General features: G+C 43.7%; 1 protein-coding gene across 1 annotated transcript; it reads left to right on the forward strand.

Moving 5' to 3' along the window:
* The first annotated feature begins 20694 nt into the window (after positions 1-20694).
* Positions 20695-49264, forward strand: MRPS11 (mitochondrial ribosomal protein S11). The gene is made up of 4 exons (XM_068273569.1): positions 20695-20741; positions 23728-23857; positions 43361-43426; positions 48861-49264. Exons 1-4 carry the CDS (start codon positions 20695-20697, stop codon positions 48966-48968), a joined length of 351 nt encoding a protein of 116 aa, XP_068129670.1. The 3' UTR covers positions 48969-49264.
* The last annotated feature ends 20544 nt before the right edge of the window (positions 49265-69808 follow it).

Here is a 69808-nt window from a genome sequence, read left to right on the forward strand (position 1 = left end):
CATCTCTGGAGGTTTATTGATCTGGAGTAGCTTTTTTTTGTTGTCAAAAAACTGTTTCTTGCTGCTATAGGCTCCTGCTGATGTTGGGTGCAATTACATTGATCAATTTATTCCCCCTAAACAAAATCATCATTACTTTATCTATGCTGCTATTTTTATCCAACAAAAGATGCTCTTATCTCAGTGGTCTTTTTACTGGTACAATTCAGGGTTAAAGCGTGTCCAATCTGACGTGACATGAGAGAACCTGGGGTACATGGTGTACTAGCCTTACTAATAACCTGCTTAAGGTCCCCCTTTTGTCTTTTATGCATTGCAAGGGGTTGTATTATTTATGCAAACAGTATTTATTTAAATACTTAAATTAAAAAAAAAAAATCTGCAGTGAATTCAGCCTGTGTCCTACATAAAAGCAAACAGAAGCCAAAACACTTCTGTTTGGCTGAGGACACAAACCACAAGACAGGGCTGAAAAATGTTAATTTCCCAGGGACGTCTTTCAGGACAGCACCCCCTCTTGTGACTTGTCTCTCCTCCCACAACTGGGACAGGAAGCTAAAAGATAAAAAAAAAATTGCATAGCAGATATGCGGCAGCATAAATACCCCCCAGCTCACCTAGAGCCCTCAGTTGTTTTTCTGTCCAGGACGGAACGCGTGGAGATCCTCCAAGTGCCATCATTGTCAGGCGGCAGGGGCAGCGTTGTTACTGGCTGCAGTTGGAGCTGGTCAGGGGAGCCGGCGTGCAGCTCGGGCAGCGTGGAGGAGGCTTCTCCCAACTTGGCAGCATCTATATATGCGCAATGGGCGCGCAAAAGAAGTTCCGGCCATATACCGGAAGTGCGTCACGCGTGACCGGAAGTAGGAAGCGCCATTTGCAGGTGCAATTCGGCGCACCTGAATCGATCCTAGACTATCAAGTAAATTACCCAACACTATTTAAATGTGTAACAGTACATGTTCCCACTTTCTGGCAACATGGAGGACGCTGCAGGCCCTGCTCCGCTGCAATCTGCCGAGTCTGGCGCTGAACCCTCTCTGGTAAGCGGCACAGGGGTGCTCTAATACCGGGGGAATATATTCAGGTGTGTTTGGGGTGGTGATGTCTGGGAACTTCACTAATTTAGGCCATATTATGCTTTATTGCAGCCTAAAAAGGATAAATCAAGTTTCCAGCACCATTCATCATCTGCATTTGCTTCTACATCTTCTTCTGAAGGGGAAAGGAAATGTCCATTATGTAATGCAAAGATGTCCTCTTCCTCAAACCGGAAATTATGTCACCATTGCACTGATAAAATAGTGAAAAATGAATCTCCTGTGATATGTAAGGATCTAATGGGATGGATGAGATCAGAAATGACCACAGCTATTAACCACTTTACCCCCGCGCGTACGGATTTCTCCGCCACTTTTTCCATCCTTTCACCCCCAGGGACGGAGAAATCCGTACTTTGCGCACTCCCGCCGCTGTCCGCGCTCCCGCTCGTAAACACGCCGCCCGCCGCTAGTAAACGCCGCCGCCCGCTCGCCCAGAGATCAACGAACGGGAAAATCCATTCCCGTTCGTTGATCTAAGCCCCGCAATGATCTGCTGCCGCTCGGCTGAGCAGCGCGATCATTGTGAAAAAATAACAAAGTCCCAGCCTCTTTCTACTTCCTGCAAGCGTCCGGAAGGACGCTTGCAGGTCGCATGAAACAAATTGGTAATATTGCCATCTTGTGGCCAAATAGTAAAACTACACCCTAACCATTTTTTACACACAAACTTGTTTTACACAAAAATTAACTCCTTACCTCCCACACTCCCCAATTTTTTTTTTTTGTAATTAAAAAAAAAAATAAAAAATTTACAATTTAAAAAAAATACATAAATAGTTACCTTAGGGACTGAACTTTTTAAATATTTATGTCAAGAGGGTATAACACTGTTACTTTATAAACTATGGGCTTGTAATTAGGGATGGACGCAAAACTGAAAAAAAATGCACCTTTATTTCCAACTAAAATATTGGTGGCAAACATTGTGATAGGGACATCATTTAAACGGTTTTATAACCGGGATAAATAGGCATATACATTTAATGGGTTTTAATTACAGTAGCATGCATTATTTAAAGAGGAGCTGTTACGCATAGTGTCTCAAAAAATACAAACACATATACAAGTAGATACATACTTGGTGTACTTACACAACATATGCATTGCACTGTCCATGTTTTGCTTTGTAGTGAATTATATATAGTAAATAAAGAGATTTCTATTCCTGAGAGGTTCCATTTTAGGATGACTGTGCGTGAAGCCAATTGTGATGTAATTTCCTCCCTTACTGTTTGCCCTCCTCCTTTTGACTTAATATGCATTAGCACTCCCTCTTCCAAGCCCTCAGACACTCCCACCTGCTGCTCAGTAGTTGAGTGAAGTAGCCAGTCTGTCTGCATGAAGTGCTAAACCACACTTGCTCAGTCTCCCATTATTAATGCTGCACTACCAATCCTAGTAGTTAGTGTAGTAAGCTAAGCTGATATATGTTCTGCTGCCAGCCAGCCTTCAGTTAGGAAACTAGCAGCAGATAAAGAAAGCTTATGCAGCTGGTATTCCTTCACCTCCAACTACTGAAAGCAAAGTACCCCTTCACTATCCGTGAGGAATGTGAGCCCAGAGTCCCCCCCCCCCCCCCTCCCCTCCTCCCGCACATCATCTCTGCTCCTGGAACTGTCAGAGCCTCTGCCCAGTGACACATCCTCCCGGACAGAATGCAGTGGAGCTGGACATGGTCTGCTGCCTTAGGAGGAGAAGAAGAGGAGAGCGCTGAAAGTTTCTGGCCGCCCTGTGTTTATTTATTTTTTTTCTTAATTACCGAGCAGTGTGTACTCATCTACAGGGACTCCCTCATTCCAGCATAGTGTATGTGAGGCTTCTGTCATGAGCAATCCAGGAATCACGTAGTTGCTGGCAGCTGCAGCTTCAGACACAGACACAATGCTGGAGGAGGGAGCCGCTGCAGATGAGCCACGCTGCCGCTATTTGAAGTCCACCTCTGTGCACTACACACAGCCTTGCCACCAGCAGCAGGGGTCTGAAGCGTGCCGCTTGCCATCTTTACCCCACTCTGCAGAGCCCCTCATTTAGGCAGGCAGCTACAATAAATGTATGCGGGACTTCTGTATTGCCGATCAGAGAGGAACAGAGGCGGGGGTGGGGAAAACTTCAGGGCCAGAGGAAGCAGCCAATGAGGCTGCACTACTGCGTAAGGGGAGGAATATTAAATGAAGGGGAGGAGCAGGGAACAGCAAAGGGGAAAAAAAGCCGCCCAGCATACATTGCTACTTCTCTTTTTGCGGCTCTGCGTACGAGTTAGAAGCTGGGAGCAAGAGGATTTATAAATCATATTAATTTAAAAGTGAGAATGATTTTTTACTGTGCCAATGCCTTTTTAACCTCTTTTTAGGCTTAGCTAAAGAGGGATATCCAGAACTATTTTTTTAATTCATGCCTAACAGTTACTCTTTAAAAACTATAAAGGCCGAAAACTGAAAAATAATAAAAAAAAAATTCCCACATTTTTTCCTATTTTCCCATTAAAACACATTTAGAATAAAATAATTCTTGGCATAATGTCCCACCTAAAGAAAGCCTAATTGGTGGCGAAAAAAACAAGATATAGTTCATTTCATTGCGATCAGTAATGATAAAATTATAGACGAATGAATGGAAGGAGCGCTGAAAGGTGAAAATTGCTCTGGTGGTCAGGGGGTAAAACCCCTCAGTTGGGAAGTGGTTAAGGAAATCAAGGATTCCGCCATAGCATCATCTACCCCGGCCCCTCTGGAAACTCAGCAAGTTGCACAGCCTGAGGATCCTTTTCCTCCTCCAGTTTCCTTAGTTCCCACAGCAGTTTCTAGGAAGAGAAGGGCTAAGGAATCAGTGAGATCTGAATTATCTGAGGGAGAGTTAGAAATTTCATCTTTTGAGGAAATTTCTGAGGATGAGGGAGGAGAAAGATCTGGCAAAAATCAAAAATTTGCTTTTTCACCTGATCTTATTAATGACCTATTATCTGCCATGCATAATACTATGGGCATCGAGACAGAGAAGAAATCTCTATCTCATTTGGATCAAATGTATGAGAGCTTATCTGATCCTCATTCCTCTGTTATCCTGGTTCATTCTTCCCTAAAAAATATGATAAGAAAGGAGTGGGATAACCCTGAGAAACGGGCCTTTTGGCCAAGGACCCTTAACAGGCGGTACCCTTTTTCTGCTGAGGATCAGAAATTCTGGGGTCCCTCTCCAAAACTTGATCCAGCTTTGTCTAGAGTTTCAAAAAATACAGATTTACTTTTTGAGGACTTTGGGCACCTCAAGGACCTGATAGACAAAAAAAAGACAAACTTCTAAGGAGAGCGTGGGAGTCCTCCTCACTTACGTTCAAACCGGCAGTGGCTTCTACGGCAGTAGGTAGATCCCTTAGAACCTGGTAAATGGAGACTCAACATAAAATCGTCACAGGAGTACCTAGAGAGGAAATCTTAAAGGATTTTCCTAACCTGTTTAATGCCACTAATTATATGACTGATGCAGCAGACGACACAGTGAAGCTTACTGCCAGGACTACTGCATTAGTCAATTTAGCTAGACGTGGAGTGTGGGTCAAAACATGGAAGGGAGACCATTCCTCCAAAGCCAAACTATGTGGACTTCCTTGTGAGGGAGAATTGTTGTTCGGGTCTAAGCTAGACGAGACATTAGACAGAACTGCTGACGTCAAGAAAAACTTTCCTGTTAGGAGAGTTTTTCCGTCTAAACGTTCCTTTCGTGTCAACACAAAGCCAGAGTCTGATAAGTCCACCACAAAGAAAAGATGGGCCCCCTATAAAGTACAAAAGGGTAAACCAAACTTTACCACCCATTCTTCTACCCAGGCTTATAAGCAATGACGCCAGCATCCCAGTGGGGGGAAGGATTACCCACTTTTACGAGAGATGGCAGGAAATATTTCAAAATCAGTGGCTATTAAAAATAATTCTAGAGGGGTACAGCATAGAGTTCTTGCAGACTCCTTCAAAAGTTTTTTGTTTGTCCAATCCCAAAAGACACTATTCAGCGTCTAGCATTGGAAAGGGAAATATTCTCTCTGCTTAAGAAAAGAGTAATCAGGGAGGTTCCAAAATGTCAACAGGGGTTGGGGTTTTACTCCCCAGTATTCCTTGTAAAAAAGCTTCAGGGAGAGTTTCGATTTTATCCCGAATCTAAAGGAATTAAACAAGTCAATAAAATACAGGAGTTCATTACTGTGGTCCCAAACCAGACGAATTCTGAATTGGGCAGAAAGGAATCTAATGTCCATAAAGGCCCGACATCTAAAGGGTACAGCCAACCAGTTGGCGGACCGCCTAAGCAGGTCTCCTCTGAAGCAGGACGAGTGGTCCCTAAATCCGGCAGTATTTCAGGAAATCAGGGATCGATGGGGATTCCCGGGAGTGGACCTATTTGCCAACAAGGACAATACCAAGTGTCGAAAGTTCTGCTCACTAGGTCCCCTAGACAAACCTTGGGAAGATTTCGGATGGACAATATTTACTCTGTGATAACTCTCTTACAGAAAGATTGTTTCCTAGCATCTCTGGACTTAAAGGATGCATACCTGCATGTTCCAATTCATCTGAACTCACAACAATTTCTCGGATTTTCAGTGCACCTAGAGGGAAAGGTAAGACACTTCCAGTTTAATGCTCTACCTTTCGGCATCTCTTCTGCTCCCTGGCTCTTCACAAAGATTCTGTCAGAAGTATTAGCAGTTATCAGGGGCAGGTCCATATCTGTTCTTGGTTATCTGGATGATTTATTGATTTGGGGACAGTCTAGAGACTCAGTGTTATTACAGCTAGAATCTACTATGGCTTTATTGCAGTCACTAGGATGGCTTATTAACTGGTCTAAATCATCCCTAATTCCTTCCCAGCTCATGGAATTTTTAGGATTCAATATTTCCACTACTAGTGAAGAGCTTTTATTACCAGACAGAAAGGTTTCTGCAATACTTAATGCTGTTTCTTCTTTCCAGCAGGTCCACTACACCTCCCTCAGAAAAGCAATGGCTGTTCTGGGACTCCTAACTTCTGCCTTTTCGGCCATTCAGTGGGGTCAATTCCATGCCAGGACTTTGCAAATTTGGATCCTGACAGAATGGAACAGGGATCTAAAATTTCTAGACAAGAAAGTATTCATTCCTTACAATGTAAAGGTCTCACTCATGTGGTGGCAAGATCTCACACATCTGTCAGAAGGTCGGCTGTGGCATTATCCATCTCAGTCAGTGATAACAACGGACGCCAGTCTGTGGGGTTGGGGAGCACACATGGTTGGTCGTCCAGCTCAAGGACAGTGGTCCAACAAAATGAGCCAGGTCATCAAACAGCAGGGAACTTCAGGCTGTATGGTTGGCTCTACAAAACTTCAGTTAAGACATAAAACAGTGTCACGTGCTGATAAGAACAGACCACAGCAGTGTGGTAGCTTACCTGAATCGTCAGGGGGAGTGGATGCTTTTTCAATAAATTGGGGAACACAGCTGATGTACAGCTTTCCCCCAATATCTCTCATTCCACAGTTTCTGAACAAAATTGTGCAGGATCAAGCTCACATGATCCTGATAGCCCCCTTTTGGCCGAAGAGGCCGTGATTCATGTTGTTACAGAAATTGACAGTATGTCAGCCAATTACTCTTCCGAATCGACAGGACCTACTACAGCAGGGCATAGCCTTTCACCCAAACCTTCAACTTCTTCACCTTACAGCATGGAAGCTGAGTGGAAAATCTTAAAGGCAAGAGGATTCTCGGATAAGTTATCCGAAACCCTAATACAATGTCGTAAAAAAGTAACTAGGAATATTTATAATAAGACATGTACAGTATATTTAAATTGGTGTAAAGAGAAATCTTTAGATCTATCTTTATCTACGTCAGTGCTTGAATTTCTTCAACAGGGATTACAAAAAGGATTGAGTGTCAGTACCTTGAAGGTTCAGACATCTGCAATCAGTGTCTTCCTTGAAAGGAAACTGGCAGCAGAGGAATACTTGATCAGATTTTTTTTCAGGTTCTGAAAAGAATTCGGCCAGTAGTTCGCTCTCTAATTCCCTCATGGGACTTAAATACTGTTCTCCAGGCTATGTGTGAACCACCATTCGAACCCTTAAAAGAGATATCCGATAAATTTCTTTCTTTGAAAACCGCCTTTTTGTTGGCCATTACATCAGCCAGGAGAATTGGAGAACTTCAGGCCTTATCGATTAAAGAACCATACTGTATTATTTCAGACGATTGAATTACACTGAAATTAGACAGCGCCTTTCTCCCTAAGGTGGTATCTAAATTCCACAGGTTTCAGGAGATATTTCTACCTTCTTTTTGTGCTAATCCGTCCAATGAGAAGGAAAAACGTCTACACTGTCTGGATGTGAGAAGATGTACCATTCATTACCTTGAAAGAACTAAGGAGTGGAGAAAATCTGATTCAATGTTGATATTGTTTGGGGGAATATCTAGAGGGAAACAGGCCTCCAAAGCTACAGATGGATTAAAGAAGCTATTACTACTTCTTACAGATCTCATGGTAAACATTTACTACTTCACTCAAGGCTCATTCAACAAGAGGTGTCTCAACATCCTGGGCAGAGAGGGCTGGTGCATCCATCGAACAGATTTGTAGGGCGGCCACTTGGTCCAGTCAAAATACTTTTGTCAGGCACTACAGGCTTAATGTCTTATCCAGTGCAGACTTGAGTTTTGGCAGAAGGGTTCTACAGGCAGTCGTCCCACCCTAAGATTTCATCTTGTCTATCTCTCGAGTGGGTGCTGTCCTGAAAGACGTCCTGGGAAAGACCACATTTACTTACGGCAAAGTCTTTTCCAGTAGTCTGAAGGACAGCACCCCTGCGACCCACCCAGTGTGGGAAGTATTAAGGTAAATATACAGATTGGGTTGTTTTTTTATGGAAGCATACGTCCTTATATTTTTTTATTAACTGAGGGCTCTAGGTGAGCTGGGGGGTATTTATGCTGCCGCATATCTGCTATGCAAATTTTTTATCTTTTAGCTTCCTGTCCAGTTGTGGGGAGGAGAGACAAGTCTCAAGAGGGGGTGCTGTCCTTCAGACTACTGGAAAATACTTTACCGTAAGTAAATGTGGTCTTTTTATTTGCAGCTAAATCAAGCTGGTTTTAAGTCACACTGTCATGGCAGCTGTTTAGAAATTCAGCTACTAAATTGAAAATGAGATGCTCTTGTTAGTTATGTTCTATTTACCATTACTAATGCACATACCGTTATTATACATTGATTTTAAGTTCATTTATTTTCATGTTTGTATATCTAATGCTGTCCTTCCTGCAACTTTATAGAAATGTGACTTCCTGTGTCAGGATTTTCTAAATGTGATCATAAAATTTACTGTATTTTTTTTTGTTAAATTGGCTAAGGCCCCTTTTACACTTAAAGGGAACCAGAGGCCCCAGAAAGAAGATTTTATACATACCTGGGGCTTCCTCCAGCCCCATACGCACGGATTGCTCCCACGCCGCCCTCCTCCGCTTCTTGTATCCGGCGGTACCGGGTCCCGTAGTTTCGGCCAGTCGGCAGCACGCGGACAATTGTCCACATCACAGGGGCTCCCAGCATACCTGTACACGTGCAGCTGCATACTGCGCAGCCGCACGCGTAAGGGTATGGAGGGAGCCCCTGCTCATGCGGACATTTGGCCGCGTCCGCCGGAAGTGACGGGACCAGGTACCGCCGATCCAGAAAGCGGAGGATGGCGGCGTGGGAGCGATGCAGGCTTATGAAGCTGAAAGAAGCCCCAGGTATGCATAAAATCTTTTTTTCTTTTTAGGATTCCGGCGTCTCTGGTTCCCTTTAATCAGTTGGTACGTGTTTTATTTTTCTTCTCCATAGCAGTGCATTGTGAAAAAAATTCAGTTAAAACGCATTAAGTGTGAACTGTGCCATAGGAAAACATGGGCATTACTTTGAAAATCAGTTGTCCTTTCAGTTATAACTAGAGATGGGCCGAACCTCTGATTTTAGGTTCGCGAACCCTGTTCGCGAACTTCCGCGAAAGGTTCGGTTCGCGAAAAAGTTCGCGAACCGCAATAGACTTCAATGGGGAGGCGAACTTTTTCAAAATTTTAAAAAATTCTATCAACTGGAAAAATGATAGAAAACATGTTTCAAAAGCTCTAATACCTGGAGCCCCACCTAATTGAGTGAAATACACATCACTGCTGGAAGACCCACCCTCCCTCCTCCAAGCAAGGTCCTTTATACCATTTGCCTACCTACACTAATTAGTTATGGGACAGCTGCTACACACTCTGCTAAGGAAATTTTAATTGGCCACCTCCCTCCTCCCACCTCCCTTCTACCCTTCTACCTATTCCCTCCTCCCTCCTACCGGAGGGAGGAGGGTCTCTTCTGCCAGGGAATTATACTATTTTAAAAACCAGTATACATCATACCATAACTGGTACATCATACCATAGCTGGGAATACATACATGAGTATACATCATACCATAGCTGGGGATACATACATGAGTATACATCATACCATAGCTGGGAATCGAACCCAGATCTCACTGTGTGGTGGGCACGTCACCCTAAGCACTGTACCACTACAGAAGTAAGTGAAGCTAGCCTAAAATTTAACATTTATGCTCAATGCAATAGAACCATTAGGTTGCTTAAAGGAGAACTGTAGTGAGAGGTATATGGAGGCTGCCATATTGATTTCCTTTTAAGCTATACCAGTTGCCTGGCAGCCCTGCTGATCTATTTGGCTGCAGTAATAATAATAATCCAAACATTTGTATAGTGCTTTTCTCCTGTCAGACTCAAAGCACTGAAGAGCTGCAAGCCACAGGGACACGCTCAAGAGGCCACCCTGCAGTGTTAGGGAGTCTTGCCTTGAACTCCTTACTGAATAGGTACTTGACCTAGCCAGGATTCAAACCCTGGTCTCCCATGTCAAAGGCAGAGCCCTTAACCAGTACACTATCCAGCCACTGTAGTGTGAATCACACCAGAAACAAGCATGCAGCTAATCTTGTCAGATCTTACAAAAATGTCAAACACCAGATCTGCTGCATGCTTGTTCAGGGTCTAGGGCTAAAAGTATTGGAGGCAGAGGATCTGCAGGATAGCCAGGTAACTGGTATTGCTTAAAAGGAAATCAATATGGTAGCCTCCATATACCTTTCACTACAGTTCTCCTTTAAAGGGAACCTTAACTGAGAATGATATGGATGTTTCCTGTAAACAATACCAGTTGCCTGGCAGTCCAGCTGATCTTTGTGTCTGCAATAGTGGCTGAATCACACCCTGAAACAAGCATGCAGCTAATCCAGTCTGACTTCAGTCAGAGCACCTGATCTGCATGCTTGTTCAGGGGATGTGGCTAAAAGTATTAGAGACACAGGATCAGCAGGCGATTCAGGCAACTGGTATTATTTTAAAAGGAAAAATCCATATCCTTCTCCGTTTAGGTTCCCTTTAAGGATTTGTAGCATAAAAGCCAACTCACATTGGCTGGGATTTGAACCTGGGTCTCACTGTATGGTGGACAAGCACACTAACCACTATACCAACTGAAGCTGGCCTGAAATTGCTGGCCTAAAATTTACTATTTATGCTCAATTAGTGTTGGGCGAACACCTAGATGTTCGGGTTCGCGAACGTTCGCCGAACATCGCCGCGATGTTCGGGTGTTCGACCCGAACTCCGAACATAATGGAAGTCAATGGGGACCCGAACTTTCGTGCTTTGTAAAGCTTCCTTACATGCTACATACCCCAAATTTGCAGGGTATGTGCACCTTGGGAGTGGGTACAAGAGGAAAAAATTTTTTAGCAAAAAGAGCTTATAGTTTTTGAGAAAATCGATTTTAAAGTTTCAAAGGGAAAACTGTCTTTTAAATGCGGGAAATGTCTGTTTTCTTTGCACAGGTAACATGCTTTTTGTCGGCATGCAGTCATAAATGTAATACATATAAGAGGTTCCAGGAAAAGGGACCGGTAACGGTAACCCAGCAGCAGCACACGTGATGGAACAGGAGGAGGGTGGCGCAGGAGGAGAAGGCCACGCTTTGAGACACAACAACCCAGGCCTTGCATGAGGACAAGAAGCGTGCGGATAGCAATTTGCGTTTTGTCGCCATGCAGTCATAAATTTAATACAGATGAGAGGTTCAATAAACAGGGACCGGAAATGCTAACCCATCACAGATGTTCATTGTTCATGTTACTTGGTTGGGGTCCGGGAGTGTTGCGTAGTCGTTTCCAATCCAGGATTGATTCATTTTAATTTGAGTCAGACGGTCTGCATTTTCTGTGGAGAGGCGGATACGCCGATCTGTGACAATGCCTCCGGAAGCACTAAAACAGCGTTCCGACATAACGCTGGCTGCCGGGCAAGCCAGCACCTCTATTGCGTACATTGCCAGTTTGTGCCAGGTGTCTAGCTTCGATACCCAATAGTTGAAGGGTGCAGATGGATTGTTCAACACAGCTATGCCATCTGACATGTAGTCCTTGACCATCTTCTCCAGGCGATCGGTGTTGGAGGTGGATCTGCACGCTTGCTGTTCTGTGTGCTGCTGCATGGGTGTCAGAAAATTTTCCCACTCCAAGGACACTGCCGATACCATTCCCTTTTGGGCCCTAGCTGCGGCTTGTGTTTGCTGCCCTCCTGGTCGTCCTGGGTTTGCGGAAGTCAGTCTGTCGGCGTACAACTGGCTAGAGGAGGGGGAGGATGTCAATCTCCTCTTTAAAGTCTCCACAAGGGCCTGCTGGTATTCTTCCATTTTGACCTGTCGGACTCTTTCTTCAAGCAGTTTTGGAACATTGTGTTTGTACCGTGGATCCAGAAGGGTATAAACCCAGTAATTGGTGTTGTCCAGAATGCGCACAATGCGTGGGTCGCGTTCAATGCAGTCCTAGGCCGAAGAGGTCATAGCCTAGGGTCACAAAAACCTGTTTATTTGGGCTATTTCAATGGTAGTGATGGTGACGTACATAAATCTCAGCCATGGCCGTTAACAACGTCTGAATTTCACGAAATGTCTCATGCAGGTAGAAGACATATTGTTAGACTTGGATTCCAAAGATGGGGTCCCTACATCTCTGCAAACCAGAGTTACAGGGGTCCAAAATTGGTAAAATCCCCCCATAGGCTTTCATTGGGCCTACTATTTACCGTTCCAAAATCTCACACCATTTCAAAGGGCAATGGCTCAGCAGTGGCAAAACTCACCAGTCATGATCCCCCTAAGGGTCCCTACAATGCTAGAAAATTTGGTACTGCTGAGCCATTGCCCTTTGAAAAGATGTGAGATTTTGGAAAGTGAAATAGGGAGGCAATGAAAGTCTATGGGGGATTTTACCAATTTTGGACCCCTGTAACTCTGGTTTGCAGAGATGTAGGGACCCCATCTTTGGAATCCAAGTCTAACAATATGTCTTCTACCTGCATGAGACATTTCGTGAAATTCAGACGTTGTTAACGGCCATGGCTGAGATTTATGTACGTCACCATCACTACCATTGAAATAGCCCAAATAAACAGGTTTTTGTGACCCTAGGCTATGACCTCTTCGGCCTAGGACTGCATTGAACGCGACCCACACATTGTGCGCATTCTGGACAACACCAATTACTGGGTTTATACCCTTCTGGATCCACGGTACAAACACAATGTTCCAAAACTGCTTGAAGAAAGAGCCAGACAGGTCAAAATGGAAGAATACCAGCAGGCCCTTGTGGAGACTTTAAAGAGGAGATTGACATCCTCCCCCTCCTCTAGCCAGTTGTTCGCCGACAGACTGACTTCCGCAAACCCAGGACGACCAGGAGGGCAGCAAACACAAGCCGCAGCTAGTGCCCAAAAGGGAATGGTATCGGCAGTGTCCTTGGAGTGGGAAAATTTTCTGACACCCATGCAGCAGCACACAGAACAGCAAGCGTGCAGATCCACCTCCAACACCGATCGCCTGGAGAAGATGGTCAAGGACTACATGTCAGATGGCATAGCTGTGTTGAACAATCCATCTGCACCCTTCAACTATTGGGTATCGAAGCTAGACACCTGGCACAAACTGGCAATGTACGCAATAGAGGTGCTGGCTTGCCCGGCAGCCAGCGTTATGTCGGAACGCTGTTTCAGTGCTGCCGGAGGCATTGTCACAGATTGGCGTATCCGCCTCTCCACAGAAAATGCAGACCGTCTGACTCAAATTAAAATGAATCAATCCTGGATTGGAAACGACTACGCAACACTCCCGGACCCCAACCAAGTAACATGAACAATGAACATCTGTGATGGGTTAGCGTTTCCGGTCCCTGTTTATTGAACCTCTCATCTGTATTAAATTTATGACTGCATGGCGACAAAACGCAAATTGCTATCCGCACGCTTCTTGTCCTCATGCAAGGCCTGGGTTGTTGTGTCTCAAAGCGTGGCCTTCTCCTCCTGCGCCACCCTCCTCCTGTTCCATCACGTGTGCTGCTGCTGGGTTAGCGTTACCGGTCCCTTTTCCTGGAACCTCTTATATGTATTACATTTATGACTGCATGCCGACAAAAAGCATGTTACCTGTGCAAAGAAAACAGACATTTCCCGCATTTAAAGGGAAGGTTCAGGGACTATCTAAAAAAAATAAAAATCCATTTCCACTTACCTGGGGCTTCCTCCAGCCCGTGGCAGGCAGGAGGTGCCCTCGGCGCCGCTCCGCAGGCTCCCGGTGGTCTCCGGTGGCCGACCCGACCTGGCCAGGCCGGCGGCCAGGTCGGGCCTCTTCTGCGCTCCATGGTGCGTTCCACGCCGGCGCGCTGACGTCATCGGACGTCCTCCGGGTTGTACTGCGCAGGCTCAGAACTACTGAGCCTGCGCAGTACAGCCCGGAGGACGTCCGATGACGTCAGCGCGCCGGCGTGGAACGCACCATGGAGCGCAGAAGAGGCCCGACCTGGCCGCCGGCCTGGCCAGGTCGGGTCGGCCACCGGAGACCACCGGGAGCCTGCGGAGCGGCGCCGAGGGCACCTCCTGCCTGCCACGGGCTGGAGGAAGCCCCAGGTAAGTGGAAATGGATTTTTATTTTTTTTAGTCCCTGAACCTTCCCTTTAAAAGACCGTTTTCCCTTTGAAACTTTAAAATCGATTTTCTCAAAAACTATAAGCTCTTTTTGCTAAAAAAAAATGTTCCTCTTGTACCCACTCCCAAGGTGCATCTACCCTGTAAATTTGGGGTATGTAGCATATAAGGAGGCTTTACAAAGCACGAAAGTTCGCGTCCCCATTGACTTCCATTATGTTCGGAGTTCGGCTCGAACACCCGAACATCGCGGCCATGTTCGACCCGAACATCTAGATGTTCGCCCAACACTACACGTGACCCGTTCGGCCAATCGGAGCGCTAGCCGAACGTTCGGGTAACGTTCGGCCATGCGCTCTTAGTTCGGCCATATGGCCGAACAGTTTGGCAGAACACCATCAGGTGTTCGGCCGAACTCGAACATCACCCGAACAGGGTGATGTTCTGCAGAACCCGAACAGTGGCGAACACTGTTCGCCCAACACTATGCTCAATACAAGAGAAAAAGTAGACAAGACAAATAACATTTATATCACACTTTTCTCCTGGCGGACTCAAAGGACCAGAGCTGCAGCCACTAGGGCATGCTCTATAGGCAGTAGCAGTGTTAGGAAGACTTGCCTAAGGTCTCCTACTGAATAGGTGCTGGCTTACTGAACAGACAGAGCTGAGATTTGAACTCTGGTCTCCTTTGTCAGAGGCAGCGCCCTTATCCATTACACCATGCAGCCACTGCTTACAGATATTTAGCCAGACATGGCCTTCTCTTTTGTGTTATTTGTCTTGTCTACTTTTTCTCTTGTATTGAGCATAAATAGTAAATTTTAGGCCAGCAATTTCAGGCCAGCTTCAGTTGGTATAGTGGTTAGTGTGCTTGTCCACCATACAGTGAGACCCAGGTTCAAATCCCAGCCAATGTGAGTTGGCTTTTATGCTACAAATCCTTAAAGGGAACCTAAACGGAGAATGATATGGATTTTTCCTTTTAAAATAATACCAGTTGCCTGAATCGCCTGCTGATCCTGTGTCTCTAATACTTTTAGCCACATCCCCTGAACAAGCATGCAGATCAGGTGCTCTGACTGAAGTCAGACTGGATTAGCTGCATGCTTGTTTCAGGGTGTGATTCAGCCACTATTGCAGTCACAAAGATCAGCTGGACTGCCAGGCAACTGGTATTGTTTACAGGAAACATCCATATCATTCTCAGTTAAGGTTCCCTTTAAAGGAGAACTGTAGTGAAAGGTATATGGAGGCTACCATATTGATTTCATTTTAAGCAATACCAGTTACCTGGCTATCCTGCAGATCCTCTGCCTCCAATACTTTTAGCCCTAGACCCTGAACAAGCATGCAGCAGATCTGGTGTTTCACATTTTTGTAAGATCTGACAAGATTAGCTGCATGCTTGTTTCTGGTGTGATTCACACTACAGTGGCTGGATAGTGTACTGGTTAAGGGCTCTGCCTTTGACATGGGAGACCAGGGTTTGAATCCTGGCTAGGTCAAGTACCTATTCAGTAAGGAGTTCAAGGCAAGACTCCCTAACACTGCAGGGTGGCCTCTTGAGCGCGTCCCTGTGGCTTGCAGCTCTTGAGCGCTTTGAGTCCGACAGGAGAAAAGCACTATACAAATGTTTGGATTATTATTATTACTGCAGCCAAATAGATCAGCAGGGCTGCCAGGCAACTGGTATAGCTTAAAAGGAAATCAATATGTCAGCCTCCATATACCTCTCACTACAGTTCTCCTTTAAGCAACCTAATGGTTCTATTGCATTGAGCATAAATGTTAAATTTTAGGCTAGCTTCACTTACTTCTGTAGTGGTACAGTGCTTAGGGTGACGTGCCCACCACACAGTGAGATCTGGGTTCGATTCCTAGCTATGGTATGATGTATACTCATGTATGTATCCCCAGCTATGGTATGATGTATACTCATGTATGTATTCCCAGCTATGGCATGATGTACCAGCTATGGTATGATGTATACTGGTTTTTAAAATAGTATAATTCCCTGGCAGAAGAGACCCTCTACCCTTCTACCTATTCCCTCCGGTAGGAGGGAGGAGGGAATAGGTAAAAGGGTAGGAGGGAGGTGGGAGGTGGGAGGAGGCCAATTAAAATCTCCCTAGCAGAGTGTGTAGCAGCTGTCCCATAACTAATTAGTGTAGGCAGACAACTGAGTCAAATGGTATAAAGGACCTAGCTTGAAGGGAGGGTGGGCGGGTTCTCTAGCACTGAAAGCAGTGTGTTTGACAATAACATGTCTGCTGACAGTGAAATGGAGGGTAAAAATTTTGCTCAATACAGCATTATGGGGCAAATCGAACTTCCGCAAAAATTCGCCTGCGCGAACCCCCAAAGTTCGCCTGGAACCGTTCGCAGGCGAACCGTTCGGCCCATCTCTAGTTATAACTGAGAGCAACTTATTAAAGCGGATCTGAGATGAAAAACTATAACAAGTAACTTGTCTATATATCTTATCTAAAGTTTAGATATTTTACACAGCAAATCTAGCTGCAAACAGCTTCAATATAATATGATTATTTCTACCTGTGATACAATGACAGCAGCCATGTTTGTAAACATTACACACAGCAAGCTTACCTTCAGCACTCAGCCTGTGAAAAAAACCTAATTCCCCCCTCCTCCACTCTTTCTGAAATCTCTGGCTAGTAATACCTCCCTCTCCTCCTTCCCAGACTGAGCTCGCATGAGCCCTTGCTACTATCTGAAAATGCCAAGGCTCTCTGAAATGCTGTGGGCAAGGCTTGTTTAGTTTATAGGGAATTAGAGTATTAAAACAAAAACGAAAGTATATGGCTTGAGGAATGCCCTATAAACAATAGGAAAGGAACACAATTATGCAATGAGTAAACGTTCACCTCGGATCCACTTTAAGGGTAAATGGGGCCTTAGGATTATTTCTGTGTATTCCAAATCTGTACTTGTGCAATGTACGATTTTTAAATTTGTGTTTTTAAGAACGCAGACAACTTTTTCAACAGGTGAGTAGTAGGTTTTAAATTCCTCTGCAGCACCTGATGGCAAGAAGTGACGAATTACTTTGGGGCGTGTTTTTGTTTGTTTCTGATTTGAGGCACTTATGGTCTTTTTGCATTGTAAAACCCTGTTCACACAAATACTGTCACCCGTAGGGACTGGGACTCCATAACTCGGTAGACTGTTATGGGCTTAGTGATGTACAGACATGAGGCTAGCGATGCATCTGTTACTATGGAGAGGGGAGGTGGAACCACACGCGGTGCAAGGAGAGGGGAGGAGGGTCCACACATAACAAATGAGGGAGCAGTTTGCGGGGTAAGGAGTAGAATAACGTGCTTAGAAGTCATTTGGGCTTCGGATCTTTGCTGAAAGGCGCCTATACATGTGCTAACTGTCCTTAATGGCTGCCTCTGCTGACTTAGTCTAGTATGTGCATAGCTCAAAATTGTGTACACATGTTAGATGGAACTGAACATGGTGCCCAATAATTACTGTATAGTGGTACCTGATGCCCCTCAATGCCTCAGCCAGCTCCATTGTACAAGGCTTAAAGGACAACTGAAGTGAGAGGGATATGGAGGCTGTCATATTTATTTCCTTTTAAAAAATACCAGCTGCCTTGCCTTCTGCTGACCTTTCATAAATCAGTACTGTCTGAATAACCCACCTGAAACAAGCATGCAGCATAGTCAGTCAAACTTCTGAAATGCATGCTTGTTCAGGATCTATGGCTAGAAATATTAGAAGCAGAGGATTAGCAGGACAGCCAGGCAATTTGCATTCTTTAGAAGGAAATAAATATGGCAGCCTCTATATCCTCCTCACTTCTGTTGTCCTTTAAGTCACTCAGAGAAGCAAAACTTGTTTGGATTGGCCACACACTCAGGTTTCAGCTGTACAGTTTAAAGCTATGTACACATGCTGGTTTGAACCTGGCTGTGTAGAGTCAATCCAGTGTGTGTACAGTGGCCTCCCAATGTCTGCTAAAGATCTGGCATGCAAGATAGCAATCACCAATCCCCGAGCATCCCCCAATCCTATCTGCTCTCGTCCTCCCTCCGCCCCACTCCATAGCAACAGATGTGTTGCTAGCCTGGAGGCTGATGATTCATCTGTACCCTGATTTGTAAGGGGCTATTGAGAAATGAAAAGCAAATTTGAGGATGTATTGTAATTAAACTGGCTAAAAAGAAAACTGGAGACACCGGGCTTCAGTTGTCTATAAAGTTATAGCGCACAGCCTTCTTCCTGCTGACATGAAAAGGGTACCATCCCCAGTATTCTGGCTGTAGTGGCAGCTGGGTGATGTGCAGGTATGGCAAAATAGGAGGGAGAGAAACGCACTTTGTCAGGGTGGATTGTTTGGAGGTGGCCCTCCATCTCTGCATTATGGGCAAGATGGCATATATTACACCACTGCATGGATTGAGGTTGATGCACGGAGTTGCTGTAATGTTGCTGTGCGTAGACAGCGCACAATATTACTGTTACTACCACCAGTTAAGCTATTAGTGCAACCCACGGTTCTTGAGTCTATGCGAGACTAAAGGCTCATACACACATCAGACTATAGTGTTTGGAAAATGAAAGATCACAGACCAATCTTACCACCCTTCATGTAGTATGAGAGCCATACCTTCACAGTCTTTTCTATGGAGCTGAACTCCCCATCAGAAAAAAATGTTTGCAAGATGCTGCACACACAGATGCTGTACAGACACAAAAGATCAGTATCTGCAAAAGATCTGTTCCTGCCAAAGATCCGTTCCTGCAAATTGCATTCATATTCTATGAGATCTGCAGATCAGCATACACACCTTGTATAACTGACATTCATCTGCAGATCAGACAATCATCTGCAGATCTGAAAATCCATCCTGGTGGATCTGATCTGCAGATGAATGTCTGTTAAACAAGGTGTGTATGATGATCTGCAGATAACATAGACTATGAATGCATTTTGCAGGAACGGATCTTTTGCAGGAACGGATCTTTTGCAGATACTGATCTTTTGAATGTCTACAGCATCTGTGTGTGCAGCATCTTGCAAAGATTTCTGTCTGATGGGGAGTTCAGCTCCATAGAATAGACTGTGTAGAGTATGGCTCTCATACTACATGGAAGGGGGTAAAATTGGTCTGTGATCTTTTATTCTCCAAAGACTATGGTCTGATGTGTGTATGAGCCTTTAGTACAACACTTAAATCACTGCCCGCTGCACCATGTAGTTTAACTATTACGTGGGCTAATTTGGGCTGCCTGCGCTGCTGCCAGATCTAGTCAGGCATGGCTTCGGGCTACTCTGGTCAGTGTTGGATAAAGTCCACCACCTTGCCTCAGGCACAGGCCTCACACTACGTAATTACGCTAAGGGCCCTTTCACACCAGAGGGATTTTTCGGCGTTTTAACGCCACGGCCGAAGTTGGCGTTTTGCTAGGTAAAAGAAAGTCCATAGACTTTCATTTTACCTTTCACATCTAACTCAGCGTTTTGGAGCGTTGCGTTTCAACGCTCCCAGGAGCTTTTTCAGGGCTGTTTACAGCCGAAGTTGGCTGTTGGCGTTTCAATGATAGTCAATGGAAAACGCCAACTTCAGCGTTTTCAAAGCGTTTTCAACGCGTTTTACAGCTAACTTGTTCACTTATTTTTATAGAAGAAAAAAAAAAGGACGTTTTCGTATGAGCTGTAAAACTCTTTCAAAAGGCTTTGAAAACGCTATGTATTGGCGTTAAGCAAAAGGCTGACTTTCAGCCTTTTCTACCGCAGCCTCTAGTGTGAAAGAGCCCTAATGTGTGTGCAATGTGGGGTGGAGGTACAGTGCGTGAGCTATCACCAGCTCTGCTCCCCTGATGATTGACAAGACATCTCCTCACACAATTCCAAGGAGGTCAATACTACTGGCTCTCCCACACAGCGAAAAAAAAAGTAAGTAGTGGGGGGGGGGGGGGGGTGATCTAAAAATGTGGATTGGAAAAGGTTTATTAAACTACTTTTTTCCTTTTCTGTGTGAAAAAGGGCAAAGAGTGTGGCTATCTGGGTTTGCTGTAGCAAGCACATCTGTCTTTGTCTCCACCTTAGCTTTGCACAGTCCGGATCTTGGCCCCTTACTGTGATAGAACATAGAATTATAGGTAGCATTAGACTGTAACTGCACCCTTAATATATTAGCATGTTAAAATAGGACTTTTTGTTAGTTTTTATTTCTGAACTTGGCTAGAGGAAGATTATTTTTTCCCCCCTTAATTCTAGTATGCAATTGAGCATTAGAAGCCCCCACAGTATGTCAGTGCATGTGATGTAGTGGTTATGAATCTCACATTGTCATGATGATGGGAGATGGCAGTGTTCAATAAACACATGGCTGCTATCTCAGTCATCAACCTCAAGCTGAGCACTGGGGTTCGTCCTTCTGGGCCCGCACACCATGCGCTAGTTAAGTGAAAGGTACCTAATGAATAGCAATCAATATTGTTTGAATTGCAAGTGGCTGTAATACATTCGTCTTGCCTATGTCCTGCTATGTAATGCTGCCTGCCACGATGGAGAAGAATGGAAAACGCGCTTACCTCCCAGTGTGCGGCACAGTGTGAGCTGTTGATGGAATAACTAAGTGTTTAATTGAAATGCATAACAAAAAAATGAAATTCTACGAAAGAAAACAATAAGGCCCAGTACTACTTCCTTCGGAAGGGCTTAGAAATGCTCTTTGTTTTTGTGGTTAGGATGTGGAAGACTATAAATCTCTAGGAATGTCTCCATCCATAACTGCTATGTTTTGATTGGAGGCAGAAGTTCATAGCCTCTTGCGCATGGCAGGAACATACATCTTCTCACCTGATGCGACTTTAATATTTAGTAGGCCAACTTAAAAGCCACAAACTCCCGTTTTCTACCTATATTTCTAATGAGTAGACATTGAAAGTGCACCATCTAGTGAATGCATCAAATGAATATACAAAAAGTTTATATAGAATGTAAAAGGATCTAATTTTTTTTTTTTTTCAGGAAAGTTGCTTTTATTTAATTTACAATAGTGAGAACGTTGGTAGAATGAACCTGTGAACTTTGGTCACATATAGCTATTCTAAGTTGAAGTCAGCCAGACCAGGAGTATCAAGCCAAGGGGGTGTGGTACCAATGGAGTCTGAAGACCTTCCAAAGGAGACTAAAAATCGAGACCGGGACACCAGAAGCCCCTGATAGTGTAGCATGTCGAGGGTATGAAACACTCGACAACGGTATGTGCAGAATATTCACAAGAATAGGTTGCAAGACCAACAACCACAGTATAATGGCTGGTGAGGAAAGCCCGTCCTCACTCGGGTTCTCTAGTCTTCGCTCTCCAGGAAAAGAAAAGGGTTCCAAGGAACCAACATACACGGCCAAACCCCCCCCTTGAGGTGGTTGGTGTGGGATATTACTGTGAAGTAGGAGGTGCCCCAAGATGTGATGGCTCTATAGATAGAGGCACTCCCTGCTTGCAAAACGCTAGTATTAAGACCCTTTTTTTTTCCTGTTATTTGATCTGAGGAATGGACTGCGATCTACAAAATGCGTTATCATTCAAGTGTCTGGTTTCTATTAAAAATGTTAATTTGGGCTAACCCTTTCTTTTAGAGATGAGCCTATTTATTGATGTTATATCCAGCTGACATTATCTCTTTCACACGTCACATCCTGGAGCGCCTCCTCCCTCCCAGTAATATCAAGCCAAGGGTCTTCATAACCGCACACATTTATGTGGGGACTTTCTATTTGCACATAGTGCGGTTTTTCACTTCCTGACGTCAGTCAGGAAGTGAACTCTTTGAACCGGAAAATAATAAATACAATGTATTTATTTTTAAAAAACGTGAATGCATTTGCTGCACAAAGCGATTTGTGAGCGTTTTGCGTTTCTCCTATACCTTCCATTGAGGCGGAATCGCCTCAAAAATGGTCTATGCACCGCTTTACTGAACAAACCGCGCACGACCCACGCTGATATGAACCCTCTCATAGACATTCATAGCTCAAGCGTTTGGGAGGCGATTTTTTTTTTTTTTTTTTTTTTTTTAAATCCCCTGTGCGTGAAAAGACAAACGCCTCCAGTGTGAACGAGCCCTCATAGTGAAGTTTATAGAGAGTTGTAAGGAAGTTAAGGGTTGCAGCTCATCTTTTCGAAGGATCTACTTTAAAGCTAACCTTAAAAAGAGGACTGCAGTTACACTACAGGTAGTCCCCAGTTAATGAACGAGATGGGGACTGTAGGTTTGTTCTTAACCCAAATCTGTTCTTAAGTCAGAACTTTGTGCCATCTCTGTCCCCTGTACCACCTCAGTGTCCCCTTGTGCCTCCAGTGTCCCCCTCTGTGTCACCTCTTCCCTTTTGTACCTGCTTGTACAAGTTTAAAAGCCATTTTTTCTTTGAATTTTTTAAATCTATTTTCTCAAAAACTACAAGTCCAATTTGGGAAAAAAAATGTTTGACTTGTTCCCATGGAAACACAGAATCCATGTCGTTCGTATCGGCAGGTTGTTCATAAGTCGGGCGTTCGTAAGTCGGGGACTACCTGTATTAGATTAGGTTGATGTGGAAAGTGTAGGCAAAAACGTTCCACCCTACACAAGCACTACAATGAGGAAAATAGAAGTAAATGAGTCACGGCAATAAATACTTGTCAGGGATTCTATAGCCTTGTTCACATGTACTTGGCATGCTGCCCGGCAAAGATCTGGGCTTGATCTCTAAGGCCTAGTGCACACCGGAGCGTTTCCGCTGCGGTTTGCGATCTGCTTGCGGGTGCGGATCCGCTAGGGTAATGTAGTTCAATGGGCTGGTGCACACCAGAGCGGGAGGCATTTTGCAGAAACGCAGACTCCCGGGCTGCTGCAGATTTTGGATTGCGGATGCGTTTCTGCCTCAATGTTAAGTATAGGAAAACCGCAAACCGCTCTGAAAAACGGCACTTCAGAGCGGTTTGCCAGGCGTTTTTTGTTACAGTAGCTGTTCAGTAACAGCTTTACTGTAACAATACATGAAATCTACTATACCAAAACCGCTACACAAAACCGCAAAACGCTAGCTGAAACGCTGCAGAAAAATAAGAAAAAGCGTTTCAAAATCTGCTAGCATTTTGCGGATCTGCTAGCGGTTTTTGGTGTGCACTAGGCCTAAGACAACGTTGCAGAGATGAGGCTGTACAGATGCGTCGCTAGCGCCACACTGTGTTGCTATGCGGAGGGGAGTAAGTGCAGAGACCAATGCTGGTCAAGGTGTGTGTGTGTGTGGGGGGGGGGGGGGAGATTATCGGGGGCCACTGTACACACTCGGCTAAGTTTTTTTTTATCTAGTGTTTGTACAAAGAAGTTTTACTGTTCCCTACTCTACAAAATGTTTTTTGTATTTGACTCTTCTGTGCTTCATGCTTATCAGTCTGTCTATCTTATCGGACAGCATGAACATTTTATGGCTATGTATACCATGTTTAGGGGGATTATACACCCTAAGGACACACACGTTTAGGTTTTGTTTATGTGATAATTTATGTTTTCATGGTATGTACTTACATGTCCTGTACATATATTTTCCAGCACCCACATTCAAATCACAAACGCTGACTTCAAGTCTTTAGTGTGCTCATCTTGTGGTAGAGAAGGCTTCAGAAATGCCAAGAAAACTTCTTCAGTGGCAGCTCAAACAGTTGGTTTTGCAGCAGCAACCGTAAGTTCCAACAAATTCCTAATGTCCTCACAAGTGCCTCAAACCTGTAACTGTTGCCCATTACTGTCTGAGGGCTTCTCCCTAAATTCTTTGTACTAAAGATTGATATTGTGAAAACCAATGATGACCTCAAGTTTTGCACTTGCGCAATTTGTAATCGTAATTTGTAATTATGACACGTAATTCATAGTTTTTGGAAAATGTGCAATATTGTTGTAATTCGTAATGTTTTGTCATAATTCTGTTCGAAAACGTAATTTAGTGTTTAATTTCAGGTTACTCATAATTTATTTTAATTACGAAAAATTAAGCGAAAATGTTGTTCTTATTTTTTTTTTGGGGGGGTGTGTAAATGCAAACTTGTGCCTAATTACGAAATCATAAAAATATTTAAAGAGAACCCGAGGTGGGGATCTTAGAGTTAAATCTATACACAGAGGCTGGGTCTGGCTATAGTGCCCAGCCTCTGTTGCTAGTTGAATATTCCCTAAATCCCCCCTGCGCTCTGCACTAGCCCATAAATTACAGCCGCACAAATCTGTGTGCTCTCTGTGCCGTCACTGATGTGTATGGAGTGCTCTCTGTGCCGTCACTGATGTGTATGGGGTGCTCTCTGTGCCGTCACTGATGTGTATGGAGTGCTCTCTGTGCCGTCACTGATGTGTATGGAGTGCTCTCTGTGCCGTCACTGATGTGTATGGGGTGCTCTCTGTGCCGTCACTGATGTGTATGGAGTGCTCTCTGTGCCGTCACTGATGTGTATGGGGTGCTCTCTGTGCCGTCACTGATGTGTATGGGGTGCTCTGTTCCGTCACTGATGTGTATGGAGTGCTCTCTGTGCCGTCACTGATGTGTATGGGGTGCTCTCTGTGCCGTCACTGATGTGTATGGGGTGCTCTCTGGGCCGTCACTGATGTGTATGGGGTGCTCTCTGGGCCGTCACTGATGTGTATGGGGTGCTCTCTGGGCCGTCACTGATGTGTATGGGGTGCTCTGTGCCATAATTTATATGTACGAGGCACATAACATCATATTATTGATGTGTATGGGGTGCGAAGTGAAAATGTATGTACACACACACACACACTCACTCACTCACTCACTCACTCACTCACTCACTCACTGCAAACAGCCTATATATTGTAATCGGTTCAGAAACTAACCTATTACTGTGAGAAAACAAACAACCCTGTAATTGCTAAAGATACAATTTCAAGCTCTTATTCACTGTTTTTGTCCTTGCCACATACATCTTCCCAGAGTTAAACACTTCTGTTACCATCTTCAACCTTAAAGAGAACCCGAGGCAGTTCCATGGGGGGCAGATGGTACACAAAGGCATGTTCTCTGCCTCATGACATGCCTCTGTGTCCCCACACCAACTCTCTCTGCCACCCTATCGCCGCGCTATAGCCCCCCCCCCCCCCCCCCCCGAGATTCGCGGCCGGCAATATTTGTCCCTATCTCGGAGAAAAACATAGGGGAAAGAGGTTCCCTGTTTTAAACGCCCGCCAGGGGCGTTCCTGCAGTGTTTCCAGAGCTGCCATTGGGCAGCTGTCTCTCCCTGGCCGCGCCCCCTGCTGCTTCCCTGCCTCCCTGCACGCTGTGAATGAGAGAATAAATCTCTCATTCAAGCATCGTGACCCAGAGGTCCCAAAAGTGTGGCCCACAGGAGCAGCGGGGAGTGGCGGTTTTGATGTCTACCTGAACCGCTCAGCACCCCCTCTCCTTAATTTTATGAGCCCACCTCGGGCTTGCTTTCAATTATTGACCTTAGGTTAACAAATCTCTTCATTTACCTAAATAAAGAACACTATATTTCAGTGAAGAAATCTTTCCCATCCAACGTGTCATTTTGACAAATCGTTTTTCTTCCTGAATGTAAACGTACGATTTCTTAGGTCCAGTGACTTTCATGCAACCCACCACACCCCATTCTATTTCTGGCAAAATTCATCTGATTTTTTTCTGACCTTTATGATCAGTTGTTATCTAAAAAAAACCTACAATTCTGATAGAACTTATTGATCAAAATAATGTATCTCCCTTTTTTCACATAATTGATCATTGTGGTCATATTCTAGTAAAATGGAATGTGTGTGGCCACCATAAGCGTAAGTCTGCTACACACATGCATTCAGGTGCTATAAGAAGTTACATCCCTCATACTTTTATTGTTACACCTTTCCTCTTTGTATCATCTTTCACGTGGCTTTGGCAATTCCCTCTCTGCCTCTCAGTACATTTCGCAGAATGATGACTGTTTAGCTAATGGATGTGGTTAGAGACTAAGTAGATATATTATACCACTTAAAACATTAATTTTATTGAAAACAGGAAAAATGGAATATATGGCAAATTGGTTGTGATGGTAACATTTTCTAACCACGCGATTAGCTCATTCTGTTAGACGAAGAAGTGACACAGAAAAAAATGACAGTACAGGTAGTCCCCGGTTAACGAACGAAATAAGGACTGTAGGTTCATTATTAACCTCCAGAGATGCTAAAGGCCACTGCTCAGGCCCCGCTGGGCCGATTTTTGATAATTTTTTTTTCTAAACACGCAGCTAGCACTTTGCTAGCTGCGTCTTTGCCCCGATCATCTCCGCCGCTACCCGACGCGAAAGAGGGCCCCCCCCCCCGCAGACCCCGTGCGCAGCCTGGACAATTGCCGCCAGGCTTCACTTTGGGGTGGATTGGGAGTCCCTGTGACGTCACGCCGTTCGTCGCCATGGCGACAGGGGAAGCCCTAAAGGTAATCCCGTTCAGAACCGGATTTCCTTATGGGCGTGATCGCCGGCGGCGATCGGAAGGGTGGGAGGGAGGCAGCAGAAAGGGGACAATCATGTAGCTAGCGCTAGGCTAGCTACATGATCAAAAGAAAAAACTCATGCGGCCGCAGAAATTGAAACGCCCAGCAGGTTAACCTGAATCTGTTCTTAAAGGGAACCTAAACTGAGAGGGATATGGAGGTTTTCTTTTAAACCATACCAGTTGCCTGGCTCTTCTGCTGTTTTTTTTGGCTGCCGTAGTGGCTGAATCACAAACCTGAAACAAGCATGCAGCTAATCCAGTCTGACTTCAATCAGAGCACCTGATCTGCATGTTTGTTCAGGGGCTGTGGCTGAAAGTATTAGAGGCAGAGGATCAGCAGGACTGCCAGGCAACTGGTATTATTTTAAAAGAAAAATCCATATGCTTTTCAGTTTAGGTTCCCTTTGTTTGAACATTGTGCCATCTCTGTCCCCGTACCTCTTCTGTGTCACCTCTGCCCTCTGTACCTACTTATACAAGTTTAATAGCCGTTTTTTTTTTAAATCGATTTTCTCAAAAACAAGTCCAATTTGAAATATTTTTTTTTTTTTTTTACTTGTTCCCATGGAAACACAGAATCCATGCCGTTCGTATCGGCAAGTCATTCGTAATTCTGGGACTACCCGTAATAAATTGGGGAAAGCCTGGCTTTTCCCCCCCTACATATCCTTTAGCGCTACTGTGTAGTATTCTATGCTCTAACACTCACGCCAATCAAAGAGAACATACTGTACATAGATGATTGATTCACACTTTCATTATGGCTTTGTATAAGGGGACACAGTGCATAGTGCTCCCAGCAAATTGTGCCGGTACACGATAGAATCGTAACAATAGCTTGGTTTTATACTTTGCTTAGCTCTATACATCTGGCTAGATTTTAACAACCTCCTCTTCCCCCCTCATCCTTTGCCATCCAGTGCCTTTCTCTTTATGAATGTGTTAGGGGATTTGTTGAACGGCCTTCCTGTATGCATCCACCATAGCCAGGATTACTTTATTGAAGTATAGCTGATCGATCTTGCCTGTCTCTTCCACTAGGTGGCAGCACCACCCCAAAGTTTTCAGATGCAGCTTTTGTGTTGTCTGCTGCCTTTTTCCTATGTAGAATTCCCAGCATGATTAGCATGGCAGACGGGTCACAATGTTTCACTTCACAAAATAAAACTAATTAGGACAAGCTGGAGAAATGATATAGTTTCCTTTCCATTGTTGCCTAAAGGGCCTTGATGACCCTTTGCTCACTGTTGACGGACTGATTAGCTTGCACTGCAGTTGGTATGGCATTCCACCAGCATTAATCAGTTTTCATGGATTAAAAAACACGCGCGCACACGTACAAACACACACACACACGTACGTACGTGTACACACACACACACTTTTTTGTTTTAAAGGTAACCTGAAGCGAAAAGTATATAATTGTATGGAGGTTGCCATATTTACTTATATTTACTTTTAAGCTGTCCTGCTGATCTTTTTGGCTGCAGTGTCTAAATCATACCAGAAACAAGTCTGCAGCTAATTTTGTCAGATTTTACAAAAATGTCAAACACTTGATCTGCATATGCTTGTTCAGGGTCTATGGCTAAAAGTATTCGGCTCAGCAGGATAGCCAAGCAAATAGTATTGCTTAGAGTCTCATAAAATTCAGGTTTTTATATTAAAAATATCTTTAACATCATTGCCCTAACTAAAATTCTGCATCCCCGCGGCTGAACACTAACTAAATCCCCCTCAAACTCCCCAGCAAAAATCCACAACTTTCTTGGTCACGGATTTTGCTGCTGGAGGAGGCAGAGCTTTCAGCTACAGCTCTGCCTCCATGTGCGTCAATCAGTGCGTGTCTCCGCCTCTCCCCCGCCCCTCTCAGTGAAAGAAGATTGAGGGGGCGGGGAGAGGTGGCGATCCACCGCTGATAGCCGCGTGTAGAGGCAGAGCTGCAGCCAAAAGCTCTGCCTCTTCACGGAAGCGCACCCCGCAATGTGCCCCGGGGAGTTTGGGGGGATTTAGTTAGTGTTCAGCCACGGTGATGCTGCGTTTTTAGTTAGAGTATTGATGTTAAAGAGCTTTTTAAAATAAAAACCTGAATTTGAGGAATCTTCAGAATTTCTTTAAAAGGAAAGAAATATGGCAGCCTCCTTATCCTTCTCACTTTAGATGTCCTTTAAGGAATAACCATTAACAGAAATATTTAGTAAGACAAGAATGCTTAAGTTTGTACTTCTCGCATCTCTTGAGATTCACCTTTACAAGTATAACTTTAGAAATATTGGATTGCTAGGAGTTTACAGCTTACACAGCATCACTGTTTGCGCTGCTTTTTTTGACTAAGCAAATAAGGAGCGTGGGAGTTATTTATGCTAACGGTGGTTTTATTTTGATACCATACTCCTGACAGTTCATAAATGTTTAACAGTTCTTTTCATGTAACCACAACTAGAGAATCAGATAGACAAAATAGATACAGAAATTTTTTGTTGCGCTTTTCTCCTGGCAGACTCAAAGCACCAGAGCTGCAGCCACTAGGACGTGCTCTATAGGCAGTAGCTGTGTTAGGGAGTCTTGCCCAAGGTCTCCTACTGAATAGATGCTGGCTTACCGAACAGGAAGAGCTGAGATTCAAACCCTGGTCTCTTGTGTCGGACGCAGAGCCCTTAACCAGTACACTATCCTGCCACTGCGATGATTAAGTTGGTTATAAAATAAATTAAGGGGTGCTGGCAGTGATAGAGCAAATAAAGATTGTGCACTTGCCAATAAAAGGTAATTTACAGTGCATTTGTCTCCTACATATGTACTTACATGTGTTTTTAAATTTTACACATTTTTCATGATAGTTGACTTTCTCTAATTGTCATCAGGGACAACCTGAGATCCGGTCCCACCCAGGATCTGTGGAAACACACTATCAAGAAGTTTAAAGGCCCCTGCCCTCCCTTAATCCTCAGTTCATCTGTTTCCGTGACGGAAACACCTTCAGAAGCAAGCTCCCGTTTTGTTTTTTTTCTTTCCCTCACCAGAGGGTGAGTCTTTTCCCTCAGAGGCAGCAGCAAGTGCGGTGGAGTGACGGTTTACAGAGGTAACGCCGAGCCGCAGACCTCCTCTGAATCTTTTTTTGGTATATGGCCTCTAAGTTGGGTGTGTGGGCATCATACCTTTTCCCCTCCGTCGGACGCCGGCGCTGCAAGGCGCATCCGGTCTGTTCTCGGCCAATCGCGGGCTCCGTAAGTGACTCAGACGCTGGAGGAGGCAGAGGGAGCAGGCTGACGTCACGTGGCCATGGAGGGGGCGGATACGGAGAGCCAGGAAATTTTGAAGCGCGAGACTGAGGTTACGAGCGCTGCAGCTACATCCTCTTCACAGGTGCAGCCATCCGGTTCTGGGGTGGTAAGTCCTCTTGCTGGAGGGTGACCTGTATGTTTTATTTATCACCTATGGATGGCAACTCAGTCCTATGTCTTTTGTTATGTGTTTTATTTTAGGCAAGGACTGAGCCTAGGACTACTGTTCCTCCCAAGTATAAAAGATGTGGATTGTGTAGCTCTATGATTGCTCTAGAGGCCCCCAGAAACCGATGCCAAGCCTGTACTGATTCTATAGTGGTTTCTGAAACTTCTAATATTCTGAAAGGGGTAATGGAGACTGTCAATAAGAATATGCAGGAGACTGGATACATTTAAAGAATCCTTTGTTCCACCTCCTGCTGAGTCCCTTCCAGGTCCCTCTCTTAAGCTGGCCATACACTAGGCCGATTCCCGCCAGATCGACAGCAGATTCGATCACTGGGATCGAATCTGCTGTCACATCGTTCACGCTACATGCCGAATTTCGATCTATCTCGTCCGATCGCTCCGTGCGGAAAATTACCGTCGATCGCCCGTGGGTAGGGAGCGCGTCGCTAGCGGCGTTCGAGTGCCCGACGACCGACGCAATGGAGCGGCAATACATTACCTGCTCCGCCGGCGTGACTTACCCCGGTCACCGCTGCTCTGTCTCCGCGCTGGTCTCCGGGTCTTCACGTCTTTCTGCCCGGCAGGAAGTTTAAACAGTAGAGGGCGCTCTACTGTTTAAACTTCCTACCGGGCAGGAAGAAGTGAAGAATGCCGGGGCCGGAGACCAGAGCGGAGACGGAGCAGCGGTGACCGGGGGCAGTCGTGCCGGCGGAGCAGGTAATGTATGCGGGGGCGAGCGGCGGCAGCACCACCACAGATTGTGAACGGTTTCATGCTGAAATCGGTTCACAATCTGTTTGCTGTAAAGGTAGCCATACGATCCCTCTCTGATCAGATTCGATCAGAGAGGAATCTATCTGTTGGTCGAATCTGATGGCAAATCGACCAGTGTATGGCTACCTTTAGTGTTTTCTCTCAGCCTTCAACTATTCCTGATGTTTTGGGTGATGAGGAGGAGGGGGAAGATAGTCTCAGGAAGAGGGTGAGCAGCCCCAGTCAGAGGGTTCAGAGAAGGAGGAAACCGTAAAGACTCCCAGGTTTTTATTCACTCCTGATGAATCTTCTGAGTTACTCAAGTCCGTGTATTCTATGGAACAAATTTAAGAATCCGTTCCAGAAATTACCCCTCAGGATCAGGTGTATTCAGGTCTGGGTCAATCCACCGGTAGTGTTTCCTATTCATAAAACCTTGCAGGAAATGTATTACCTCTCAGTGGCAAAACCCTGAAAGGCCTTTGTTTATACCTAAATCAGCAAAGAGGAAATATCCTTTTGCTCAAACAGAAATTGACAAATGGACTAAATGTCCTAAACTGGATGCATCCTTGTCTAAATATTCCAAAGATTCTGACATATCGTTTGAGGATGCTGCTGTTCTCAAAGATGTAATGGATAAAAAAGTTGATGCCCTTAAAAAAACTTGAGAATCAGCTGCTATTAGTTCCATTCCAGGTATTTCATTCTCCTGCATTTTGCGTAACCTTAGAATTTGGATGGATAATTTAGTCGATCAAATTTCTAGGGGCATTCCTCTCAAAGATTATGCGGCAGTTTTTTTTTTTTTTTGTTTTTTTGTTTTTTTTTGAAGAACTCTCCACAAAGTGAATGTTTATGTTTTCATAACCGCGCATTAAGAAAACAAGCATCTTTTTTTGGATTGACGCAAGAGATTATTTTTTTGTTTTCTTCAGCAACCTTTTTAAAATCTGAAAATGTACTACACAATGTAACACTTTTTATTTATTTATTTATTTTTTGGGGGGGGGGGTTTAATAAACCTAGGAGATCTAAGTGAATTCCTCCCTGTGGAAATGTAAGAGTGAAAAGAAGCGCCAGCAGGATAAAAGGTTCTAAAAGGCTTAAAATCCCTCAGGAGGTGGTGGTGGACTCGCCTCCCCGAAGCAGACAAGATACTGTCAGTTTTATGACAACAGGTTTATTAATCTACTCCAAAACAAACAGTGCAACGCGTTGCACGGGTATGTTCCCGTTTCCTCAGGCAATAAACAGATAGGAGTACACAGTATAGTCTCAAGGTCACGAATAGCGCCTCTGCTCAGACCTTAAGACTATACTGTGTTACTCCTATCTGTTTACTGCCTGAGGAAGTGGGAACATACCCGTGAAACGCGTTGCACTGTTTGTTTTGGAGTATATTAATAAACCTGTTGTCATAAAACTGACGATATCTTGTCTGCTTCGGGGAGGTGAGTCCACCACCACCTCCTGAGGGATTTTAAGCCTTTTAGAACCTTTTATCCTGCTGGCGCCTCTGTTCACTCTTACATTATCAATATCCACCCAGGGGAGAGGGGTTGATCCCCATTTTTCCTGATCTACAGAGAGCGACTTTTAAAGGGGCTCCGAGCAGTGCAGAAACTATGAAAAGATGCACATCATTTTGAAGCTCTCTTTCTCCTTTTTCCAACGATATATAAACCGCCACCCTACGCCTTTTAGTTTTCGCTATTTTCGCGATCAAAATTGCCGCGGCCGAGATTTCAATTGCGAAAATAGAGAAAACTAAAAGGCGTAGGGTGGCGGTTTATGTGTCGTCAGAAAGAGGAGAAAGAGAGCTTTAAAATGATATCCATCTTTCCATAGTTACTTGTATTACACAGGACGACTTTTTCTCAAAGTCAGCAGCTCCATTCAGCAGAAAAAAGTCGCCCTGTGTAATACAATGTAACTATGGAAAGATGGATATCATTTTAAAGCTCTCTTTCTCCTCTTTCTGGTGACACCTAAATCGTCTCCCTACGCCTTTGTTTTCTCTATTTGCGCGATCGAAAACGCTGCTGCGGCAATTTTGATCGCGAAAATAGCGAAAACTAAAAGGCGTAGGGCGGCAGTTTATATATCATTGGAAAGAAATAAAGCTTTAAAATGACATGCATATTTCCACAGTTTCTGCACTGCTCCGAGTCCCTTTAATCCTGAGTAAGGAAAGGTCTAATCTCCTCACCTGCCTATACAGTGGTTGCCTAGGCGGTAACCCACGTTTGTGAGTATATACATTATATACTGTTCATTTCCAACCCCTTGTTTTGCATACTACACTATATTGGGCTCTCGGTATTTCTTTTGTCTTTATCCTTGTGGAAATGTACATGAGGGTCATCCTAAAAGTAACAGCTGTTTGTTTTTATCTTCCGTGCTAGTTATTCTTTCTGTGTAATGTAAATTTCATCCTCCTCTCATTCCTGCTTTGCTTGTCACGTGACTGCAGAATGCCGGTAACTGTTTAGCAGCAGTAACAGGACCAACTTGCAGGGTGAGGAGTGTGATGCTATTACAATGAAAAGTGAGAACCTTGTTAAGATATGATGCATGTTTAAAGGAGATCATTCTATGAAGAAATAATCAGAAGAAACCATAGCCTTTCTTCAAATATCTGCTGTCTAAAATAATTTTTTAGCTCTCTGCAATTGAAAAAGTAGATGAAAAATATTGCCAAAACTATCTTGCTTGCTGATGGCTTAAAAAGGCACGGTATTGATCAGGTGTAAAAACGTCACCTAGGTGCAAACTTAGGAGAAAAAGTGAATTGAATAAGAAGGGCCAGTGTGTCTACAGTAAAAGAAAACCTTTAAATGATCAAATGAAAACTGCTTTTTACTTTCTGGATAGCCCTCGTAGGTGGGGGGGGGGGGGGGGGGGGGGGAGACTGAACATCTTTATTTTATACAGCACCTTTTGCACTGTATGACTTCCCCGTTGCTTGTGTGTACCCAAGCAATTCATGGTAAGAAATAGATTAACTCTATTAGGCTCCTCCCATATTACCAGAAATTCAGTGTTCTGTTGTAATTAGCACATTAGTAGAGGTTCTGAATACCAAGCATTTTGGTACATTACTTGGAAATCCTATTCCCTAACTTGGAAACCATATGTAATTGTTAAGGGCTCTGCCTCTGACACAGGAGACCAGGGTTTGATTCTCTTTTAACTCACACCACAGATTTTTAATTATATTCAGGTCTGGGGACTGAGATGGCCATTCCAGAACATTGTGCTTGTTCCTCTGCATGATGGTGGATTTTGAGCAGTGTTTAGGGTCGTTGTCTGATTGAAATATCCAGCCCCGGCGCAGCTTCAGCTTTGTCACTGATTCCTGGACATGGGTCTCTAGAGTCTGCTGATACTGAGTGGAATCTATGCGCCACTCTGATAAGATTCCCAGTCCCTGCACTGGCCACACAGCCCCACAGCAAGATGGAACCACCACCATATTTTACTGTAGGTAGCTGGTGTTTTTTCTTAAAAATGCTTTTGTTTTTCCTCCATGCATAATGCCCATTGTTATGCCCAAATAACTCCATTTTAGTTTCAGCAGACCATAGCACCACGTACGAGAGGAATCGGCACAGGATACAGCTAGTATGGCTTATCCTTCTCCTGCACAAATTCCCATCGATATTAACCACTTGAGGACCGCAGTGTTAAACCTCCCTAAAGACCAGGCCATTTTCAATAAATTGGCCACTGCAGCTTTAAGGCCAAGCTGCAGGGCCACACGACACAGCACACAAGTGATTTCCCCCCCCCCCCCCTTTTCTCCCCACCAACAGAGCTTTCTGTTGGTGGGGTCTGATCTCCCCCCAAATGGTTTTGTTTGTGTATTTTTTTAATAAAAAATGTTTTTTGTTTTTTTTTAAACTATTGTACGCCCACCTCTCCCTCCCTCCATCCGCCAACCAATCCCCGTGATCAGCTGTCATAGGCTTCAGCCTATGACAGCCGATCACCTCTGTGCCTCTGGAGGGGACAGCCGATCGCCACTGGGAGACTGATGCGCGCGATCTCCTGCAAACTGAAGCCCCAGGACTTTACGTAGATCGGCGTTAGGTAGTTAAATACTATTCCCCCTCCAGGCCGCCATGGATGTAGGGAATGAAATAATTCGGCTTCCAGCAATTGCTGGAGGCCGAATTATAGTGTTTTTTAAGTAACTTCAGCTCCGTCTTTTGACGGCGCTGAAGTTACTCACTGCTGTGCCCAAGTCTCCTGCGCTGGAATGAAAGTGTTCGCACAGCACTTTATTCCAAAATGAAGCTGGCTTGTCCAAATGTGCTTTAGCATACCTCAAGCGGCTCTGTTTGTGCTGTGGGTGGAGAAAAGGCTTCCTCTGCATACAGCAGGTCTGTGGGTTGACTCTGACTGTTCTCACCATTTGTCGCTTCTGTTTATCCGAGATTTTTCTTGGTCTGCCACTTCGAGCCTTAACTTGAACTGAGCCTGTGGTCTTCCATTTCCTCAATATAATCCTAACTGTGAAAACACACAGCTTTCTGTATCCTTCCCCTAAGCCTTGATAGTGAACACTCTTTGTCTTCAGGTCATTTGAGAGTTGTTTTGAGACCCCCATGTTGCTACTCTTCAGAGAAATTTAAAAGAGGAGGGAAACTTACTATTGACCCCCTTAAATACTCTTTCTCATAATTGGATTCACCTGTGTGTGTAGGTCAGGGGTAACTGAGCTTGCCAAGCCAATTTGAGTTCCAATAATTTGTTCTAAAGGTTTTGGAATCAATAAAATAACAGTGCCCAAATGTATGCACCTGCCTAATTGTATTTAAACAATTATTGCGCACTTTCTGTAAATGCAGTAAACTTCATTTCACTTCTCAAATATCACTGTGTGAGTCTCCTATATGATATATTTAACTGACATTTTTTATCGTAACAACCAACGATTTACACGGGAAAATCATGACAATTAACAACGTTGCCCAAACTCTCTTATCCCACTGTAAGTGCTTCAGAACTTAGCACTGTAGCCGACCTAAGTTGGGTCAGTGAGCTCAGAGAAGCTCTTTTGTATAGATAAGACTCATATCTTTGCTACTAATGTTCTATTTCTTAGCTGTACTACACATACAAATCATTATATCATAAGTTTATTTTTACTCAGATTCCCTTTAAATCATATCCGTGGAGCAACTGATAGCATATTCAATCTCCTTGTGCCTGGTCTATATCAAGAACCGGTGTGTGTGTGTTATATATATATATATATGTATGTATGTGTATGTATATGTGTATATATGTATATGTATATGTGTAGATAGATAGATATATATTCTTTAAAAGCAATGAGCTTGATTTACGAAAAGTGTGTGTATATATATCTCTATATCTATATCTTAACGTTTTTCCTGTTTAGACAGTTGTCTAATGGAACTGTAGCCAACTGCCAACTGTGTGGCCTTTGTGAACATCCATGACTTCAGCTGCTGTTTTCTCAACTATTCTATGAGAGAATGCTGATTGCTATGGGATACACACATTTCTCTATATCATTAATTGAGATGTTATGAGCCTTCCAATGTTGCAGAAAAAGAAAGGGAGGGGAATAACAAAATGAGGCATATTTTCATGACTAAATATTCTTCCTTTTTGAGGTATAACTGTGCGCAGCTTACTTATAAAAGGTTTCCATTTGCCCAGCTTTATTAGTGTGTTCATTTTTATTGTGGAAAACTGTGGGGCTCAGGGTCCTTTTTACACTTAATGCGTTGGTATGCGTTAGTCGGCATTGGTACACGTTTTTCCATAGCAGTACATTGTGAAAAAGCTTTCAGTTAAAACGTGTATAGTGGGAACTGTGCAATAGGAAAACATGAGCATTACTTTGAAAACCAGTTGTCTTTCAGTTCTGAGAGAAACTGACTAAAGAGACACTAAAGCGGAAAAAAATGATATTATGATTTGTATGTGTAGCACAGCTAAGAAATAAAACATTAAGATCAGATACATCAGTGTAATTGTTTCCAGTACAGGAAGAGTTAAGAAACTCCAGTTGTTATCTAAATGCAAAAAAAGCCATTAATATCTACGACTTTCAAAGTCGTGGAGAGGGCTGTCTTCCGACTTTTATTATCTCAACTGTTCCTGAACTATTTACTTTTCCTCTGCCAGGGGAGAGTTCATTATTTCACAGACTGCTCTGAAAGAATCATTTTGAATCCAGGGTGTTGTGTAATCTGCACATATTAGAGAATGATGCAATGTTAGAAAACACACTATATACCTGAAAAAACAAATGTGAGAATATTTTCTTTGCTGCTAGTCTTCTAGTAATTATTCATAGTACACAACCATTTCATTATATCATATATTTTTTTTTTCGCTTCAGTGTCTCTTTAAGTGTAAAGGGCCCTTAGCTAGCTAGGACAACTACTCCACTATAAACTGCCTAACCACTAGCGGAACACCAGACACAGTTTTTCTGCTTGGCTTTGAATGGAGAGTTCCACCTTCACTTTCTCCAAAATGACAAGAATTGATGCTGAATCTTTTAAGTCAATGTGTGTCAGTTTCTCTTCATTCGTGCAGAGACATGTAATCTATTTCTATTGGGGGGGGGCGCACATAATTCAAGCATCGACTATCGCTGGTGGCAGTATGATCTTGTTTTCTTTGTAATTTGAGTTCCGGCTACTGCCGGTGCCCAAATCACTCACTGTGCGCCACTATAGTTGTAATACTCATTACGGTCAATGGTGGCACCCTAATCGTCAGCGCAGCGCTGTGCACACTCAAAAGCGAAAAGATGGCATATATTTTAGGCATGTGATCAGTCACTTTAAAGGTGCTCATTTACAGTGTGATATTATCATTTTCAATATTTAAATCAGTTGTATTTTTATTTTAAAAATCCATTGTCGATCGGCAATTTCACAATTTAAAGGGAACCTGAGGTGAAAATATACTGAGATAATCGTATCGTCGTCGTTTTTTTTTTTGTTTTTTGTTTGTTTTTAAAGAATCTCAGTTTAATTGTGTATCAGCTAAAAAAAAGAAAAGAAAAAAAGTTTTTGATGTTTTCCTGTCTCAACTGAACAGAGATGTGCCTTCTTAAAACAGTAGATATTTGCCATCATTCAGGTTGGAGTGAATATATGAGGTCTCCCACAGTGAATCACTGCTGAATATACAGTTTGTCACTTTGTTGTCCCTAAAATCCAGACACACCTCCACAACTGCTGGAATGTAATGATGTGTCAGCTTGTTAATTAAAAGAACTGTCACTTGCATAACTGCTGTTTTTAAAGAAACCCTGAACTGAAAATTAAGTCAAAGTAAACATACACATACTTTCCTCCTGTGTAGTCTACTCACCAATCTTTCTCCTCTCCTGCATCCTGTTTGCCCCCTGTGATCAATGGAATTCTTCATCCTCCATTTTGAAAATGGCCATCACCCTATAACAGTTTCTTGGTCAGCATACTGTTAAACTGTAATATCACCCACTTGAGCCATAAGGCTCGTACACACGTCAGATTTTCGCAAACGACCCGACGTTTGAACGTCTGGTCATTTGGACAGTCTGTTGTTCACCTGATAAGACTGGATTTGAACGATCCGCCAAGCGGATACACCCGCCCGATTTGATGTCCAAACGACCAGACGTTCGAACGTCCAAACGACGGGTCGTTTGCGAAAATCCGACGTGTGTATGTACCTATAGGGAAACGTGGACATTAACTTGCTTATCAGTTGCCCTTTCAGTTATAACTGACAGCAACTGATATATTTCAGTTCTGACAATTTTGTCGGAACTGTTAGGAATTGTAAGAAAAAAATGGTGAGCTTCTGAGAGGAACTGACGGATAGGTAAGTATGTAATATCCATTTGCAGGTGCATCATGTGTTTATTTTAAATAATTTTACTTAGTTCAGGTTCACGTTAACTAAGCAAACAAGGTACACAGCCTAGTTATTTGAATGATTGGCACTGTAGATATACATCTGACTCATCATGTAACATGTCACCTTGGGTGCACTTTAAGGAAATGATCAATTAATGCAGTCATTGAAGAATGGTCGGGCTCAACAGCTTTTGAAACAATACGGTCAGAATAATCAGAGAAATTAATCTATCACTAAAAATTGTACCATAAACAGGAAAGCTATTGTCCAGTGTGGCAGATTTATTTAAAAAAAGTAGAAAAAAACTCAGAAATCACATGTACAGAAGTATTCACAGCCTTTTAGGATTTGTTGATGCAGCAATTACAGCCATAAATCTTTTTTAAATATTTATTTATTGTATTTATAAAGCCCCAACATATTACGCAGCACTAGCATGATGCCAGAAGCTTGGCACACCTATCCCTGGCCAGGTTCTTCTTTGCAACAGCTCTCAAGTTCCATCTGGTTGCATGGGAAGCGTCAGTGCACAGCCATTTTAAGATCTCTCCAGAGATGTTCAATCAGATTCAAGAGTTAGTGGGCTCTGGCTGGGCAACTCAAGGACATTCACAGTTACCCTGAAGCCACTCCTTTGATATCTTTGCTGTGTGCTTAAGGTCGCTGTCCTGTTGAAAGATGAACTGTGGCCCAGGCTGAGTTCAAGAGCACTCTGGATCAGATTTTCATTCAGGATGTTTGTCAATTGCTACAGTCATCTTTCCCTTTATCCTCACTAGTCTTGCAGTTCTTGCTGCCGAAAAACATCCCTACGTGATTGCAGCATGATGATGCCGCCACCACCATGCTTCACTGTAGGGATGGTAGGCCTTGGGATGAGCAGTGCCTGGTCTCCTCCAAACGTGCTGCCTGGCATTCACACCAGAGAGTTAATCTGTCTCATCAGACCAAAGAATTTTGATTTCAAAAGGGTTTATTGGCATCATAAGCATATCAAGAACATACACAGTCATGAAAAATAATGGTGTATATATAGGATTACAGCTGGTTACATGAGAAATGCATCATGCTGATAGCAGCAGAAATAAAACTGTTCTCCACTTGCTGCGTAACTTATCATAAACTGAAAACCTATATTAATGATCCATACACCTGCCATTCCCAAATTGATAATAATTTTGTTTCTCATGGTTTGAGAGTCCTTCAGGTGCCTTTTGGCAAACTTCAGGCAGGCTGCCATATGCCTCTTACTAAGGAGTGGCTTCCGTCTGGCCACTCTACCTTACAGGCCTGATTGGAGGATTGCTGCAGAGATGGTTGTCCTTCTGGAAGATTCTCCTCTCTGCACAGAGGACCTCTAGAGCTCTGGTTCTTGGTTACAACCCTGACTAAAGGCTCATACACCCATCAGACTAGTCTTTGGAAAATGAAAGATCACAGACCAATCTTACCACCCTTCATGTAGTATGAGAGCTATACCTTCACAGTCTTTTCTATGGAGCTGAACTCCCCATCAGAAAAAAATCTTTGCAAGATGCTGCACACACAGATGCTGTACAGACACAAAAGATCAGTATCTGCAAAAGATTTGTTCCTGCCAAAGATCCGTTCCTGCAAAATGCATTCATAGTCTATGAGATCTGCAGATCATCATACACACCTTGTTTAACTGACATTCATCTGCAGATCTGAAAATCCATCCTGGTGGATCTGATCTGCAGATGAATGTCAGTTATACAAGGTGTGTATGATGATCTGCAGATCTCATAGACTATGAATGCATTTTGCAGGAACAGATCTTTTGCAGATACTGATCTTTTGAATGTCTACAGCATCTTTGTGTGCAGCATCTTGCAAAGATTTCTGTCTGATGGGGAGTTCAGCTGCATAGAATAGACTGTGTAGGTATGGCTCTCATACTACATGAAGGGTGGTAAGATTGGTCTGTGATCTTTCATTTTCCAAAGACTATGGTCTGATGTGTGTATGAGCCTTAAGGCCTTTCTACCCCAATTACTCAGTTTAAATGGCTTACCAGCTCTAGGAAGAGTCCTGGGGCTTTAGAACTTCTGCCACTTACGGATGATGGAAGCCACTGTGCTTTGGGACCTTCAAACCAGCAGAAATTTTTCTGTAAGCTACCCCAGGTTTGTGCCTTGAGTCAATCCTGACTCTGAGGTCTATAGTAAATTCCTTTGACTTCATCCTTGGCTTGTGCTCTGACATGAACTTTCAACTGTGGGATGTTATATAGTGTGTGCCTTTCCATAGCAGGTCCAATCAACTGAATTTACCACAGGTGGACTCCAATTAAGCTGCAGAAACATCTCAAGGATGATCGAGGAAACAGGATGCACCTGAGCTCAATTTTGAGGTTCATGGCAAAGGCCATGTATGTTTGTTGTTGTTGGTGTTTTTTTTGTTTTGTTTGTTTGTTGTTTTTGTGTTTGAATAGATTTGCCAAAACCTCAATTAAACTTTTTACATGTTGTCATAATAGGGTGTTAACATTATTGCCCCTCTTAAACGCTGCATCCCCGCAGATGAAAACACCCTAAATCACCCCAAACGCTCTGGGGTACATCGCGGGCTCTTTCCGCATAGAGGCAGAGCATTTGGCTGCAGCTCTGCCTCTATGCGCGTCAATCAGCGTGGATCGTGGGGCAGAGATCAGCGCTGATTGATGTGCATAGAGGCGGCAGCAAAATCCACGACCAAGAAAGCTGTGGATTTTGCCGGGCAAATTCGGGGAGATTCAGGGTGTTTTCAGCCGTAAGGATGCAGCGATTTAAGAGGGGCAATAATGTTAATGAGGTTTTTAAAGTAAAAACCTAATTTTTTGGAGACTTCAGAGTCTCTTTAATTCATTTTGGAATAAGGCTGTAACATAACAAATTGTGGAAAAGTGACATCCCGGATGCACTGTATATACATTCTTCATAAGTATATCTGTACAATGGGTAATAACTATTTATTTTTGACTGCGGAAGTCAAACTATAACCGCTTCTCTTTAAAGAGGAACTGTCGCAAAAATCTTAAAATTTAAAACGCGTAAAAATAAGAAGTAAATTTCTTCCAGAGTAAAATTAGCCATACATTTTTTTTCTCCTATGTTGCAGTTACTTACAGTAGGTAGTACAAATCTGACATTACCGACAAGTTTTTTGGGTTGGTCCATCTCTTCACGGGGGATTCTCAGCATGGCCTTTATTCTTTATAAAGACATTCACTGAAAAAGATTTATACAAAGATGCTGACCCGCCTCCCTGCTTGCTTGCACACTTTTTTGCCAGTTGGATATAGCAACTGCCATTCACTAAGTGCATTTAAAAATAAAGAAAACCCTGAGAACCCCACCCCACCCCCATAAGAAGATGAGCTAGTCGAACTTCAGTAATGTTAGATTTCTACTACTTACTGAAAGTGTCAGCAACATAGTAGAGAAGTAATTTATGGCTCATTTTACTTCGGAAGAAACATACTACTTATATGTATATGTTTACATGTATTTTACATTTTAAGATTTTTCACAACAGAGGTCCTTTTAAGTAATTGCTCTAACTGCAGTTTCAAGATAATTTGACCAATGGAATGGAGCCCTTCCACAACTGTTTATTGGGATTGGGTGGAATGTTAGTTTCAGTAGGTGAATGGGCTACTTGATGCTGCCTGACACATCGCTGTGAATCCACCCCTGAAATCATGATGAGACCTAGAGCTGCGGTTAAGAAAGCTGTTCAGTGCCTTGTCACAATGGTAATGACTGGGCTATTTCCGAGCTCCTGCAAGTCTTGAAATGACTTGTCCATTTCTGTAGTGTTTCTGCTTTTAGCAAGTGTTGAAATGTGAACTGGCTGACAGTTCTGCTTTCTAATACCTCCCGTAGTCTTTTATCTCCACGGGAGCTGACATCTAGTCTGTCTACTAAGCCGTCTGGGCTACAGCAGGTGTTCGTGTTTCTACACACCGTCCAAGTCTGACCGCCATTCACTGCCTCAGAGAAATCTGCATTACATTACAGAACAATCCCAGACTGTTTATTTTAATGGAAGAGGGTTCACACGTGATGCAGTCTCTAACCTGCATGGAATACTAAATGTACGCATCCAAGTACAGACAAAAAAAAGCATGTCTATATTTAAAGCATAAGGACCTCTTCAAGGCCTTGAAGCCCTCGAAAAAACAATGCATCTTTCAACTTGACGGTCAGTGGGTGTTCCGTTAAAAGGCATTTTATGGTTATAGATTAGTAGCTGGCTGTTCCATTTATTCAAGCTGCTTAATTTGTAAGCCACAATTTTCTTTTTCCAATTTTCACCCTATTTGCCACTCAGTATTTGTTGTATAACTGTTTATTGCTTAGATCAGTATGGATGGCTCCTTGCTACCTCCTACATGGTGTGTTTTTTTTTTTTTTTTTTTTAATGGCTGTGTGTTGTGATGTATATCCTGTAGATAGAATGTCTGGCTGGTTGTAGTGAAAAAGCATGTAAAGATTCTATTTAATTTTAGTCATTGTTTTATTTTATTCGCTCCTAACACTGTTGTATTTTGTCTTTCTGTTCTTGTCCTACAGAAAGCTGTTGATAAAGGTATTTCTTACGTAAGAGTGATAGTAAAAGGCATGGGACCTGGAAGACAGGTGAGTAGTAGTGAGAGGTATATGGAGGCTGTCATATTTATTCCCTTTTAAACAATACCAGTTACCTGTCTAGCCGGCTGATCTTCTGCCTCTAATACTTTTAGTCATAGACTAAAACTAGTCCTTGGTAAGAGTACTTGTAGAAGGTACAGACAGGAACAAAGAACATCTATCAGGCCCCAGGCAATATAACTGTGGGTACATGTAAGAGTGATGTGCAGGTACTCTGCAGGAGAATGAGGCTATTCTTCCTCTATTACACATTCTTCGTGCACAATTTGAACCAGGTTTATGGGTGATAGACAACACCTCTGTGTTCAATGTGCACAACATTCTCAGTGGATTCCCTGCAGCTCTGTGGGGAGTGCATATGTAGAGTATAGTACTACTGTGTAACAAAGTAAACCTGAGACAGATGACATTAAAGTTTTATACATACCTGGGGCTTCCTCCAGCCCCCTTCAGGCTAATCTGTCCCTCGCTGTCCTCCTCCACCACCTGGATCTTCTGCTATGGGTCCCGGTACTTGAGCCAGTCGGGCGTAGTCCGAATGCACACACTCCGCCACTGGGAACGTACTACACCTGCGCAGCACTATTGCGCAGGTGCAGAATGCTCTTGGCTGTGGAAGCGGCACACGGCCGGACTGCGCTGACTGGATGAATTACCGGGACTCATAGCAGAAGATCCAGGTGGCGTAGGACAGCGAGGGACTGATCAGCCTGAAGGGGGCTGGAGGAAGCCCCAGGTATGTATAAAACTTTTATTTTCATCAGTCTCAGGTACCCTTTCATTCGTCACCAAACCAAGTTTTAACAACATATCAAATGATTTGATTTCATGAGCAAAGGGAGTGCATAAATTTGCATAAACCAGCATCCGTGCAGAATTATTTCCATCTCATTGATCATCTCTATTAGTGACACCGCTACACATAAGGCTTACAGCTTAATTCCTACAGCATAGATGTTATTTAGTGTATATATAAGAGATTCCTGTGTACACATATATATATACAGTCACAATCAGATATGTGTATCTGACTTTAAAAATACGGGGACTGCTTTACTGAAGGTTTTATTTCATTTTTGTGGACTAAGCAGAGCTAATACTGTATATATAAATTTATGATGACTATTATCTGAGAAATAGAACATTTTATCATATTTTCTATTTTAAAGAGACACTGAAGCGAAAAAAATATGATATAGTGAATTGGTTGTGTACCATGAATAATTAGTAGAAGATTAGCAGCAAAGAAAATATTCTCATATTTTTATTTTCAGGTATATAGTGTTTTTTCTAACATTGCATCATTCTATAATATGTGCAAATTACACAACACTCAGCATTCAAAATGATTCTTTCGGAGCAGTCTGTGAACTAATGACCTCTCCTCTGGCAGAGAAAAAGTAAATAGTTCAATAACAGTTGAGATAATAAAAGTCAGAAAACAGCCCTCTCCATGACTTTGAAAGTCGTAGAGCTTAATGGCTTTTTTGCATAGAGATATCAACTGGAGTTTCTGTTTCTTAACTCTTCCTGTACTGGAAACAATTAGACTGATGTATCTGATCTTAATGTTTTATTTCTTAGCTGTACTACACATACAAATCATAATATCATCATTTTTTTTTTCGCTTCAGTGTATCTTTAATTACAGTTTAAATTCATTAGGAGTCTGAGTTGGTGCATTTTTTCCTGACTCCGACTCTAGGTACCCAAAAATTGCTCCGACTCCACAGCCCTGGATCCTCAGGCATAGATTTAAAGCAAATTATAAAGCCTTATTGTAAAAAAAAAAAAAAAATACAAAAATAAGCTCGGTAGGTTGACTGCATGCATAGAAATCTGCACTCCAAATGAAATGGAGCCTTTAAACTTGATGCGCTCCATGTTGTGTTTCATTGTGTTCCACATCTCCCTAATACTTCCTCCTTCTGGGTTTGAAGGAGGAAGTATTGGGCGGGACAAGGGGAGTGCTTGTTAGTTACACTCACCAACTTGCTGCTTGTATATTAGCAATAAACAGTATCTTTCTCCACAGCATGAATCAATCCAACTTGCCTAGTAAGGTTGTTTACTGTAGCTTGGACATAAATGACAATGTGTTTCACTGCCTTTACCCACTTCTTCAGGTAAAAATTATTTTTTTCAGAAAAACATGCTGGAATTGAAGGGTCTGTACATACAATACAGGCGCTCCTAGTTCAGCTTGTTTCTCTGAAAGACGATGTTCTATGACTTGAAGAAGTGGGTAAGGCCGGTGAAACGCATCCTCATTTGTGTCCCAATAAATATTTTTTTTTAACATTCCATTCCTCACCTCAGTAAGACCACTTTTTTGTATAGCTTACAAGAGCCATATATACCCTGGGGCTAACTCAACTGCTAACAGATCTTTTAGTTTGTGTGTGTGTGTGTGTGTGTGTGTGTGTGTGTGTGTGTGTGTGTGTGTGTGTGTGTGTGTGTGTGTGTGTGTGTGTGTGTGTGTGTGTGTGTCTCTCTTATTAGGCAGCAAATATTTGAGACCTCATCTTGAGTCTTATCAGAACACGTTGGGATTGCTCAAATGTTCAGTGCAGTTGTGTGACTGTGATCATATGCATGCGTGTGACACGGCTGTCCCCCTGGGGGACTAGAGAGCGATTGGCTCTGATAGGCAGAAGCCTATGACAGCCGATCGCGTGATTGGTCGGCCGGGGGGAGGGAGGGGATTGGTTTAAAAAAAAAAAAAAACTTAGTAAAAAATATTGAAAACATATAATCATAAATATTTATTAAAAAAATTAAATAAATAAACACAGGGGGGCAAACAGACCCCACCAACAGAGAGCTCGGTTGGTGGGGAGAAAAAGGGGGAATCATTTGTGTGCTGTGTTGTGCGGCCCTGCAGCTTGGCCTTAAAACCGCAGTGGCCAATTATGAAAAAAAGAGCCTGGTCTTTAGGGGGGTTTACCACTGTGGTCCTCAAGTGGTTAAACACAATTCAGTCCAGGTTTGTAGAACCATTTATTTCCTCTACATCTCAACTATTCTGCAAACACATCTGTTTCAGTGTGACCAGGGCTGTGGAGTCGGAGTCGGGGCAATTTTGGGCACCCGGAGTCGGAGTCGTGGTTTCAGAAACTGAGGAGTCGGGAGTCGGATAATTTTTGTACAAAATCCACAGCCCTGTTAAGTATTAGACTAAGGAGTCGGAGTCGAGGAGTCGGAGTCTGAGCAATTTTGGGTACCCGGAGTTGGAGTCGGAGTCGTGGTTTCAGAAACTGAGGAGTTGGAGTCGGAAAATTTTTGTACCGACTCCACAGCCCTGAGTGTGACCCAGGTGAGTGCTGAAATCCATTGTCTTATTAGGGGATGGCGGTTTAGGTTTTCTAGATCACCTGTGGTATCCCCACTTAAAGAGTATCTGTATTGTTAAAATCGCACAAAAGTAAACATACCAGTGCGTTAGGGGACATCTTCTATTACCCTCTGTCACAATTTCGCCGCTCCTCACCGCATTAAAAGTAGTCAAAAACCGTTTTAAAAAGTTTGTTTATAAACAAACAAAATGGCCACCAAAACAGGAAGTAGATTGATGTACAATATGTCCACACATAGAAAATACATCCATACACAAGCAGGCTGTATACAGCTTTCCTTTTGAATCTCAAAAGATCATTTGTGTGTTTACCTTCTGTCCCCTTCTTCTCTCATGCACTGAACATTACAGGCTTCCTGCAGACAGCTCTGCCTGTGCCTGTGTTTGTAATTCCTCAGTATGTGTCAGCCAGCTACTTTCACAGCCTAACAGAGGAGGGTTTTTATCCAGCTCTCTTCTATCACTGATAAGATAGCAGAGAAGCTGCTGGCTTATGTAAATAAAACGCAGACTGGAGTGTGCATAGAGGAACAGACCAGCACAGAAGTGTTGGCAGCCTTCCAGACACAGGCCGACAAGTCTGACAGGGGAAAGATGCATTGATTTATTACAGAGACCGTGATAGTACAAAGTGCTGCAGTGAGCCAGAACAGATTAGAATAGGTTTAGGAACTTGTAGGATGGTAGAAAAAACGTTGTAATTTTTGTTACAGAGTCACTTTAAGATGTCTAGCTGCAACTACAAGGAACCAAAAAAAAAACGAAAAAAAAAAGCAACACAGCGTACACCTTATATAATTGCATTGATAAAACCAAATCTGTAAATCACTCTGAGGCCCCATTTACACTTAATCAGTTGGTATGTGTTAGTGCGCGTTGGAACGCATTTTTTCCATAGCAGTGCATCGGGAAGAAAATTTCAGTTAAATGCGTGAAGTGTGAACTGTGACACAGGAAAACGTGGGCATTACTTTAAAAATCAGTTATCTTTCAGTTATAACTGTGAGCAGCTGATTAACGCGGAATAAAATCCAGCATTTCTTCTTTGCTCTAAATAATAATTATTTACAGCATATTATATACAACCAGCATTTTTTTTTTCCTAGAGCAGCATTGAAAGGGTTACACACAGGGCTGGAAAGTTCAGTGCAGAGAAATGTGGATGCATCCAAAGTGTAGATTATCTTGTGTTTACTTAATTGTATCAAGTGAGAAATGTGACACATTCTCTGACTGTGCAGCCTCTGCTGAACACAGACCAAACCCAGTTATTAATAAAATGCAAAGTCAGCTCACAAAGCAAAAAACTGTACTGTTGGGAACGTATAATTTCTAAATAAATAATACTACTTATGCATAAATGCAAATATGACTAGACAAATAACATATTGCGTTTTTCTCCTGGCTGACTCTAAGCGCCAGAGTTGCAGGACGTGTGCTATAGGCAGTTGTAGGGAGTCTTGCCCAAGGTCTCCTACTGTATAGGTGCAGGAAGAATAGAGATTTGAACCCTAGGTCTCCTGTGTCAGAGGAAGAGCCCCTAAGGCTCACAGACACGAGGCACAACTGTCGCCACAAACACATGGCACGCGCATGTCTGGGCGACAGTTGCGCCGTGTGTATGAGGCGCGCACCCCGAACTGTCGCCGGAGACTGCAGTTGCAGTGCGATTGAAAAGATCAATCGCCGGCAACTTCTGTCTCCGCAACTGTCGCTAGTCCACCACGCGTACTGCGTGTGTATGTGCAGACTAACGACAGCTACCCACAGCCAGAAGGGAGCTTCCGGCGGGGGGACGAAACTTTCGGCGACCGCTTCCGCCCCGTCTCTGCCTGTTGGGCAGAGACGTGTAGACAGCTGTCGCTCAGGCGGAGCTGTTGCGCACACGTCTCCTGTGTGCTAGCGACAGCAACAACAGTGGACCTGTGTGCATGAGCCTTTAACCATTACACCATCCAACCTCAGCAGACACAGTGCCTGCAGATAGCAGCAGCCAACCTGCACAGTAACCATTTACAATCTGTTCCTTACAACCTAATTTTTTTTTTATTTTTTTTTTTTTTGCAGTATGTCCTCAAAGGGTTAACGATGGGAGGACTCGAGGTGGTATCCATTACAGATAATACCCCCATGCCACACAATGGCTGCCGTCCACGCAAACCTCGCAGATTATAAACAAGAGCGCACTAGGAGGAGTGAAATGAACAATGGCGTTCTTTGGACACTGACTATAAGAAGCCAATCGCTCCAAATGGTTTCCTGGGATAGGCTGTTCATTCATGAAGTCGTCTTTTGTAAAATGAAGAATTTTTTTTTTTTTTTTAATTCTTGAGGCCATTTTGAGGCGCTTGGCAAAAAGGTTAATGCAGGCTCAGAAAGGAGAGTGGAGGAGGAGATTTTGTTGGAACCAATTTTTCCTCTTTTGCTTTTAAGATGCCTTTAATAAAATGTCAGAAAATGTTTCAGACCAACCTTTGTGTGGTGCCAGCTTTGTGCGTGTGGATGTTTTTTCCCTTCTCCCCCATGCCTGTGTCCTTGAAAAGTACACAAGAATTTTATTCTTTTCAAAAATTACTGATAATATAAATCACCACATAGAAAATTGCTTTTGCAAACAATGGGTTATTCCCTAGAAGCATAGTAGTGAGAATCCATTGTAAATATAGCTGAAATCAACAAGAAATGAAGCACTATGCATGAACAAAAAGGAGGAATTTTTAAAGCAAATGTTCAAATGTCATTTTAACAATTTGCACAACCTTTTAAAAATATTGTTGTCTGATAGATGATAGAAGTCATGTAGTATAGGAGAAAAAATATATAATGCCAATGATGAAGGTATAGGAATATGTAGAACCTATTAACATCTTTTGTTGCCAATATACTTCAAGACACTAAATTAGGATTTTATACCTACTCAGTCTCAATGTTTACTTATTAAAGGATACCAGAGCTGAAGACACTTGAAAAAACGGGTTCTCCTCCAACCCCCTCCTTTCCTGCCCAAATGCCCTCCGGCAGCTTCTGACGGTTTGGGCATTAGTGTGCTGGCGTGGATTCACATGTCTTACATAACGCGGCCGGAAGGGCATTGTGCAGGACATCATGCTTAGGTCATGTGCAGTGTGGTCCCAGCTACGTGATGTAGGACGCGTGCGCCTGCGCACTAATGGCCTACGCCGAAGAAACTGCTCGGGGGAATTTAGGTAGGAGAAGATGGGGTAGTGATGGGCATCAGGACAGCTTCACATACTGTACATGCCTGCTTCCCCCGTTCCTCAAAGTGTCTTCAGCTCTAGTATCATTTAAGTGCTCCTGAGTTATTATTCCTGTAGGAGCTGAAACACACACCCACACAGACCACTTTAAAGGGAACCAGAGAGGAACGAGGGGTGAAAAAAGGCTAAGATTTTATACATACCTGGGGCTTCTTCCAGCCCCATAAGCCTGAATCGCTCCCACGCCGCTGTCCTCAGCTTCCTGGATCCGCCGGTACCGGGCCCGTCACTTCCGGCGGACGCGACCAATTGTCCGCATCACAGGGGCTCCCTCCATACATGTACGCATGCGGCTGCGCAGTAAGCAGCCACATGCGTATCTGTATGGGGAGAGCACCCTGTGATGCGGAGAATTGGCCGCGTCCGCCTGCCAACTTGCCGACTCGCGGCAATGACGGGACCCGGTGGTGGCGGATCCAGGCAGCGGAGGATGGCGGCGTGGGAGCGATCCGTGCGTATGGGGCTGGAGGAAGCCCCAGGTATGTATATCTCATCCTCTCTGGTTCCCTTTAAAGGGACTCTAAGGAGTAAAAGAAAACAAAATCGGAACATACCTGGGGCTTTCTCCAGCCCACCGCCGTAGGGCGGGAGGTCCCCCGGCGTCGACCTGGCTCCTCTCCCGGTTCCTCCGAATAAATCACAACCGGCGACACTGGGGCTGAGTGTCGGGCTGACACTTCCTGAGAGATGACACATGTCGTCATCACGCCGGCCGCTACGTGTCATCACGACGGCGCGGTTTACATTTAGAAAGCCGCGCATGCGCAGTATTCTCACACCGGCCGGTGATGACACGTATCGGCCGGCATGATGACGACATGCGTCATCGTTCAGGAAGTGTCAGCCCGACACAGCCCCGGTGTCGCCGGTCGTGATTTCTCCAAAGGGACCGGGAGAGGAACCAGGAGCACGCCGGGGGACCTCCCGACCTACGGCGGTGGGCTGGAGAAAGCCCCAGGTAAGTTACGATTTTGTTTTCTTTTACTCCTCTGAGTCCCTTTAATGTTAGGCTCAGGCCTTACTGGGGATGTATTTATTTATTTTTAATTAGGCAGTGTTCTAAAATTAGCCCATCACTGCAAGAATGGAAAAATTAACCTTTTCAACGAGGCTATACACAATGTGAAATTGAAGAGATACTTAGCTCACCTGCTGGCAATATTTGTATTCTTTTTGCTACTGTTGTAGGCACTACAGTGGGGATTACAATTATTTTCTATGCCTACTCATACATGCATTATATTTTTCCATCCAATTTCTGCCAGATTCAGTTGCTCTGACCAAATCTTATGGTAGTTGTGACAATCCAGCCCTGCGATCCCGTCGAGATCTGATCCTGTTAGCGTACGCAGGAAGTACGGGCGCAGACGGACAACGAGACCTGTTGCTGGATCGTCAGAGGTTGAAGAAAGAAAAAGCGACTAGAGCGTGCCAATCCCGTCTAATCTGCTCCCGTTAGCATACGCAGGAAGTACGGTGAACAGACTGACAAAGATTGGTCGCGCAGCTGCCGACAATATGTAATGGGACAAACATCCACCAATCCCGTATTACTAGGCCACTGGTGCCATGCAGGTCTCATGCACTAGAGACTGCTGGAGGCAAATTCACTGTGTGCGTAGTAAACGGTTAAGATCGGTTGGAGGTGCCCATACATGTACGATTCTGATTGTATATACAATCGGTAAACTAAAAATATCGATTTCGTGCTGGAAATCGGGTAAATACACTGCCACCACTCTTCCAGTTCAGGGAGGAAGAGACTCCCGCAGTCACAATACGGTAGCCAGCCCAATCACGTTCAACACGCTCCAGTCACCGTTCGGGGAATAGGCACTTACGACGGCTTAAAGACTGTGAGCAATGTGACGTTCAAGAAAGGTTACTGGGTCCCTATATGATGCAATCTCGAATTGTATTTACAATCGAAAAACGAAAGTTATCGATTTCGCATAGGAAATCGGATACTAGCTAATCCTAGAAGGAAGAAACGGTTACTTACAACCTAGCTAGCAAATCAACAATTTATAAGCAAATCATAAAACAATGCGGTAGTATGACTGACTCTTCAGAGGGCAGATTCGTTATAGCAGCAATTAGATGACCAGAAAAGGCACACGACTGAACGATAAAAATCGTTAGTTTATTTTTTAAACTACATACACACATCTTATTTTAGAACACATTAATTTAACAGAGAGAAGAAAAGAAACAGAATGTCCGAATATACAGTTCAAATACCGTTATTGGTGGTCCATGCGTCAATCAAAGTCCAGAATGGCCGATTGCCATGCGGCCTTTGTGAAAAAGTTCCAAGATGGAGGTTTTGGGCCCGTGTCCTGCGGGCTGGTCGATTTGATGTTACTTTGACATCAGATTCAAGGTAAAGGACCTGGACTTTTGGGGTCATGTCAGTTATGTTCCTCACTGTAGGTGGGAGGAGTTATGACACGTACAAGTCCAGCCTTGTGCAATTTGAATAAGGCAGTGCCCCCTTAGGCAGGGAGAGGTTTTGGGCCAATTCATATTTTGCCCGCTCTCAGCATGCCCGTAGGTAATATCAAGAACCCGAATGAATATTCATAATCAGCATAAGTGTGTGAATCTGCTAATACCAAACACAAGGAGTCTGGATCGCTAATAGCACCCCCCCCCCCCCCCCTTTTCACCTTACTGGCACTGGTTCCGAAAGATCCAGAGGGCTGAAAATCTCTCAGGACCAGTGTCATGTGGAATCTAATAAACTCCGTGAATTTGAGGGAACTGCGATCTTGCGAACACCAGTAATATTACCAAACTGTGCCTATTTATTAACCACTTAAGCCCGAAGGGTTGAAATTTTTTTACATCCGAGCAACTTTCACCCCCCATTCATTTGCCAATAACTTTATCACTACTCATCACAATTAATTGATCTATATCTTGTTTTTTCCGCCACCAATTAGGCTTTCTGTGGGTGGTACATTTTGCTAAGAGCCACTTTACTGTAAATGCATTTTAACAGGAAGAATAAGAAAAAAATGGAAAAAATTCATTATTTCTCAGTTGTCAGCCATGATAGTTTTAAAATAATACATGCCTCCATAATTAAAACTCACGTATTGTATTTGCCCATATGCCCCGAGTATTTCACCGTTAAAATTATGTCCCTATCACAATGTATGGCGACAATATTTTATTTGGAAATAAAGGTGCATTTTTTCCGTTTTGCGTCCATCACTGTTTAGAAGCCCATAATTTATTAAATCATATTGATATACTCCTTTGACATGAATATTTAAAAAGTTCAGACCCTTAGGTAACTATTTATGTTTTTTTTTTTTTTTATTTATTATTGTAATTTTTTTTTTTTTAATTTAAACTTGTATGTGGGTATTTTTTGGTGTGGGAGGTAAACAGGGTTTTTTTAATATATTTATAGGTTTATTCTTAAAACTTTTTATTTTTAGGTGTAATTTACTATTTGGCCACAAGATGGCCAGAATCAAAAAGTCCTGGGAGCGATCGATCTGGCTCCCAGGCAGAAGAAAGGAGACCAGAGCTCAGAAAAGCCGCAGCGTCTGAAGAGACGCTGTCGGCTTTTCTCCGGGGAGGTCCGATCAGCGAAAGGGATTTATAATCCCTTTCACTGATCGGTGGGCTAGCGGCCAGCAGCGGGGGCGCGCACGGGGGGGGGGGGCCCGCGGGCGCGCGCGCAGCCCAACTGGACGAGAAATCTCGTCCAGTTGGGCTTAAGTGGTTAAATATAGTTTCTAAGTCTCCTTTCAACTCAGGCCACAAGGCAGCTACGTGTCGGACTCCTGCTGGGTCGGTGCCAAGCCGTCTACCAGGGGAGGCCTAAATTGGTTCTGTCAGGCTGATATCTCACCTTCCTCTGATGGATAAAATGTAGAGAAACCGAGAGCCCAATATAGTGTAGTATGTTAAACCATAAACGAAGTAAGGCACATACCCTTTTTCATTACTAATACCACTCATTGCAAATCTGTGTAAAAAATACCCCATAGCCCATTACTATCACGAGCACCATAGCCTCTACCCCCTATTGTTTACTTGTACACCCAACTTTTGAAGCTATCTCCACAAAGCAATTTTTCATATGGTATGCTTTATGACATGTAATATATTAATATGCATCTTGTAACTGCAGAATTCACTATAGCATAATGTACTGTCTCTTGTCTACAGTTTTGTCCCCACTTTATTGCCTGATGAAGCGGGCTCGGCCTGCGAAACGCGTTGCACTTTTGGGGTACCATATAATAAATGTGATTGCTACTTTTCAGACAGTCTTTCGTGTCTGCTTTATGGAGGTAAGTCCACCGCTTCCTCCAAGCAAATTTTAAAGGTTTTATCCACTTTTATTCTGCTGGCGCCTCTGTTCTCCTACTGCATTCCTCTGATGGATGAGCTATATAACTACCCCGCAAGGCTAGGTGACAAATTCCACCCTTGGATGCGAGAAGCTATGTGGTTAGCCAGTGTTTGTTAGCAGCCAGAGAGTAAAGGTAGCCATACACTGGTCGATTTGCCATCAGATTCGACCAACAGACAGATCCCTATCTGATCGAATCTGATCAGAGAGGGATCATATGGCTACCTTTACTGCAAACAGATTGTGAACCGATTTCAGCCTGATACTGTTCACAATCTGTAGTGGTGCTGCCGCCGCTTCCCCCCCCATCCCGCATACATTACCTGCTCCGCCGGCGCGACTCCCGGGTCTCCGCTCTTCTTCTCTGGTCTGGTCTCCGGCATGCTTCCTTTCTTCCTGTCTGGGGGAAGTTTAAACAGTAGAGCGCCCTCTACTGTTTAAACTTCCTGCCGGGACAGGAAGAAGGGAAGCATGCCGGAGACCAGACCAGAGCGGAGAAGAAGAGCGGAGACCCAGGAGTCGCGCCGGCGGAGCAGGTAATGTATTGCAGCTCTATTGCGTCGGTCGTCGGGCACTCGAACGCCGCTAGCGATGCGCTCTTTACCCGCGGGCGATCGACGGGATCGGACGGAATGGATCGAAATTCGGCGTGTAGCGCGAACGATTGGCAGCAGATTCGATCCCAGTGATCTAATCTGCTGTCGAAACGGCGGCAAATCGGGCCAGTGTATGGCCAGCTTAAGAGGGAAAAAGGAAGGGGATTTTAAACCAACAAATGTCAGGTTGGTTGGTTTGCAAAGAAACTGGCGTTCGTAACTCCATGACGCATTCGATATGTCATATCGACGGCGTCACAGTAGTCGATTGTTGTAAAATGTCCAATCGACTTTGGGTTTGATTTTGGCCTAACGTTGGTTGAAAGTGTGATCAAACGGGATGAAAATTTTCCATCAAACAGAGGAAAGGTAGTTTATCGATAGGCCACAGCTTTGGGCTGCATCTGTGCTTGCTTAAAGGGGCACTATGGCGAAAAATTGTAAAATTTAAAATATGTGCAAATAAGAAGTATGTTTTTTCCAGAGTAAAATGAGCCATAAATTACTTTTCTCCTATGTTGCTGTCACTTACAGTAGGTAGTAGAAATCTGACAGAAGCGACAGGTTTTGGACTAGTCCATCTCTTCATAGGGGATTCTCGGGGATTTATTTAATTTCAATAGCACTTAGTGAATGGCAGTTGCTCTGTCCTCCTGCCAAAAAACTGTGTAGCTAGCAGGGAAGCTGGCCAGCATTGTTTAAATCCTTTTTAGGGAATATCTTTATGAAGAATAAAAGCCCTGCTGAGAATCCCCTATGAAGAGATGGAGGGGAGATGGCCCCCCTTCCCCACTGCTGTGCCCGCTGCTCCCCTTCACTGTGCGATGGGGGGGGCTAAAAAAGACACCTCACGGCTGGGCGCCATTAGGGACCCAGCGCCCGGGGGCACATGTCCTACCCCGCCCCCCCATACTACGCCCCTGGTTGCGACCACACCGGGACAAGAAGGGCCCTCACTCAATGGCAGTATAGGCACTTAGTTGGTCCTGTGCTGGTAATGATCACTTTGAATGGTAGTAGTCATTAACAAAATGTCTCCTGCTTTCTCCTCTAATACTGTGGTTGTCCATGGCAGGTTTTGGTGCACCATATTAATTATGTATAGAGTGCTTGGGGGCCCCATGTAAAACCTGCACTAGGGCTCAAAGCTCCTAAGCTACGCCATTGCACACCAGTGCCTAAACGTTCATCATTTTAAACCTGTCCTTTTTGGCTTTAAATATGTATTGCTTTTATATAATAATTATATTTTTGAAACCAAGACGAGTTGCAACAGTTCTTTGTTTTTTTTTTTTATGCCCTTTGGGTCCTATAGGAGAAAAGAGCTTTACAAATGTTTTGTTGTTCTAGATTATGCATAGGCTATGAAAAGTATTTTGATACTTCACAATTTACTTGTAACCATTTTTTTAAATCTTTAGCCTATATTGCTAGTGAACATCTACTGAGTTCACAATAAGTGAATAGAAAATTCTTTAAATGATGGCACCTAACTGAACAAAGTACAGAAAATTCCTTGGTAATATGTTAGGGTTTTTCTTCCCTCCATGAATAGCTTTAGTTAGATTTGCTCCTCAAAGTCTGGACAATTGAGAGTGTATGATGCACTCTGCCCCTGAAAAGAGATGGAATAAAGGACATATGAGACCCTTTTTATAGGACGTGCACCTTCGCCTTGACATTTTACTTCTAAATAAATACTGATGTATTGTTATTTTAGATTAAAGTTCTCCACAAAGGTTGCAGAGAGAAGCAAAATAAGTAAGCAGGATCAAATGGTACATAAAAGGAAAACTAATTTGACAACTGCATTTTTAGAGAAAGAAGGAAAAGAATAAAAAAAACTTATTAACCTTGTGGTGCCCATACATGGTATAATAAAAATTCAACAAAATCAATTGAATCGAGCAAAGTCGAAAAAAATCTTTTTATTTTTTTTCAAATCAAGAAAACGATATCCCCTCTTTGGATTTTTATTAAAAAAAAAAATCGGATATGTTGGAAAAATGTAATTTTTTTTCTGGATTTTATTACAAATCGAACACTCGTTTATATTGCCTTGAAAACAACAATGCGTTTTTCAATCTAACAGGTAATCGAACGATGTTATCTAATCGGGGGGAAAAAATGAAAAAATTGAACCTTGTATGGGCACCATTAGAGTAATAATCACAGGGTTTTAATAATATGTTACACTTGTCAGTGAATTTATATTTGTTTGTAAAATAAACTGCCTCATTCCATCTCTGTGAATTATATTCTGTACAGAGAAAAGCGTTCAGCAATAAGAACCCATTGGTACATGAGCTCTCAGCGCGCCCATAAGCCAACATGAGCACTGGCTTAGTCCTGTGCACTGTTATTAATAATTACCTAATGGTGCTTTTCCTCTTTAAGAGCGCAAGAGATGGGCTACCATGGCAACCGCTTTGGATTTAACTCACTCAAGGCCTCATTATAGGCATCAATGCTGTGGCTTTTTTATGTATGAGGGGGTATACTGTTGTTAGACTAATAGCAACTCTTGAAATCTCTACAAGCTTATGTGTAGAATACTGTAAAGTAAATAAATTACACATAAATACATGGTGCTATTGCTGATAACGTTTTTCTTCAACAAACAACTATGGCTAATATGTTTGTTACGCACCACCTTTATCTTAAAACAGACCCAAACTCATAATAGGAAATCTGTCAACAAGTTGTAACATTGCAGGACTTCAGAGAAAAGTTTTTGTTTTCTTTAATTTTTAATTTTAAGCGTTAAAGAAAACCTGAAGTGGGAGGTATATGAAAGCAGCCATATTTGTTTCCTTTTAAACAATACCAGTTGCCTGTCAATCCTGCTGACCACTTTGGCATTAGTGCCTGAATCACACCAGAAACAAGCATGCAGCTAATCTTGTCAGATTGTTTTCAGAAACATCTGATCCGTATGTTTAGGGCTCATTCACACCTATGAGAGTGTTCACATCTGAGCGGTCTGTTTCCGATCCACTCAGCAAAGCGCTTCCTGTACCATTTTCGGAGCGTTTTTGCTCAATGGAAGGTACAGGGAAATTGCAAAGTGCTAGAAAAAGCGCTTTGTACAGCAATTTCCCTAGTTGACGTGACATAATGAGATAGACGTGTATGTACAGTGCCAAGCACACAAATGACTAGGCTGTGTTCCTTTTGTTTTTCCTCTGCCTGAAAGAGTAAAACATCAGGTATGCAAGTGACCGTTTCTGTCCAGGTCGGGACTGGGTCGGACTATAGCGTAATCCTCACTAATAAGGAATTACAGCTATAAAACCCTTTCCTGTCAGTAAATGGCTTCTGAGAGCAGAAAAGAGACACAAAGGGTCAATAGTTCATAGATTTGAGCTCTGGCATACTTCAATGCATGTGTCATTGAGTAGAGACTCAAACAGTAAAAGCATAAAACTAGATTTAAATATAAAATAAAACTGCAGGATATCTAAAAAAAAAAAAAAAAAAAAAAAAATTTTTAGGAGAAGGAAGATAGATTCAATTGTTAAGCTCATCAGTTTATTTTCACCTCGGATGTCCTTTAAGAATAAATACATTGTATTTTTTACATTGTATTTGTATTAAAAACAAAAAAAATAACAGCTATAGCCAACAGTAAAGCAATGAATGAACGGCGACTGATGGCAACATAGCAGTCTGAATAGAACAATGGTGCGATGGTCTACCGATGAGATCATTAGTGGAAGCTCAAAACTGAGGACCTGGAAGTATTAAAAGGGAACCTAAACTGAGAAGGATATGGATTTTTCCTTTTAAAATAATACCAGTTGCCTGACTCTCATGCTGATCCTGTTGTCTCTAATACTTTTAGCCACAGCACCTCAACAAGCAGGCAGATCAGGTGCTCTGATTAAAGTCAGACTGGATTAGCAGCATGCTTGTTTCAGGTGTGTGATTCAGTCTACTGCAGCCAAAGAGATCAGGAGAGTCAGGAAACTGGTATTGTTTAAAAGAAAACATCCATATCCCTCTCAGTTAAAGAGTATCTGTATTGTTAAAATCGCACAAAAGTAAACATACCAGTGCGTTAGGGGACATCTTCTATTACCCTCTGTCACAATTTCGCCGCTCCTCACCGCATTAAAAGTAGTCAAAAACCGTTTTAAAAAGTTTGTTTATAAACAAACAAAATGGCCACCAAAACAGGAAGTAGATTGATGTACAATATGTCCACACATAGAAAATACATCCATACACAAGCAGGCTGTATACAGCTTTCCTTTTGAATCTCAAAAGATCATTTGTGTGTTTACCTTCTGTCCCCTTCTTCTCTCATGCACTGAACATTACAGGCTTCCTGCAGACAGCTCTGCCTGTGCCTGTGTTTGTAATTCCTCAGTATGTGTCAGCCAGCTACTTTCACAGCCTAACAGAGGAGGGTTTTTATCCAGCTCTCTTCTATCACTGATAAGATAGCAGAGAAGCTGCTGGCTTATGTAAATAAAACGCAGACTGGAGTGTGCATAGAGGAACAGACCAGCACAGAAGTGTTGGCAGCCTTCCAGACACAGGCCGACAAGTCTGACAGGGGAAAGATGCATTGATTTATTACAGAGACCGTGATAGTACAAAGTGCTGCAGTGAGCCAGAACAGATTAGAATAGGTTTAGGAACTTGTAGGATGGTAGAAAAAACGTTGTAATTTTTGTTACAGAGTCACTTTAAGGTTCCCTTTAACAAGCCACATGTGAGGTTTTAGAATGGAACGATCATTTATCATCGCCCGATACTAACAACTTTCAAATGAGACACCGATTATCTGCCAAACAGATCCGGCAGGATGGATCACTTACATGGACATAAATAGTTGATGTCTTTTAGCGTTGTTGTACCTCTATTTATTTTTTAACAATACTCTGCCGACTGTTGATTCTCATTTGTTAAGGAAGACAATGGCTTGCATTTGCCCTCTGGTATTAAATGTGGAATTTAGCTCGAGGTGCTTTTGTAATGGTACTGTAGCTTTAAACTTTAAGATTCTCGGAGTGTGAGTTATGCTGCTGTCAGTCATGTATGACACTCACACTGAAGGAATACATTTCCCCAGCATGCAGAACAACATGCAGGGGAAGCCTTCAAAAAAACATTTCTATTGGCTCGATACCTCTGCGGTCGGGACCAAGAAGTCCGGTCTCTGCTAATCTCAGGGCCGGCAGCAAGCCAAGAAGGGGGCATTGCCATCAAAGTAGCCGCTGCTGGGGTCACACATTGAGATGGTCAGGAAGTAACAGAAGACAGGAGTCTGAGCATGCTGGTGCAGTGTCTGATCATGCTACACTGCATCGGTTGGGGGCAAAATGCTATTCTGTGCCACCTGCCTACATACCGTGGGGTATTACCTCCCTACACTCCACGGCAGCTCATTCACCGGGCATACTCCTCTGGTCATCTGCCGGGCACTCTCACCACATGGGTCCTGACCTAGGGGCACCCTGCCTGCAGTTTCGCTGATCCCTCACACCGGTCGACCAGAATTACCTGTGGATGCTCCACTTGCACCAGCCTGACACTAAGTAGCAGATGGAGGACTCCTGCTGGGGAGGTGATGGAGTGCTCTGAACTTGTGGACTCAGGGGAGCATATGCTGCACATACACAATTAAAAGAATCAAAGGATGTTTGAAAAGCATTCATAAAAAACCATTTGAGAGGGCTGTCACCCACTATATAGGGTACTTGTCCAATAGAATTATTAATAAAGGGGTACATCTTGTAGCAATGTTGAGAAACATTAGTCAATTGCATTGACAAATAAGAATCCTCAGCAGAAAGTCTTCTATCTCCCCCTCTTGATTTTTTATCCCCTCTTCCCACTATGCAGACTGGAAATGTTCAGGCAGCAGAGCCCCACGCCTGCTCAGTTTTCTGGCAATTCCAGCCTGCATGGTTTATTAAGGTTTCACGTGCCAATTTTGATAAACATTTTTAGTAAAAAATATATATTAAAAAAATAGATGGAAGGAACTCTTCTGAACTTCAATGGACAGATACATGCAGATGCATTCAAATGCATTTCAATGGATAAGACAGACACGTATGGGAGGACTAAAATGAAAACCAATGGATTACAATGCATTTGTTTCAAGTTAGTATTCACACATTTTTAGTCACATGGGCCTCAATTCATCAAGACTTATCAAATTTGTTAACGACAGTTCGGTAAAATACCGAATTCGTTAAGTTGATTTCAGGATTCATCAAATTTATCTACAGCTGTTGGTAATCATGCGGTAATCATTCGTTAGTGATGCGTTAAAACGGAAGAAAGTGCAATTCATGAAAATGAAAGTGGGCGTGGTTTAGCGTTACATTTAGGATTAGTTATCTCCTTTACTGCTCTGCCGTAATTCCTGTCAGATCATTGCTGACAGAGAAGATGGAGCCATTTGAAGTAGTTCTGTATCAGCTGAGAGTGATTCAAAGGTACAGAAGGGCAAGAATAAGGACTACAACCATATCAATTTGCAAGAGAATAGATTTATTTGCTATAACAGGACATCTGCATTTCTCTTGAATCATCTTGTAAGAGAACACAAGCAGTGTCAGAGTTAACTAATTTGCTAGCTGCGCTATATTTTTTTAGAAAAAGCTCCTATCAAGCCGTAGCTGGCAAAATTGTAGGATTGTCCCAAGCCACTTCCAGAATCCTGGTCCAGGTGTTAAGCCCTATTCAGAATGTTGCTACGTAGTGTTCAAAGGACTGCCTTTTACCCACAATTCCATGGGAATCTTATGGCCTTGTGTTAAATTACCACTGTAAAATGGAAATATCGACACGTTACCGAATGGTTACCGAATTGTTATCGATGTATTATCGAATTCACACCGAATGCGGAAAAACCTTTATGAATACAACTAGAAATCGATAAACTTCGAAATCGGTAATTTAACAAACTGGAAAAAGTTATCTCAAAGACAATGATGAATCGAGGCCGTGATCCAAATTGCACATTGTTCAGTGTCTGAGTTCCAGGTTTTCCAAGTTTTCTATCAACCATTGTGAAAAGAAGCCTTATACAGTTGGTGTTTATCAGATATGAATATATTCAGCAAACTCTGCATTGCTGCTCTCCGCCTTCACAGAATTTCTACAGAATGCATTGCAGTTAAAGGGACTCCGAGCACCCCTCATGGGTACGCCTTTAAGACTCCGACCAGTACTGCAAAGTACTTAAAAATGTTTACCTTTCTGTAGCTTGTGCTCTCTTCTTTCAGTTGATGCCTGAATTATGCCATTCTACACCAAATAGTTTTCGTTCGATTTCAATTTCAAAATCGCGGCTGCCATCTTGGCTATGTTATAACTTCCGGGTTACCCCTGTCTTTTCTATTAGAGAAGTGCATCACTGAATGAAGCAGGAAGAGGAAGTGACACGCATAGCCATTGCAAGAGGCTCCTCCAGAGGGGTCATAGCACGACTTTGTTGGAAGTCGTCTGGCTTAAAGGAATGCCCAAGAGAGGTGCTCGGAGTCCCTTTAATGCAGATGGCAAAATAAGTGGTCTGTTAACGTTTCTAAGGAATTCCAAGGTTTAAAATATGCCCGATTGCACAAAAAAATTGCTACAAATAATTTTTGATGTGCATGGGGCTAGTTAGAGTTTAAATGGGGAGGTGTCACAATGTCAGATATGGAAAATCAACTTGGCAAATGTTATCTTTTGTTGTTTTTCTTCTATGCACCTTTTATATGCAATAAATATTTTCATTTATGAATGTAAAGAAAGGTGAGGTAAGTTTTTAGAATGGACAAACATAGACTAAATAATGTATAAATAATTATTTACTAATACATTAGCAATTTAATCTATTCTCTTATATTCAGTAAAGTTCATCTTTAAAGAGCAACTGTAATAAAAATAACATAATGAATAAAATTCCTTTTTTTTTTTTAATATTCATCAATAAATTATTTAGTCGTTGTTTTCCTATTGTAAAATCTTTCATAACCCCAATTTACATTCTGAAATTTATCACAGGTGGTTGACAACGTGCCAGGTGATCTCTGCAGAATGTTTGTTACGAAGAGTTCTAAGGCCAGTAGAAAATATATCTGATGTCCCAGATTGCTCTGCGTGGAGGGAAAATTCCGCATATTTAATCAGCCTAGGCTAAGCATCACTGGGAAGGTGGGGCTACATACTTATATACAGCTATATATAGATATAGGAAGTGTTTCTGATGTTGAAACCAAGAAAATTACCATAAAGGTGGCTACACACTATGCAATCTAACTGTATAATTGTATACAATCTTAACATCCATATATTCACTGCGACTTGGATACATTTTTCAGGTAGTCTCTTATGCTACATATAAAGTGGTAAGATTGATTATTGATTGTACAATCAGATTGCATAGTGTGTGGCCACCTTTAACCACTTAAGCCTATCTGGACAAGTATATTTGTCCAGATAGGCGCAGCTAGAGGCAAACTGGACGAGAATTCTTGTCCAGTTTGCAAACAGCGCTACTGGCAGATGCGTGGGTCGCAGCCCGTGTACCCCGGCGGTTTTACGTGCCGGCGATTGGGGAAGAGAAAGAAATGCTTCTCTGAACCAATCGCAGTGCCTGTGATGAAAGGACATGACCCCGATCAGAGGCCATGTCCATTCATAACAATGTAGTAGAAAACAGTGTACAGCAAGCACCCGAGGAGGGAAGAGATGATGTGCTATGACTTGCAGCGTCTCTGCACTCCAGACACTCCAACAGCTCCTCCACAGTCAAGTCAGCACCATCCGTTGTATCAAAGCTCTTTATTGAGTAAAAAGTAGCATAACAGACATCATCAACAGCGACAGCAGTGCTGTGGTTCGGTCAAAAGACCTTTCTCAAGCTGCATAAGATAAATGTCACACTATCACACACTCACCATGTCCTTAAATAGTGCCTCTAAAATCCCAGCACCAATCGGCTTCAAGATCCCTTAGCCAATCCACACAAGCAGCGGCCAGGTGGACTGTATGGAGAACTGCAGCCCCTAACATGCAAATGAGACCATCCCATAATATCTAGACCAGTCCCTCCCCTCCTAGATACATCATGCTGCTAAAGAGCGGACCACAGTGTAAACCGCTCGTTTAATATTCAAAAATATGCGCTCCTGCGCACTGTCTCACCCTATGCCGACAGCATAGGGACTCCATCCGACAGCATAGGGACTCCATCATATTCGCAGAGTGAGAACCGGGGGGTGTGAGTGGTTAAACACAGCCGCAGTATGCCCCTTTTTTGTATTTGTTTACACACGTGATGCCGACTAAGTAGCCGGATATACAATACAATAACATTTCTATAGCGCTTTTCTCCCATAGGACTCAAAGTGCTTAGGCTCTCTGATTCAGTAATTGGTAGTAGGATGAAGTATTCACACAACAAAAGTTATATTTCTGCAAATGCCAAACTGAACAGGTGGGTTTTCAGTCTGGATTTAAACACGTCCAGGGATGGAGCTGTCCTGATCTGTTGAGGTAAGGAGTTCCAAAACGTAGGGGCAGCATGACAGAAGGCTCTGGGACCAAAAGTTTCCAAGTGGACTCTTGGTATGACTAGATTATTAGAACCTGTGGATCTGAGAATGCGGGGATTGCTACGTAGCTGCAACATATCTTTCATGTATCCAGGGCCTAGATTATTCAGGGATTTAAATGTCAGTAGGCCGATCTTGAATAGGACCCTCCATTCTATAGGTAGCCAGTGAAGGGAGTGCAGGACTGGCGTTATGTGGCAGTGACGGTGTTGGTTGGTTAGCAGTCTGGCAGCAGTATTCTGTATCAGCTGTAGGTGGTACAAGACCTCTTTTGGAAGGCCAGTGTAGAGAGCATTACAGTAGTCCAGTCGGGATGTGATGAAGGCATGGACTAAGGTTGGCAGATCTGCTGGGGGATGAGGTGCTTGATTTTTTTGCAATGTTTTTCAGGTGAAAATAGGATGATTTCACCACAGCAGAGATTTGAGTTCTTATGTTTAAATCCCCATCAATTAGAACTCCCAGGCTACGCACATGATCAGAGCTGCGTAGCTCCGTGCCTCTTATTCCCAGTGGTGAAGACTGCAAGTTAAGTTGTTTTGTTATCATGCTCTGCCCTCCAGTCAGAAGGACTTCAGTTTTGTCTGCATTTAGTTTCAGCCAGTTGTCATTCATCCATTGCTGTAGTTCACGTAAGCAGGCGTTTATAGCTAGAGTTGGGTCTGTCACACCAGGCTTGAAGGAAAGATATAGTTCGGTGTCGTCTGCATAGCAGTGGTATGTCAGGCCATGTTTTTGGATTAGTTTTCCAAGCGGTAACATGTAAATCGTGAAAAGCAGGGGAGAGAGGATTGAGCCCTGGGGCACCCCATACTTAAGTGATACAGGGGTGGACAGGAAAGGCCCCATAGACACGTTATGGGTTCTTCCACTCAAGAAGGATTGGAACCACTGAAGAACTATGCCATCAATGCCGCAGTATTCCTGTACCCTGTTTATCAAGATGTCATGGTCAACTGTATCAAAGGCTGCAGAAAGGTCTAGCAGTATGAGGATCGAGCACTCTCCGCTGTCTCTTGGCATGAGCAGGTAGTTGCATATTTGGATGAGGGCAGTTTCAGTGCTGTGGTGTTTCCTGAAGCCAGACTGGAATGGGTCATAACTGTTGTTTTGTAGGATTTTGGCTTCTAGCTGGAGGTAAACAGCTTTTTCAATTAGCTTGCCCAGAAAGGGGAGGTTAGAGACAGGTCTGTAGCTGGTCATTGCATCTGGGTCCAGGGAGGGTTTTTTGAGGAGAGGCCTGATGATTGCTTCCTTCAGTAAAGCAGGAAATATCCCTGATTGTAAGGAACAGTTAACAATTTTGAGGAATACCGGTACGAACAGGTCGGGGCAGTTCAACATGAACTGTGTTGGGCCAGGATCCAGGCCACAGATAGTTAGGCAGAGGTGAAGGAGGATGCTTGATGTGACTTCTTCATCAATTTCTTTGAAGTTTGACCAAGGTGTTACGTTGTCTCTGCTAATGGTCTTCGGCGCTATATTAGGCTCAGATGCTGTAAGTTGGATGGCGGGCCTTATAGCGGAGACCTTATATGCGTATTATTGGTTGCTATGGACTTAGGAGCATTAGGTTGACGCCCCCTAGTGATGCACGGTCATGTGACGTGACGTAATGATGACGTTGTGCATTCAGGAAGCGGCTGCAGATGCTCTCACACACCAAGGAATACTGCTGTCGGCATAGGGTGAGACAGTGCGCAGGAGCGCATAGTTTTGCATATTAAATGAGCGGTTTACACTGTGGTCCGCTCTTTAGCAGCATGACATATCTAGGAGGGGAGGGACTGGTCTAGATATTATGGGATGGTCTCATCATTCTAATGTATGGGCACCTTAAGAGATTTTGAGTGTCAGCTGAGGGCTGCACTATATGTCATGGGTAACGAGTTGGGTTGCCACTCTGTTAGCATACTGTACACCGGTCCTATTGACAATGACTACAGTAATTTGTGACTGTGATTTAATTTTGATTCAGTGATTTAATTGCTGATTCAGAGATGTAATCTGGGACACCATTTATTTATTTTTGTATTCACATAGTGCTGACATCTTCCCCAGCACTTTACAGAGTATCAATGGTAATGTTGGTTGAATACAGCAGCTTCTCGCTTAGCCACAGTTATAAAAGGTAATCCAAGCAGCTGCTAAGGGTAACCACTCCAAACTGGAACAAAACAAATGCAAAACTGAATCCTCAGCGCTTGCTATCCTGTAAGTCAGCCACTTCTGGAAGACCTGCAGTCAACCAGTGCGTAAAAAGTGTCACAGACCGGTGACCGCCACCACAACAACCAGAAAAAGAGGATCAGCGCCTTTGCAAAAGACGCAAAACTTTATTAAGCATCAAGTCACATAAAATAAGTTAAAATACTCACAGTGTGGGCCTTTATGACAAGAACCCAGCTGCATTAAAAGCGCATCAAGCATAACAGAGGACGCAAATAAACCTTTAGGTGCAGATCACACCTGTGCCCAGTCTTTCTTCCCGACCAGTTTTGGCATTCTGCTGTCGTCAGGGGATAAGAGAGACTGAGCTGTACTGGGCTTTAACCACTTCCCGACCGCCCACTACACAGGGGCGGCGGGGAAGTGGAGCCCTACAGGACGGCCTCACCCACAGAGGCGGCGGTCCATTTAAGGGCATGGGCGGAGCGATCGCGTCATCCGTGACGCGATCCTCCGCCGGCGCCTGTCACCGCTCGCTCGCCGCAACATCCCGCCGGCTATACGGAAGCGCCGGCGGGATGTTAACCCCGCGATCGCCGCATACAAAGTGTATAATACACTTTGTAATGTTTACAAAGTGTATTATACATGCTGCCTCCTGCCCTGGTGGTCCCAGTGTCCGAGGGACCACCAGGGCAGGCTGCAGCCACCCTAGTCTGCACCCAAGCACACTGATTTCTCCCCCCCCTGCCCCAGATCGCCCACAGCACCCCTCAGACCCCCCCCCTGCCCACCCCCCAGACCCCTGTTTGCACCCAATCACCCCCCTAATCACCCATCAATCACTCCCTGTCACTATCTGTCAACGCTATTTTTTTTTTATCCCCCCCCCCTGCTCCCTGCCCCCTCCTGATCACCCCCCACCCCTCAGATTCTCCCCAGACCCCCCCCCCAGACCACCCCCCCCCCTGTTTACTGTATGCATCTATCCCCCTGATCACCTGTCAATCACCTGTCAATCACCTGTCAATCACCCGTCAATCACCCATCAATCACCCGTCAATCACCCCCTGTCACTGCCACCCATCAATCAGCCCCTAACCTGCCCCTTGCGGGCAATCTGATCACCCCCCCACACCAATAGATCGCCCACAGATCCGACATCAGATCACCTCCCAAATCCATTGTTTACATCTATTCTCTCCTCTAAACACCCACTAATTACCCATCAATCACCCATCAATCACCCCCTATCACCACTTGTCACTTTTACCTATCAGATCAGACCCTAATCTGCCCCTTGCGGGCACCCAATCACCCGCCCACACGCTCAGATTGCCCTCTGACCCCCCCTTATCAATTCACCAGTGCATTAATTACATCTGTTCTTCCCTGTAATAACCCACTGATCACCTGTCAATCACCTGCCAATCACCTATCACCCATCAATCACCCCCTGTCACTGCCACCCATCAATCAGCCCCTAACCTGCCCCTTGCGGGCAATCTGATCACCCACCCACACCATTAGATCGCCCGCAAACCCGCCGTCAGATTACCTCCCAAATGTATCGTTTACATCTGTTATCTTCTCTAAACACCCACTAATTACCCATCAATCACCCCCTATCACCACCTGTCACTGTTACCTATCAGATCAGACCCTAATCTGCCCCTTGCGGGCACCCAATCACCCGCCCACACGCTCAGATTGCCCTCTGACCCCCCCTTATCAATTCACCAGTGCATTAATTACATCTGTTCTTCCCTGTAATAACCCACTGATCACCTGTCAATCACCTGCCAATCACCTATCACCCATCAATCACCCCCTGTCACCCCCTGTCACTGCCACCCATCAATCAGCCCCTAACCTGCCCCTTGCGGGCAATCTGATCACCCACCCACACCATTAGATCGCCCGCAAACCCGCCGTCAGATTACCTCCCAAATGTATCGTTTACATCTGTTATCTTCTCTAAACACCCACTAATTACCCATCAATCACCCCCTATCACCACCTGTCACTGTTACCTATCAGATCAGACCCTAATCTGCCCCTTGCGGGCACCCAATCACCCGCCCACACGCTCAGATTGCCCTCAGACGACCCCCCCCCCCCCTTATCAATTCGCCAGTGCATTAATTACATCTGTCCTTCCTTGTAATAACCCACTGATCACCTGTCAATCACCTGCCTATCACCCATCAATCACCCCCTGTCACTGCCACCCAACAATCAGCCCCTAACCTGCCCCTTGCGGGCAATCTGATCACCCACCCACACCAATAGATCGCCCGCAGATCCGACATCAGATCACCACCCAAGCGCAGTGTTTCCATCTATTCTCTCCTCTAAACACCCACTAATTACCCATCAATCACCCATCAATCACTCCCTATCACCACCTGTCACTGTTACCTATCAGATCAGACCCTAATCTGCCCCTTGCGGGCACCCAATCGCCCGCCTACACGCTCAGATTGCCCTCAGACCCCCCCTTATCAATTCGCCAGTGCAATATTTACATCTGTTCTCCCCTGTAATAACCCACTGATTACCTGTCAATCACCTATCAATCACCCATCAATCACCCCCTGTCACTGCCACCCATCAATCACCCCCTGTCACTGCCACCCATCAATCACCCGCTGTCACTGCCACCCATCAATCAGCCCCTAACCTGCCCCTTGCGGGCAAACTGATCACCCACCCACACCAATAGATCGCCCGCAGATCCGACATCAGATCACCACCCAAGCGCAGTGTTTCCATCTATTCTCTACCCTAAACACCCACTAATTACCCATCAATCACCCCCTGTCACTGCTACCTATCAGATTAGACCCCTATCTGCCCCTAGGGCACTCAATCACCCGCCCACACCCTCAGAATGCCCTCAGACCCCAGCCCTGATCACCTCGCCAGTGCATTGCTTGCATCCATTCCCCCCTCTAATCACACCTTGACACCCATCAATCACCTCCTGTCACCCCCTAGCACACCTACCCATCAGATCAGGCCCCAATTTGCC

The sequence above is a fragment of the Hyperolius riggenbachi genome, chromosome 3 (genome assembly GCF_040937935.1).
Source record: "Hyperolius riggenbachi isolate aHypRig1 chromosome 3, aHypRig1.pri, whole genome shotgun sequence".
Taxonomy (NCBI): Eukaryota; Metazoa; Chordata; class Amphibia; order Anura; family Hyperoliidae; genus Hyperolius; species Hyperolius riggenbachi.

Excerpts from the sequence above, each read along its gene's own strand:
- MRPS11 (XM_068273569.1), top strand. The coding sequence starts at position 20,695 with ATGGAGAAGAATGGAAAACGCGCTTACCTCCCAGTGTGCGGCACAGT. Across the intron at positions 20,742-23,727 it reads CTCCCAGTGTGCGGCACAGT|CACCCACATTCAAATCACAA; the intron begins GTGAGCTGTTGA and ends TATATTTTCCAG. Across the intron at positions 23,858-43,360 it reads TTGGTTTTGCAGCAGCAACC|AAAGCTGTTGATAAAGGTAT; the intron begins GTAAGTTCCAAC and ends CTTGTCCTACAG.